The following is a 72,089-nucleotide window of genomic DNA, read 5'->3' on the forward strand; positions in this document are numbered from 1 at the left end:
TTTTCCTACTGCATTGTAATGGTCCATAGCCCTCTCCTAACTTTAGCCTCTTCCTCTAACCAGTGCAGCCAGGGATTTTCTCAAGTGAATATCTTGACACATCACCTTTCATATCTAAATCCAAAATGTTTATCTTAGAGAATCTCATTTTATCTTCTGCTTGTTAATTCTTTGTGATAGTCACAAACTAGTAAAAAATCTTGGCATCAAAGATGTCACTGTCGTCCCCCTTTAAGGGCAACATTAACAGAATAAATGATAGCAAGTTTGTATAGACCCAAAATATTAACAAAAGATAAAAGCTAAACATGATGGCAGAGATCTTTAAATTACCTAATCCAAGAGACTTTTTAGGAAAGCAATAGGTTGATAAATCAGTTTAAACTACAAAATTTTCAAATGTAGGTGGAACTAGAATTGATCATATACAGGTTTGGAGGGGATGCCAATTATTTCCTTTATAAGATACAAAGTCACCAGATTGTCTACTATCCAGACAGTTTGGATTGTAGTATGCCCTATAAAACTGTTTAGAAGTTCCATGGTTGGTATTAAGTGTTTAATCTATGAAAAAAAATCCTATGAAATTATATGGAATTTACAAAACTAAGATACAGCATTTATATCTTAGGATGTCCTTATGTAGCGTGGTTTGTAATAAACATCTTTTTTGTTCATGCTTTTTTTTTAATGTTTATATATTTTTCCGAGAGAGAGAGAGAGCGAGAGAGAGCGAGTGCACAACCAGGGGAGAGGCAGAGAGAGGGATACAGACAATCAGAGGATCCAAAGCAGGCTTGGTGAGTGTAGAGCCCTGATGCAGGGCTCACAAACTGAAGAACCATGAGATCATAACCTGAGCCGAAGTTGGAAGCTTAACTGACAGACACCCAGGCACCCCATTCATGCTTTTTTTTTTTCCAACAACAACAATTCATCATACAAGCAAAACTTAAAGAAGCATTTTAGTACAATGCCACTGAAGGTGAGAACTATCTTTTAGCATTTGGTCATATTATTATGTGATGTTAGGTCTCCTAACTTTTCTTTCTAGGCTCTAAATATCAAGAATTATCTAAGTGAGGTTTTTCTTCTCTTCCTTAGCTGCAAGGGCACTTTGTTCCTGAATCAGAAATATTTTTAGCTTGACAAAATATTTTTCTTTTGTTTGACAACATAAATGTCTAGAAAGTATGTATATATTAAGGTGTATTCAGATTCTAATATTAATTCTTTATTGAAAGCTATGCTCTTTACAGATAGCATTCATATAATAATTTTGAAAATCTTATTTTTGGTTAAGAATAAGTAGAAGATATGTAATTTCATTCTGTAAAGGAATGTGTGGAGAAATCATAATTTTTGATAATGAGTGCTCAATTTAATACACCATTCATTATATATATTCATGCCCTGTGCAATGCTTCATACAATGCAGAAATTTAGCAAATATTTTTAAGTCAGTGAATGAGAGGCCCAAACATTCATTGAACATCCAGTGTGTCCAATAGTGTTTTTCCAAGGTATGCTCAGAAGGTAATATTTTTAGGTGTTTTAATATTTCCTATACAAAAAGAGCTTTGTGGTCAACAAAATATAGAACATATTTTTTTAAATACAACAAAATAGGCTTCTTTTATTGTAGAATTAATATCAGAGCATATAATATGCCGCTGTAGATTTTTAATCTCTTAGAGAGAGGCTATAATATATGTTGTTTCTAAAAGTAATTTTCAAATATTAAGCCTTTTTGTGTGTGACTAAATGATGTGACTTGTGTCCTACAGAATACACTTTAGGAAATACTGCTTTATTATGTAAATGAAATTATGGTAGTCCTCCTTGGCTGTATAGGAAAATATACAAGATGAGAACCTTTCCTGTTGTTTAGGAGATAGTACTTTCAGGGCAGCTGTTCATAAGTAAAGGTAATTATGCAACCAGGCTAAGTCTTCTACTTTTCAAAGCCTTGCTAACCATGTGGTTTTACTTGAGCTAACCATACTGGTCATCTGTGAATCTTTAGTATGGAGAGTGATGCCGTTTGGGTCCTGCAGTGGACACAGTAATTTAATAATTTATTGTCAATTACTCATGTACTGACCCTAAATACTGTGTCTTATTTTTTAATTATCTTTGACCAAAAAATTTTATATTTGCCTGTGGAATTTAACTCTCAAATATGTCTTTGATGTTGGATCCTTGTGAAGCTGTGGACTCTTCACTCCAAATTCATTTGTGGTATTGTTTCATTTGTTATTTCATTTACTGATAATGTATAGGGATCATACATTTCTATAACATCATGACAAAATTAAATATAAGACTCATCTCCCATCTTTAATTACCTAATGTTCATACTATTGTTAATTTCGGTATATTGAAGGTAAAGGTACTTAATTAGTAATCTAAAACAGGGCAAATATTCAAATCCAAAGATCACCTGGCAAATTTTTAAGGTTCAGTAAGATTTATCCTATTATCTCAATATTTTAAGTACAGTAAAACCTTGGTTTGTGAGCATAATTCATTCCAGAAACATGTTTGTAATCCACAGCACTTGTATATCAAAGCAAATTTCCCCATGAGAAATAATGGAAACTCAAATGAGTCATCCACAGCCCAAAAACATTCATATAAAAATAATTACAACATTGTAATATAACACAAAATTATAAAGAAAATACAAAATATAGAGAAAAAGAAACAAATTAACTTGCATTTACCTTTGAAAATCTTCGTGGCGGGTGTGAGGGACACAAGAGAGGAGGGTTATTGTGTAGGATGACTGACTATCACTAATGGAATCGCTGCTATCAGCTCAATAGAATCTTTTTCTGCATGGGGGCCATTGTATACAATTGCATGGATGTTGACTACAGTACCGTATTAATAAACCCTTGTTATATACTGTATTTAATGTAACTGGCAATAAAGCAGCAGAGAAGAGGTTCTCTATCTGCAGGCAGCCTGACCTAGAATGAAGCAAAACGTTCCTGAGCTTACTCTTGTATGGAAAAGCAAAGGACTGTCCATAGGTGCTGTGAAGTGATAAAAAATACACTAGTGATAATTGTGGGCACCTTCCAATGTTGTGAAAAAATCACTGATTTCTGCCAAATGCTGCAGCCTGAGACTGAGCATCTGATCATGGAAGACGATCACCCACAATTATACAGCGAGCAAGAGAGAGAGAGAAAGAGAGAGAGAACCATTGGCTCAGTTGTGATCATGTGAGGTTCAGTGTCTCATACTACTCATATTGCAAGATAATGCTCATGTATCAAGTTAAAATGCATTAGAAATGTTTGCTCATCTTGTAGAACACTCACAGAATAAGTTATTCACAATTCAAGGTTTTACTGTACTGTTATATTTTGGTCCCCACAGATATGATAAGTTTTCTAGAAAATTAAAATATAAATGCACTTTTGTCATTAAAATACTCAGAGACTTTGTCATACATTAAGAGAATATAGAAAAGATGCTTCTGAAGTGGTACCATGAAGAGTTGCATGGCCACTTTTTCCAGAAAAACAACCATAATTTGTTTAAACAATTATAGGGCGCCTGGGTGGCTCAGTTGGTAAAACGTCCAATTCTTGATTTCAGCTCAGGTCATGATCTCACAGTTTGTGAGTTTGAGCCCCACATTGGGCTCTATGCTGACAGCGTGGAGCCTGGAGCCTGCTTCAGGTTCTCTGTCTCCAACTAACCTGAGAGTCTCAAATAACAGAAATTAATTGAAGTATAACCTGCTGCCCAGAGAAATTAAATTTGAAAGAATATATTAGATGTCTTTAAGTGTATAAATTATGAAAGATAACTAATAGAATCTTATTTCCTTCTTGGACACACACACACACACACACACACACACAAATTGGAGCACAGGAGAGATCCCTTAATCTAATAAGTATTATAATTTTGATTGTGGTAAGGCATGAATGAGAGCTAATTTGAGATTGTGGTTTTACTTACTGACTTTTGTATTGATACAATTTAAGTGTTCTTATTTTCTTAAACTTCATATAAATTAAATTTTCAGTAGAGATTTAATTCTTACAAATTTAAATTAATGTTTTGTACATGTAAGAGAGTTTTGTGAATAAAATTATTCAATCTTTTTGGTCAAAACCCATTGTTCAGCATTAATTGAATTTATAAAAAATTCCATAGTAATGATACAAGATTTTCCATAAAGTAAGATAACTATTTTCAAATATACAACAGAAATACATTTTTTTTATTCATTCAGCAAGTGTTTATGGAATATATAAACTGGGCTCTCTTCTTCTGAGTGCTACAGTAGGGAATAAAACTGTTCTGTTCTCATATAGCTTGCTTTCTAGTGGAAGAGATAGCATAATATTAAGTAAATAAGATATATATTAGTTATCAGTACAATATAGAAAGCAGGAAAGAGATTTAGGATTCATTTGGAGAGAAGAGGACCTCTTTGGTCCTGTTAGGGAGATTTTTAAAAATAAAAATCTAATCAGCCTAACTACATACAAGTACCTTCAAAGTTATTTCACTGGATAATTACAAAATGGAAACACTGAAGCATAAAGTTCATTACCCAAGAAATCTTATTAGAGAAGAAGAAAATAGAAATTATACAATTTAATACAAGAAAAATAAATTAGATTTAAAGATACCTATGGGAGTTTGAATCTATAAATGTTTATTGTCCATTTTGAAGATTAAAATATAGTGGACTGCTGATAAAATTAGTGTATTAATAGGGACTTCATAATGACTGTAAAGTAAATTATGCAGGCATAAATGGAAGAAAAAAAGTTGCAAATTTCTTAACAAAGTTCCAAATTGATAATTAAACATTTTTAGGGTTTATTTTCTCAAATGTATTCAAAACACTAGAAAATGCCAGGTTTTAATTATAAAATTAAAAAGAAAACCTTTTTTTTCATCTTTGAAATGTCTGTCCTTTATTTTCTTTTTATAAACTATGGAATTTTTAGTTACAGCAATCTTGGAAGAGTTGAGATAGTGTAATTTCCTTTAGATCATATTTTTTAGAAGCACATCCATATTGTACACATTCATTCGCAGCCTCCAGGGTTTTGATTTTTGGCTTTTAGATGGTCATATTAGTTCTTCTATATAGCTCTTGTAATGGAAAACTAAACTTTTTGTTTCACAAATGATGGAAACTAGCTCTTCCATTTATTTCTTGTCCTAATTCCTAAAAAATAGAAATTTCTCATTATTCATTCCTCAATTTTCTTCTGTATTTACTGTTGTTTATTCTATCTCTGCCCTCCTGCCCTCGCCTTCTTCTGTTTCTTTTTTTTTTTCTCTTTTTCTCTCAAGTTTGGTTTATTCTGATGAATTTAGTAATCTCTTATAGATACAAAATATGTGCCCCTTGATACTAGATTATCCTGAATACAGTTATGTGCATCCTTATAAGAGAGAAACAAAAGTAAATTCACCAGCACAGAAGAGAAGGTGATGTGAAAAGGGAGCAGCCACAGAGTCATGGAATAGATTCCCCTCTAGAGCCTGTGAAGCAAGTGTGGTCCTCCCTACATCTTGATTTCAGATTTTTGCTCTCTAAAACTGAAAGAAGGGATTTCTGTTGTTTAAAGCCACCAAATTTGTGGCAATTTGTGGCAGCCAGAGGAAACTGGCTGGAATATCTGGATAGTCCAGATCTCTTCAGACTGTATTATGACTGAAGCTGAGAGAGTTAACATAGGCTTGTTCCAAAAATAATGGATGCTATCTTTTACTCTAATTGCATGCAAAACATTACTTATCTTTTCTTATGAGAGTGCGAAAAATAATGCATTTTTAGAGCAATGACTACATAATAATAGGCTCTAGTAAAGATTCTGCTTTTGGCATGGTGGCTATGATAGGTAATACTTCCTGTTCAAGAACAATAGTCCACTGCCATTCTCCAAGGCCATTCTGATTTCTGTATAGGTGGAAAGGTGAATTAAGTGGACATAAAGGACTGTTACCCTAAAATGAAATATTTTCTTTAAAGACTATAATTTAAAAGAGTTTTCAATGCCCAGAATATTTGAGTGTTTTGTACAGTGAATCCCTAAATACTCCCTTACCCAATTTCTGTATTATTTTTTAAACTTATTTTTTTAATGTTTTATTTTTATTTTTGAGAGAGTGTGAGCAGGAGAGGGACAGAGAGAGAGAGAGAGAGAGAGAGAGAGAGAGAAACAGACAGACGGACAGACAGACAGAAGATCTGAAGCTGGCTCTGCGCTGACAGCACAGCCCCATGTTGGGCTCGAACTCATGAATCGTGAGATCATGACCTGACCTGAGCTGGAGTCCAATGCTCAACTGACTCACCACCTAGGCACCCCCAGTTTTCCCTATTATTAATGTCAAATATTAGTATGGTACAATTGTCACAAATAATAAACCAATACTGATGCATTATTATTATTAAAAGTCCATATTTCATTCTGATTTCCTTAGTTTTTATATGAAATCTTTTTTTGCTCTAGGATACCACTCAGGAAACCACCTGACATTTACTTGTCATATGCCTAAGCTCCTCTTAACAGATTTCCTCAGATTTTCCTTGTTGATGATGACCTTGATAAATTTGACATTTACTGGATATGTGTTTTGTAGCATATTCTCTACTGAGAGTTGTCTGATGTTTGTCTTGTGATGCGATGAGAATTATGTGTTTGAAAAGGAAGACCATATAACTGAAGTGCCATTTCATTACATCATATCAAGGGGTCATACTGACAATATGGTTTATCACTGTTGATATTAACCTGGATCGCCTGGTGATCAGTCATGTTTTCCCACTATAAATTTAGTCTTTTTCCCCCTTTCCATTTGGTAGTCTTTGGGAAGAAGTCAAAATGCACAGAGTACACTTTCAAATTTTGGGTTTTTGTGGGGCATCTGGGTGGCTCAGTGGGTTAAGTGTCCAACTTTGGCTCAGGTCAGATCTTGTGGTTTGTGAGTTGAGCCCCCAGTGATGGGCTGTCTGCTGTCAGCATAGAGCTAGCTTTGGCTCCTCTGTCCCCCTGTCTTTCTGCCCCTCTCCCACTTGTGCATGCTCTTTCTCTCTCAAGAATAGAGATCTTTTTTTAATTTAGATTTATGCTTCTCATTCTTGTAGACAGATCATCTATATCAATTGTTTAGCATTTTTCTGCAAGGAAAAGTTGTGTCTTCTTTCCTTCCCATTTCTTTATTTGTCCAATAACCTATTTATAGGAGTATGGATTTATATGTATTTATTTTATAATTATAATCCAAAATTTAACTCTCTTCTTGCTCAAATTATACCAGCTTTGACCACTGGGAGCGGTTTCATTGGACTGCTATGTCCCCCTGACATTTTCCCAATAATGTGGGTTTGGTTTGTTTGCTGTTTTGAGACTTTCTTTTCTGGCATTACAAGATGCTCCAGTCTCATCTTGTATATTGTTTTTCCCAGTCTAGAATCAGCAATTTCTCTAAGGATGTGTGTTTCCTTTTACTGGTGATTGGTATAAGAGATCAAGATCTGATTGCTAGGTGTGTTCTTTGCTATTGGAGGGTCCTTGCTTCTAAGCAGTCTTATCCAACAGAACAAAGAAATATCTGTTTATATTAATCTGTGAACTTATTTTATCTGTAAATATTCATGTATGTAATTATCTGCATCTATATTCTACAAAAGAGTTCATTTTCATATCTTCAACTCCAACCCATTACCATGGGGATTATTCTCGCTTCTTCCCCTTGCAAATCTGCATATTCCCATTACAATGAGAAACTTGGCTTCTAATATCTGCCATTTATTTGTTTAATTGTTCAATTCCATTGGACTTATTTAACTGTATCAGAATTGAGATCCTTTATCCTATGGGAAGCAACTTTATCAATTAGAATACAGTTTTATGTATGATTCCTTTTGACTTCAGTCATTTGGACTCTACTTATTACCAAAATTACTTGGGTTAGCACTTCGCCCCCACCCCCACCCCCATTCGCTTCACTGAGGTTGTTTATGTATTTGTAATACAGTTAGATTCTCTTGCCCCAGTGTCCATTCCTTCCTGGGATCTCCTATTTTTCTAATTTTTTTTCTTTGTAATTATATAAAGTTCATTCTTTAATGTAAAATTCTATGGGTTTAAAAAATGCATAATGCCAAATATACATCATTAGAGTATCATACAGAATCATTTCACTGTCCTAAAAATCTCCTATGCTTCACCATTTTAATTCTAAGTCACTGACAATGACTGATTTTTTACTGTCTCTATAATTTTGCCTTTTTCATAATGTTACATAATTAAAGTTGTATAGTATGTAACCTTTCAAGATTGGCTTCTTTTACTTAGCACTGTGTATGTTAGGTTCCTCTGTGTCTTTTTGCCTTTTTTTGGTAATCTTGTTTTTTTATTGGTGCATAATATTACTTTGTATGGATGTGCCACAGTTTATCCATACACCTACTGAAGGGCATTTTACTTGCTTTCAGTTTTTGGCAATTATGAGTCAAGTCTCCATAAATATTCACATGTAGGTTTTTGTGTAGCCATATATTTTCAGATCAGTTGAGTAAATATCTAGGACCTCAGTTGCTAGATTTTATGGTTAGAATATATTCAGTTTTTAAAATGACTGCCAAACTGTCCTCCAGAGTGGCTTTCCCATTTTGCTTTCCCACCAGTAGTGAATAAGAGTTCCTGTTGCTATATGTCCTCTTTGATATTTGGTATTTGGTTTAGTCATTATAATAGGTGTGTAGAGGTATCTCATTGCTATATTTTGTAATCTCCTAATGATAAATAATGTTGAACGTCTTTTCATATGCTTATATGCTATATATACACCAATTTCTTTTTTGATGATGTGCCTATTCAGATCTTTCGCCCATTTTTTTTTTAACTGGGTTTTCTTTTTGTTGAGGTTTCTTTGTATATTTTGGATAGAGTCCTCTATTCTGTGTCTGTTTTGCAAATATTTCCTTCCAGTATGTAGCTTTTGTTCCCCATTCTCCTAACAGTGTCTTTCATAGTACAGAAATCTTAAATTTTATTAAAGGACAAATATCAATGTTTTCTTTCATAGATGTTTTTGATATTGCATCTAAAACTTCATTGCCAAAACAAAAGGAATACTTTTTAAAAAATAAATTCCCTGAATTTTTAAAACATTTTATCTATACACTTCTACCCAATCTTAAGCTGAAGGAGTGGTTAGAATATATATTTTTATTGCCAGTTCAGCCTGACATGAGTGTTGAGAGGGGCATTAGCTAGGTTTAACTTTGTTTCTCCAACTGGTGAGAGCTTAGGCAAATGACTTTACCTCTCTGTGCCTTAAATTTGCTTGTTTGTAAATGACTGTTGATAATAACATCTACCTCATAGAGTTGTTATAAGCCATAAATAAGTTCATATATAGTAAGTCTTACAACAATGACTACAACATAGGCAGTACTCAATTCATGTGAGATATTATTTTCATTCTAACTATTAGTAATAGTATCAACATCATAAGTGTTAGTGTTTGTTGTATTCTATTGCTTTTTTCCCCCTTGGGGCTTGAAGGAACTGAGTTAAGATTATAGTTATCGATCAGGTTTCTGAACCCAATTTTCAATTATCCTGGAAAACTCTACCTTATTTTCTTATTTTTAAGTGACTTAGTACATCTTTTGTAGTGTGAGTGGTGTCTTTCCTTAATCTGTTACATGTGCATGTTCAAGCACTAATTTCTAAATTCCTGTTATATTGATACCGTTCTTCCTTAGGTTCCAGTGCTGAGATCTTTCTCAATTTTTGGCAGGAGTTCAAGAACATATTTGTTTACTTGTGAGCTGTTACTCAGAAGTCAGTTAAATGCATTCAAAAATCAGTTTTAACTCATCTGGTTAATAGAATGATAATACAAATAATGAAAGACATAAACATATTCTTTGCATACCATGCTGATTATGACTTGATGACTCTCAGTCCTCACTTTTATATATTTATTATGTATTATATATCTAGGCATTTTTATCTCATTTTGCCTTGTATTGTTCCAGTAATAACTGTTACATCTATTGTTTGGGGGAATATGTGTTGGGGTGACTGATTGATCACCCATTCAAGACATTTTATCTCTAAATCCAGTCAGACTGCTAAACCAGGCAGACTTCTAGGCATGCTGGTAAACCCAAGGATTTGCTCCTTGACTCTGTGGAGCTTGTTTTCTATTGGTAAAAGTGGATACTAACCACGGAAACAAATATGTTTGTACTTAAAAATGAGTGTGGTGAAGAAACAATACTGCTAGTGATAGAGAAAAATAGAAGGGTTAAGTGAGGGCTCCTGCCTATAAAGGGGCTTGGGGTAGGGTCTCACTAAGAGGTTATCTGTTGCTCCTTAATGTTAAAGAGAAAGTTAAAAATAATGGTTCTTTATCACCTTTTTTCTGTAACTAGTTGAACATAAAATAATGTAGAAAATGTATATTAGTGAATTGATGACTAACCATCTAAATGTTCATTACTGAAAAAATGCTGAGGGAAAAATGAAAAACTAAGGAGTAACTCCTGTCCTGCCAAAGCTCAGAATCTTGGTAATTTCTCCATTAGTCATGTTGCAGTAGAAAATTTAATAGGATTTTATGGGAATAAGAGAACTGGTTGTTCTTGAGTCTCATGTCTTACAGGTGAACTTCATCCTGATCTTCATGTTAATGCTTTAGATTGGGACAAGATCTGGTTCTCAGGTTGTTGTCAACACTCAGGTGTTGTCAACGAGGGAAGTCTCTTCCAGTTCATTGTCTCTTTTATCCTCCTTTTTCATGGTTTAATTAATACCTATACAAGAAGTACTAAGAACCTAAAATCTAAACATGTTTCTTTTATATGAGCTCAACCTTTCTGGATTCCTTAAAGACAACAAAGTATCAGATTAATATTTCTTCTTCCAGATATGCAGACTGGAAAAAAAACTGGATCTTTATTTTTTGTGAAAGAGTTTTAATTGTATGATACAGAATATATAATTTTGTGAGTGAATGCTCAAAGAGGGTAATATAATCAATGAATTGGACTATATATTCTTTTATATAAAGTATCTGGCAGAGTAAATGGTGTGGAAAGCGACCATTAAATGTTCATATTTGCTTGTTTGTTTGTTTATTATGTATTATTTATTTACATCCAAGTTAATTAGCATATAGTGCAACAATAATTTCAGGAATAGATTCCAGCGATTCATCGCCTATGTATAACACCCAGTGTTTATCCCAAGTGTCTTCCTTAATACCCCTTGCCCATTTAGCCCATCCCTACTCCCACAACTCCTCCAGCAACCCTCTGTTCTCTATATTTAAGTCTCTTATGTTTTGTCCCTCTCCCTGTTTTTATGTTATTTTTGCTTCCCTTCCCTATGTTGATCTGTTTTGTGTATCAAATTCCTCATATGAGTGAAGTCATATGATAATTTGTTTTTCTCTAATTTTGCTTAGCATAATACCCTCTAGTTCCATCTATGTAGTTACAAATGGCAAAATTTCATTCTTTTTGATTGCCGAGTAATACTTCATTGTGTGTGTGTGTGTGTGTGTGTGTGTGTGTGTGTGTGTGTATACATCATATCTTCTTTATCCATTCATCTGTTGATGGACATTTGGGCTCTTTCCATACTTTGTTGATTGTGCTGCTATAAACATTGGGGTGCATGTGCCCCTTCAAAACAGCACACCTGTATCCCTTGGATAAATACCTAGTAGTGCAATTACTAGATAATAGGGTAGTTCTATTTTTAATTTTTTTGAGTAACCTCCATACTGTTTTCCAGAGTGGCTGCACCAGTTTACATTCCAATCAGCAGTGCAGAAGAGATCCTCTTTCTCTGCATCCTCACCAACGTCTGTTGTTGCCTGAGTTGTTAATGTTAGCCATTCTGACAAGTGTGAGATGGTATCTCATTGTGGTTTTGATTTGTATTTCCCTGATGATAAGTGATATTGAGCATTTTTTCATGTGTCAGCCATCTGGATGTCTTCTTTGGAAAAGTGTCTATTCATGTCTTTTGCCCATTTCTTCACTGGATTATTTGTTTTTCAGGTGTTGAGTTTGGTAAGTTCTTTATAGATTTTTAATGCTAATCCTTTATCTGATTTGTCATTTGCAAATATCTTTTCCCATTCTGTTGGTTGTCTTTTAGTTTTGTTGGTTGTTTCCTTTGCAGTGTAGAAGCTTTTTATCTTGATGAGGTCCCAATAGTTCATTTTTGCTTTTATTTCCCTTGCCTTCGGAGATGTGTTGAGTAAGAAGTTGCTGCAGCTGAGGTCAAAGAGGTTGTTGCCCATCTTCTCCTCTAGGGTTTTGATGGTTTTCATGTCTCACATTTAGGTCTTTTATCCATTTTGAGTTTATTTTTGTGTATGGTGTAAGAAAGGGGTCTAGTTTCATTTTTCTGCATGTTGCTGTCCGGTTCTCCCAGCACCACTTGCTGAGGAGACTGTCTTTTTCCATTGGATACTCTTTCCTGCTTTGTCACAGATTAGTTGGCCAACACATGAAGGTCCATTTCTGGGTTCTCTAATCAATTCAATTGGTCCATGTGTCTGTTTTTGTGCCCGTATCATAACTGTCTTGATTATTACAGCTTTGTAGTAGAAATTAAAGTCTGGAATTGTGATGCTTCCCACTTTGGTTTTCTTTTTCAACATTCATTATTTTGGCTTTTTGGGGTCTTTTGTGGTCCCATAAACATTTTGGGATTGTTTGTTCTAGCTGTGAGAAGAAAATCCTAATTTTGATTGGGATTGCATTTAATGTGTAGATTGCTTGGGTAGATTGACATTTTAACAATATTTGTTCTTCTAATCCATGAGCATGGAATGTTTTTCCATTTCTTTGTGTCTTCTTCAATTTCTTTCATAAGTTTTCTATAGTTTTCAGCATACAGATCTTTGACATCTTTGGTTAGGTTTATTACTATGTATTTTTAGGTTCTTGGTGCAGTTATAAATGGGATCCATTCCTTGATTTCTCTGCTACACAGTTTCCTCCATGCCTCCCAAGTGCTGGCTGGGATTTAAACTCCAATGTCTTAAAGGATCCCAAGCATCCCGGTTCCAAGGTAGTGCCACTCCACTCAGCCAGCCAACAAAGGCTGGGAGCCTCTGCTTGGCAGGTGCCTGCAGGGTCTTTTGTCCTTCAGCAGCTATATGCCTTCTTCCCACAGCACTCAAGGGAGGGGCCTGCTCTCTCTGGCTGTGCCTCTGAGCTGGCTCCCGAACCTGGGGCTGGCTCCACCTCCTCCACAGGTGCATGTACAGTGTGGCAGGCCCCAGTCTAGAGAAGGCCCCGCAACACTGGATGGAGTTAGAAATTGGTTCTTTCTCTGTTTTCTCCATTACTCAGTCTTTTTCTCTTGTCCAAATACAATCCTATGCTTCCACAGCTTCTCTTTCTCTTCCTTTTGTCTCTCCATAGAAGGGGATCCCTTCCCTCTATGCCTAGGCCGCCTGTTTTATCTAATAAGCAATCATGCACCTATGGCCCACCATGTTGTCTCTTTGGGCCCTTGGAAATGTTTCTGTCCCCCTGTAGCCTGGATTCCTAGAATTCCAAGTCTTCTGGCCTCTCAATACTACTGTATTTGAGGGACAAGGGAACTTGGATCCGCCTACTTCTCCGCCATGTTGACCCACCTCTTTCAGTCTTAAAGGAATGGCCTTGTATAGGTGATGATCCTTCTCCTTAAACCCAGCTCTTGGCTGTCTCTTAAACTTTTATGACTATCTAAACTGCCTGATTTATTCTTGATATGCCCCTGTTGAGGCTGTGCCAAGACTTCTCCATGATCCAAAGGGAAGAATCTAATTTAGCACCTAGTTTCAGGCTAATTGGAAGCCAGACCCTCATGCAGCAGTTTTTAAGTATGCAAATACATACAGTTCTTTGGAGTCACAATTGTAATCCCTGCTGGGCTCCAGACCAGGAGATCCAGAGTTGTCCCCCTGGACAAGAGTTGCAAAAATTGTGGCTCCAGACAAGTGTATAAGCTCCTTTTGGGGAAGTCTTATCAAGCTGTAGTGAGGCCAAGGAGGTGCACCAAGATGGTTTCTTTCTGCTTATGCTCCCTGGGAGCACCTCCTTAAGTTTTAAATGTATGGAAAACCTGAAGCCTGTCACTCAGTCTAAAGCTTCTGACTGTATAAATAGGCTTCTTTTTCACAGGAAGACTGGGGTTGTATTTTGTATTTTGATCTAGTGGTTGTACATTGCTTTGGCAGAGGGTGGTCTTCCACGGACTGTCTCTGCTTGTTTTAGTACCATGGAGCTCTGGAACATCAACCTTCTTGGCCACAAGGGTCAGTTGATCAAAGAATGTCCCCTGTATGGATTGTTCACACATGGTGACTTTAGCAAAGCAGCTGGAGAATGTAGGGAACAAGTATGCTCAGCAGCTTCAAGAAGACAGCAGGGAATGCGCTGACTGCACACACCTGCAGACTTCAGCAATGCAGTGGGGAGAGTGCCTTGTCTGTGCCCATATGCTGACTTTCGGCTGGGAGTGGAAGAATGCCACCACTGCCTGCCCTTGCCAGCTCCAGACATTAGGCAGCATAGGGTTGCTTCTGCCTGTACATGCAGACTTTATCTAGGGTGTAGAAGAACTCAACACTGTGTTCACCTGCCCTAACCAGGGAGCAGGAGGGCACTGCCACTGCCTGTGCTCTCTTGCCTCAGCAAGTGTCATGACTCCTGGTAAGGGGGCGGGAGGGTACCCAACCAAGCTCACTCACCTGTGCTAGCAGGCTAAGTAGAGAATGCAAAAGTGGCATCTGCCAGCATATCTGTCTCAGGAATGTCTCAATTGTCTGTCCTTCCAGCCAGTGCCCCCAAACAGCAAATGGATCTCTCTCACATATAGAAGCACTTTTCTTTTCTTTTCTTTTTTTTTTTTTTTGTAAGCACTTTTCAAACTACCCTTTTTTGTTCCCTTGGGTCTTGAGGTGAGTAAGAGTGCATGTAAGGCCTCTAAGGTTTCCTATAGCACTCTCAGTTTCCTATAGCACTTTGGAACTCTTGGTTGGAGCACCAACCCTTAGCTCTTCCAGGAGAAGCACTTGACAATAGCTATTGAATGTTACTATGTGGGGGATAGGTTTTTTTGCAAGACCACTTCTTTGCCTTTCCTACCTATCTGGATGTGATCCTTTTATCCTTTGTTGTGGAGAGAAGTTCATCTAGTTTTCATATTTTTTTTCAGATGGAAATGATCCATATGTAGCTGTAGATTTGGTGTGTCCATAGGAGGAGGTGAGTTCAGGATCTTCCTATGCCTGCATCTTGGACCCCTTCAGGCAGGAGGATTTTAAAGCCAGGTTGAGCTAATGGTGAAATACTAGAAGAAGTAGGTAGGAGGTAGTGAATATTACCATCACAATATTACCATATTACCATGGCCAATATTAAGCCATCTGTGTTTGCTATTATCCCTTATTTAAGTTAGCTTCCTACTCTCCCCCAGAGACTGGGAAGTAATGGTGCTATCTTTTCTGATGGTCACACTTCAAAAAAATGGCTCCCAGATTCTTGAGACAGACATTTCTGGTTTGTAAAACTGGGAAGAGCCTGGGAGAAGATTTACACGTCAAAGGGGTAGAGAAGAAATTTGCAATTATATTTTTTAAAGTAAATGCTCTAAGAAAAGACAGCAGGTCTAGAATTAGGAAGTAGCCTATCTAAAGTTTAGTCAAGTTGAAGGGAATGGCAAGGCCATCTTGATATTTGTATTTTGTTTTTTTCCTGTTTTTCAAGTACATTTTCTCCTTCCTGCTACCTAGTTAAATCTTAGTCATTTTTCAGGTTTCCGCTGTGTTATATTTCTTACCCAAGTTTCCCTCACTGAATTCCAAAGCTAGGCTAGGTACCTTTTCCCGTTGTATTCTCCCATTTGTTTTGTAACCATCATCATACTTATAATTGCTCAATTGTGTTCACTATTAAATTACAAGGTGTATAAAGAAAAAAATTATGTCTCCTTTAATTTCCATGTAGCCTGAGGGCCTAGAAAATTGCCCAATATATTGTAGTCATTCAAAGAAGCAGTAAATAAATGTATGCAAAAATGCATTCCCTGATTTTGGCACCAGAAACATAATAGCTAGAATAATTGTAAATTCATTCTGCCTGGTTTATGCCTGGTGTCTTGGGCATCTTCTAAGCTAAACATTTTTCCTACTTCCTTTCACTCTCAAAAGAATCCCAGTGTGGACAATAACTTATGTAGTGTCCTGACAATAGCTTTTGCCCATTCTGAGATTTTCTATTTGACAAAGCACATTCAAATCAGTAATCACTGAAATTGAACTAATAACCTATAGTGAGTTAGGGATCTCCCTAATGTTCTGCTTTTGAAGTGTTCTAAGCCTTTGTGTAAAACGCTTGCGAAATAAAAATGAGCACTAATCTCCATCTCTGTATCAGTAGTATACTACCATTTTTATCCAGGGAGAGTAACCCAGATAAAACATGCTTGGTATCTATGATAGGAGAGGGTAGAAAGAAATTAATGAGCTGCAGCTCCCTGAGGGCCAGTAGAGACTTTTAATGAAAAAAAAATACCCAAATGGGCCTAGCAAGTTGAGGTGAATTTTGGTTAATTACAGAAAGCTAAAGTTGTCCAGCATGGTAGGAAATGGCCCTGCAAAATGATGCTCTAATGGACAAGTAATGTTTAGGTAGAAAATAACTTTTTTAGATAGTCTTCTTGTTCATTAGAAGAATGTCTGTGACTGAAGGTACAGGGAGCAAGATTTAACACTGTGGGGTGGACGATAGTAAGTGCCTGGCGGGACACAGGTGTTGCTGTTAAGTAGACTGGCTCTAATGGCTGAGTTGCAGTCCACAGGGACTTAGTCCATTCAAGATGTTACAACAAAATATCCCAGATTAGCGTATAAACAATAGAAATTTATTTTTCACCGTTCTGAAGGCTAGGAGCCCAAGATGACGGTGCCAGCATAGTCAGGTGAGGGTCCTCTCCTGGGTCGTCAGAATACAAGGCTTCTTTCCCTTTGTATTCTTACTTGGTGGAAGAGGCGAAGGAGCTCTCTCGAGCCTCTTGTGTAAGGGCATTAATCATCTTCCAAATTTGTCACTCTCTGCTGAGCATTACAATTTCAGCATAAGAATTTGGGGGATACAAACATTCAGACCATAGCAGGAACTAAATTTCTAGGAAAGAAATGGGCAAGAGTGATTGCAAAATAGGAAAAGAGAGGTACAATAAATCATTTACCCTAATAGTCACTGTATCTAAAGTTACCCATTTATTTTCTAACTGTATCTACTATGCTAAGGGCATAGTAGATTTAAAAGTGTACTTGGTTGAAACCAGTAACTCCACAAAGTAGAGACTTGGGAAAGCGGAGTTTATTCTTTCCCAAGATTCTATGGGGAGATTCTTAGGCAATGTTTTCTAAAAACCCTAACTTCATTCCATGTCTCATAGGCTTAGATTTATTTTTGGCAATACTGCATCCTAACAAAATTTTTAGCTAAATTATATGTCATCTGATGATTAAATCACATGTTTTTTTAATTGCTTCTATCTTGTGATCCAACATATTTTCTAAAAGTGTAGTAACTGGCAGCAAAAGAGAAGAGCTGTGCCTTAGAGACCGAGTACTCCCATACTGCCATACTGCCATACTCCCATACTCCCAAGTCCCCACCTGCTTTCATCTGCTTCCTTGTAGGGAAGAAAAGTAGTGCTGAGTAACCAAATTACAAAAAAGAAATGTGAATATATGTGTGTCAAAGTTCTTTTCTGTGTATGAATTGAAATTTACGCTTTTTTATTTTTTACAAGAATGTGTTCTGTTGACCACTGAAACATATTAGCAGGAAGGGATTGCTAAGGTGTGTGTATTTGATGATCCATTTTCTTACACAAATTAAAATTTAACTTTCCATTACATAAAAGTTTGTATGACAGTATTGAAACCTGGTGCTTCTACTCTTTCAGCATGCCATGCAAAGGTCTTGGACTTTCATTTGATAAAAGATGCATGATGTCACTGAACATCAATAATGTCCTAATTTTTAGATAAAAAGGATACATACATTAGGAAAATAATGGAGTCTATATTAAATATCACTCTAGACCTCAGAGCTATTACTCACCACATTCCACTTGTTCAACCATGACCTTCATGACTCTTTTATTGTACTGAATCCTGATCACCCATTATGCAAAGCATAATTGCAACTCAGGGAAGTAAAATAATATTAATCAGGGATAACATTGCAATGGACTTTGACCCATAGGTATAAATCTAATAAATGTGTAGGGTTTTTTTTTCCCATAACATAATGAGTTCTTCCTTATATCATTACTCATGGGACCAATGTGAAATCATAATAGGAATATTTAAGGCAATTAATGAGACAGATAAGAAATGATTGTATGGTTTTAATTTCCTAATCATTTTAATGCCCCAAATTAAAGGTATACATCAAGATATATCCATTAAAGCCTGCCAGTCATATTCCTCTGGAATAATGTGATAAAAGAGTAAAAGTAGAGGAAATCAGATGAAATTAAGCAAAGAAAATGTTAGGCTGACTATCAGGGAAGCAATACCCAAATGATTAAATCAGATGGATTGTGAAACAGTCTATTAAGTGAAGTGGTTAGAAGTACCATCTCTTGGGCCATAAAAATAGACTGCACGAGGCCTTTTACTGAAAGGAACCATTCTTCAGTCACTTGACTAGATAAACACGGGTCATCTAAATCTCTGGTTCTAAGCAACCCTATCATCTGTCTGTATCTTCTTTTCTGGCATCCATTAATCATTTGTTCAGTGATCCAAATTCGGATCTTTGTCAGTCCACTTTGTTTTTGCATTGAATCAGCCAATTTTAGTAATATAAGTAAAAAATACTTGAAGCACGTGCCCTGACACAAAAGTCCTTTGGAGAAAATTATGCAAACCACTTAACTGACACGCAAAACATCAAATAAGCAGGAAAATAGTGAAACCAGGGGATTAACAAGACCATATTATGATTTAGAAAGAAAATTTTTTTTTAATATTTGTGCCTTTCATGTTCTAATCATTATCCATTTCCATTGGCTCAATGTATGACTTATTTTCTACAAATCCTAGGGAATTATTAAAGTCTGATATGAAAAAAAAATTAAATATATTGTTGGGGAAAATAAAGAAGTATGGATATCCATGAACCAAATTATTGTGGTTTCCTGTAGGACTGAGAATTGTGGGTATAGGATACATTAGGGTTTATTTTCCACTGTATATTCTCTTGTGGAGTTTGTGGTCTTTATCTCATGCATATATTATCTGGAAAACCTATAAGAAAGGATATCTAATCATGAATAAAAATGCAAAGAAAAATCCTTAATAAAAAATATTTTCAAAAGGAGGTACACCTTCAAACTTCTAGCGAACTCAATTAGGAATTCCATTTCCATATATGATGATATGGAAACACAATTGATTTTTAACAATTACGTAAAACTATCAGAAATATCAGGAGTCTGACTTTTCTAATAAAAATGCTTTTAAGTAATAACAGTTACTCATATTCTCACTAGTAATTCATCAGCTAACATCAACTTCAAAAGCTGACTTGAACATCTTTAAAATCAAAACTTAGATTGTCTTTATAAATATTGCTGTTGGTTTACTGTAACTCAGCCTCTCAAAAGCATTTGTTTATGTTTCTGTACGGCATTATGAGGATATCTGTCAAAGAGGTTAGCATTTGTCTATTTAGTCTTCCTAATCATTATCACATCCCTTGTCTAAGCAATTTGACAAGTAAGGGTCTGAGGTCCTATTTATAAAAACTCTAGATAAATATAATAATAACTAAATGGCTACCTGTCTTAATCCATGTTTAATACTTCACATAGTTCATGGTTCATCTCCCTTTTATCTACTTTGATGTGGTATTAACATATTTGGTTTTGCGCCTCCTAAATGTTGCTTTCCTTCTATTTGTTTTTAGAAATATCTAGAATATAAAAGCAATGGCTGGGGGCCCTGAGGGATAGTTAGGAAGTACACTGAAAGTGTGAGAGGGAGTGTTCAAGGATTACTCATTGGATATTTGGTTCATAATTGCACCTGCGGCAACTAGCATATTATCTCACATCTATTAGGTATTTAATCAATGTTTCTGAATGAATGAATAAAAATTAGATTATTAGACTATTTTGATGATATCCAGAAATGCAATAAAGCCTTTAAGACTGCAAGAAAAAAATCTGGTTGTTCTGTTTTATTGGTGTTGTTACATAGCATGTTCCAGCAAAAGAAGTAAGAAAGAAAAAAATAGATGCTATTATACAGAAGCGGGAAGTCACACCAAAACCCTACTGAATTTTTTTTAAGCATTTGAGTAAGCGCCTCATTTCTACTCCCTTCTTAGGTTTTGACTTCCTGACATTTACTATGTCTACATAATCACTTGCTTTCACCCTTTACTTTCTGCCCATGACTTTGCTCCCCAAAGCAATTATGAAACTGTTGTCTCTCATGAAGATCTGGTACTGACCAGTCATTACCCACTTAATCCCTGAAATAAACTGTGCCTTATTTATTCTACTGACACTTATCATATGGGAGATTTTGGTTTTCTTTCCATCCCTTTTGTTTCTGCCCTTAAATTATTGTGCTTCCTTTCCAAAACCTTATTTTCTACCAATCTACCCAAAAGGAATTCATGGAATATGTCAGAGGACAGAAGCTATGTGTCTTTGGAATCTAAAGGAATACCTGAAAAATAATTGACATCCCATATGTTATTGCTGAATAAGTAATAGGTAAATAATTATGACAATGGCCTACCATCTTTTCATTTTAGGCTTTTCTCTCTGCAGCTACAGGTACAATGTCATACCCTGTGTATAGCCTTTAGTGCAAAGAAACAACTAGCTGAGCTATCTGCTGTCCATCATTTGACCCAAACAATAAAAAAAATCTCTATCCCTCCAACCTATTAGTAGGCTTCCACACATATTCTCTCAGGGAAGGGCATTGGCTAAGAATGTCACTTGTTTTTTTTGTTTTTTTTTTTTGTTGTTTGTTTTTGCCTCAGGCTCTTACAACACAATGGCTCCCTCCAGTGTTCGACACTTACCACATTATTGGCAAGAGTTTGAATGGCATTCCTAGATCTGTACTTGTACTGCCACAGACTGGGACCCTTTCTGCATTATAGTTTCTGCTGCCACCAATATAAATACATAAATAAATAATTTAAGGAAATCCTATGCTTTCTGCTCCAACTAATGCTGTTCTCATCTTCTATGATGTACCGTAATGCCTGTGACTTCTTCCAAGTTTGTCAGGGAGCACACGGGTAACTTGGTCCCCTCTTATAACTGAGAGATGTACTATGAGGAGATAATGAAGTCTTCGAATTGTTTTATTTTTCTAAGTTACCCTGATATTTCAAAGTGCTCACAAAGGTTATGGTTTGAAAAGTATACAGGGGTTATGGAGGAACTTTTCAGTAAAATACTGACAGCACTACTAACCCTCACTCTCTAATTTAGATTTTAGATTTAATAAGTATCAATATGAAAATAAAGATATGAAAGTATCTATCACCTCCTTACCAAAGGCATTAAACTGAAATGAGAAATATATTCATGCAGTAAGGTCACTAACCTGGCTGGCTGCCTGTTGACCGAATCAGTACAGGTATGCTTCCCAAGATGTTAAATTGTACTAACACAACACTCCGTTATGTTTTCCAGTGGAGTCATTGACCATTAAGCCAATACAGTGAGGATGAAAAACTCAACTTTTTCACTTATTTAGACAACAACCAAGAAGGTCATATTTTCTATTACACAATCAATGAAGGTTTTTTAAGGCGTGAACATAATCCACCAGGAATGTTGTTCCATATTTGAAACAATATTTTTAGATATCTTCTCTGTGACAACTAATCTCTGGCCAAAAAATTAGTTGGGGGAGATTGAAGATTGTTAGATTCAATATGATCCCTGAACATCTGGAATTCCATTAGACTAGAAGCTGGAGTTACCCAGAATTTATTGTGATAATTTCTTTTGAAAGTGACAGGAACTTAACTAACAACACCTATAAACAAATAAAACAAAAGATAGGTATTTGTTCATGTTAGCCAGGCATGGTTAAATTTAGAAGTTCAAATGGTGCTTTTCAGGATCTTCTGCTCTACCTAGTTTTATTTTCAGAATAAAAAGTGTAGTCTTCCAAGAATATATCACCTTAGAATTTATAATGTTTGAACAAAAGCAGTTTGACCCATTGCAACATTTATATCATGCCCTGAAAAATAATGATGATGTGCTCTGTTTTGGTTATGGGCTCAGAGATGATAAATCATGGTATTTAAAAGGCGCAGAAATACAAGATCACCCCTGTGACAAGTAAAGTTGGACCACTTGGTTAAGGGAGGAGCGGATCCTGAAAGGAAGGGATGAGGTCAGACCATGTAGGAAGATATATCTACCGGAATGATCCATTCCAAAATACCAAACATATCATTCTGGTAGTCACAAATCACTGCCACTATTACAAATAATCTGTTCATGATCTACTCCCAAACTGTGTATTTCAAAAGATAGAGTTGTTGGTTTGTATTCTACTTTCAGGCACCATATCAAGTTTTAAGCCTCACTCCTGTGTATATCTTCCAGCTCTCCTCAGTGCAATAATTAGGAATAATCAAATATTAGAATACTTCTGCCATCATGACCACCAACACAGCTGATCCATCTGTCAGATTTTTTTCTAAATCCTGAAATCTATCCACTAAAACATCCCTTTTTATAACAAACATAACTTTCACCCCATAACTTTTACCTGGGGGACTATAAGCTGTTTAAAGCCAATAATTCTGGTATATCATAAAGCTCTAAAGATGAATCTAACTGGAATAAAAATGTATTCTATAGCTCAAAGAGTGGGGAATCAAATGACAGTTGTTGTGTGTCTTTCCTTCAAAGAAAATCAATTGACAATTCCAACTCCAATTAGAAGCTGAAAGGATCTTGTGGTGCTATCCAAATCAAAGCATTTGGCAATTCCATGGCATCCTTCCATGCAGATACTCCCCATGTTCAATTGCTCTTTGCCTTCACTGGTCCATTGTGATCTCAGTCTACAACTACATTCTGTTGTGTACTGTGTCCCAGGTTGATTTTGACTCAAAGAAGTATGCAGTTTCTGAAGCAGTGTGTGGAGCCCCAGTGGTTGCCAAGGATTTTTAAAAGCAGAGGTCACATATTTAAGTGCTGTTAGAGGCCATTGGGTAATGAAAATGAGTAAAGCATATCTGATGTAATATAATAGGAAGAGGAGAGAACTGTTGTAAACTTGAAACCATAATCCAAGACTAAAGAGATCATCTATGGTTGGCTTCAACTAATTGGTCTTAGGGAGAAATGAAGACCAACTGTTGCCAGATATCCTACTTTTGAAGATATGCCATAATTCTAGATCTTATGTGAAATATTCCCAAATTAAAATACTCCTTAAGTCAAATAAAATATATCTGAAAGTTGGATCCACTGTGGAGCTATCAATTTGAGGTTCCACTGCTCTTCAGAAATGAATTCAGAGCTTCTAAGCTAGTTAAAATTATATAAACTCTACCCTTGCTCTCCTTGGAGTTAGAGGAAATAGAATTTCTCTCTTATGGGGCTTCATTCTCCACTGTTCCCATTATTCATATGCAAACATGGGGGCTACTGTGAGAGCTTTGTGTCAAGGTTTTCATAAAGTCTTCTTGAGTATTTTTGTTTGTTTGTTTTTGTTTGTTTTACTTTTGCTCCTATCAGTTGGTGTGAATTTTGACTCTGGGAATTGGCATCTTCTTCTTGCACTCAGTTGCTTTTTAAGGGACTTCCTTTGTTGTTTTTCTGTCACCTATCCTTCACAAAATATATACAGCAACTGCAGGTCTGGTACTCTCAAAGGAAGTAGGGAAGATACTGCCAGCTAGGCAGGGTTAATTGTCCCAGCTAGGGTTAATTGTCCCTCCATCTACCCTGACTCACAACAGCAAGGAGATAGGACATTACCCTCATTAAACAGTTTCTTTAGATAATTTAGAAAGTGAAGGCTAAGAATCCATAAATATATAAATCAGGTTTTGTTGTCAAAACTAAAATCCCTTTACTGATCCTCTAACGATTTGATTTGATAGAGAATACAATAAACTTCTGATATTTCATTTTAATTAATGAAGGTCTAAAGGACCCTAAGTAGTTGCTTATATATGGTCCTTTTAAGTCACATTATGAACCTGATTGGTGTCACAGTACCTGTCTCTAGGGTTTAGCTAGGTTTCCATGACACTTGCCATATTCTGTTTTCTATACTTCCCTGGTTCTGTAAAAACCAAGCTTATATCTCAGCAAGCAGGTAGCTCTAGGGGATGTCTTTGTTTTAGTAACTCATTTACCATGCCTTTCCTTTCCCTGTGCATAATTCTTCATTTATTTCTGTGGACGCATAGCTCAGGGAATGGGGTATTCATCAACTGCTTCAACCCATATGATGTATACAGATTGAAGCATCTTATCTATTTTCTGTGCCATGGAAGGAGGTTAATACTTTAAATTGTACTCTAAATTTTGTGAAACCCTATTTTGTGAAATAGACAAGGCCTTTAACATGTATTTTCTCTAAACTTTCTATGAGCACTGTAACAAAGTTTAGTATCTTTATTAGAGAGTAAAGATACTAAAAATTTTTGGGAATAAGTACTTATGGAATAGCTTAGCCCTTCACTAGACATACCTCTTTTTACTGGACGCCCAGGTAACTACATTTCCTAGATCTTATGCAAATGAGAGCCAATAGAATGTGATTAAAAGTGATGTTTGTACTGCCATCAAGCCCTATTTAAATGTGCCTTTACAAGACGTATCAATTTACCCTATTCTGTTTATGTCAGCAACGTAGGGGATTGGACACATATGCGTATATGACTTTGCAGACATCTAGTTCAATTGTTTCTCATTTTGCATAAATGCAAAATTGTAAAAACTGTTTTAGATTGCCTTCAACTGAAATATTGAATTAAATTTTTGATGCTAAATCTAAATGTGAAATTATTTTTCTTTTGTCCTTAAAGGATGGTTTTAGATTAAACTTCACTTAGGACATTGTCTTTGGCAAATGTAATTCATCAGGCTCATTAGTATCTTCCATGTATATTTTAGCAGGTATGTCTTAAATAGCCCATGCCAGCCACATTTCTCTATGAATAATAAATGACTTACAGTGTGCTACTTACATCATTTGATTTCAGAATTTTGCATCGTTTTCTGTATAGAGTGAACATGAAAAATTATAATATTGTTATAGCAAGTTTAAGTGTTCTCTATAGATTTCAAATTCTGTCATAAATACCATTAATTATAAAGTCATGCTCAGTGAATTTTCAGTTTATCTGCCTCTGTGTACAGTGTTGCAATTGACAGTAGATTTTCTAGAAATTGATTTTTAACATGTTTAATATATGTGAATGTTTTGACATGCCATACAAAATAATTAAATTGATTCATACTGGCACGGAAAATGATTTTTTAATATTAATTGAGAAAGCGGTACGTTGGCCGTTTTCAAGTGGCTATTTTACTATATTTTTAGTGCTTTTTTAGTGATACTATTGGAGCTCCCTTCCACCAGATATAAATATTACAACAGATTTTTCTCCCACCTTCTCAAGATTAATTTTTCATGTTGGAGTGAATTTGTTAATTCCTAATTTTTAAAGGCCTCTCAAGTATTTCAGATGATGAAATAAAATTCCAAGAGCTATATTTAAAAGATTAATATTGATATTTAAGTTGGGATATGTGACCTCAAAGGTTTTGAGGTTTGTGTTGATTTCTATCTTGAAGAACCTTTGAACTGGTGGTTGATTTCTGGAACTACATAGACATTTGGACAATTTAAGAAATATTTCACTTTAAATCTTTACAAATTACCCTTCCAATTACCTTAAACAACTTAGATGTGCCTCTATGTTATGAAATTAAAATGCCAAAACATACTAGAAGATTCAAAGATGACAACAGTCTGCATCTATGCTCTCATGTTCATTCACTACTATAAAAAGGTATTTGACTTTAGAAGACAAAGGCATATAACTGATTATTCTCTGTAATAATCTTTATGAGGTATACTTTGACACTTTTGGCTTTTGACATTTTTGAATGAAACCAGCACTAATGCAGAAATTACCCTTCTGTGGTAACACTGGAGTGTTATGGTTTCCAAACCACGATTCCTGAGCATTTGTGATTTGTAACTCTATGGTAACTTTATGCAGTGTGGGCAAAGGTTACTGATAAGTGGATTGTGAGATTGCCGTAGAAAAATTTTAGGTAAGCCAGTTATTTCAGTGGACTCGCTGCAGTCTGGGGCCAAAAAGCTGACAGCCTCAAACTCTAAGGAGGAGGCTTCCTACTTCCATTTCGTAGGAATGTGTTGAAATTAGAAACAAATGGAATTGTCCATGGAAATCTTTATACTGATCTCCAGGTATTGTTCCAGAGGTTCTTTTTTTGAGATCCCTAGACCTTCTCTAGGTACTGGTTAGGTGAGGAATCATACAGGATGAAAGCTGTATTTGTTAACAAAGGAAATGTTTTGAATAGGGTACAGTAATTGTTTTAGAGGGAGTCAGCTTTCGCTAGTTTAGTAGATTTGGCATCTTTTAGACTGTGTCTAGGACTTGGAAGTACAGCTTTTAAAACTGAGGGTAGAGGAAAGGAACTTGAATTACAGTTAAATGAGCACGGGACAAAGGAGTTCGTGGAAAGGGAGAGTCTTCAGATGAAGAAAATGACACTATGCTGATTATTTCAAATGAGTAGTGATAGTAAAGCATGGATTAATATGGCATTCTCATGAAAGTGTCTACCACCACAAGAAGATATATCCTTGGATGAGAGATAGGGCAAAGATACATTCTAATGAACTGGCCAGGGAAACTTGAAAAATTTCAAATTAAGAGTCAGTTTCATTTTAGCTAGTAACCTTGACCAAGTTATGTAAATATTAGCAGCTTTAGTTATCTCAACATGATGAACAAAAGCAACTTCACAATGTTGTAGGAATGGAAATGGTAAATTTCCTGACTATAGAATAACGCTATTTTGTGTCTTTGAGCCTCTTACTGTTAGTTATTCTAATATTTAAATCAAACAATGTTTATAGTATTATTATTTTTTTCATTCAGAGCATTTCATTCAGAATATCCTACAATGTTAGGGAAAAAAATTCACTTTAGGTAATCAGATAAGGAAGAGTACATTGTATTACCTAATATAAGTATATTAGTATTATTCGCTTGAGTCTTTAGAGGTCTGAAGATTCTTTGAATTATAGATTTGATTGACTTTGAATCATGACATTTCTTTGAGTTTTAAATACTATATGAAAATTAATTCTATGGCAAATTGTTACAAAATGATTTGATCCTGATGTTAGAAAGCAATGGCTGTCTATATCTCTTTAACTTTGGACTTTCCTGAACAAACTTCATTTTTTAAATATCTAATTACTGAGATATCAAGGGAGAATACTTTTATTCCTCAAATAATTAGCTAAAGGTTAACATACTCAATATTGACATTTTTGTTAGGCTGTAATTGATTTGAGCTTACTTAAGAAGAAACTACTGTTGGCTGGTTGTTTACAGTCCAAATTCCAGAAATAATGAGTATCTGTTAACTTTAATTTTAGAATTGGAATTCTGGGATTATTGTATAAATTTTTTTGTGGTTGAAAAGAGTAGAAATTCACAAAAAGAAAATGGAGTGTGTTTTTTCAACTCATATAATGTTGTAATAGACACATTTCTTTCCTTTTCTTGTACCCACATTATTAAAATTGAAAACTCAGGCACTCAATTAGGTTTGGGAAATGGCTATGTGCTGTCCCTCAGAGGAATTGTAGTAACAGCTTTACAAATCAGAATCCTACTTCGCCAGTCAAAAATCAACACACTGTGAAGAGAAGACAATGGGTCATCTCATGAACCATATATCACAAATCCCCATAACTGGATCTTTGTTGTCATTGGCAGGTAATGTGTTTTGAACCCATTATAAGTAGCTTTGCTATGTATGTCTGGCAACAAAGTCCATCGTATTTGACAGTGATTTTCTTTGAACAGTGATCTACAAATCCATATCAAGCACTATAATTAATTTCTGTATTATTCTACTGACAATTGGTTCAGGTTTTTTTCTTCCAAAGAATATACTAACACAGCAATAGTAACACATGAAAGTACCAAATGCTTGCTGTAATTGTGCACACAGAAATTATCATAGTGTCTTAAAAATTAGAGGCTATTATGAGGAGAAAATTCACTGCAGTTAGGTTTCTTTCTTTTTTTTTAAATTTTTTTAATGTTTTATTTATTTTTGACAGAGAGAGAGAGACAGAGCATGAGCGGGGGAGTGTCAGAGAGAGAGAGAGGGAGACACAGAATCTGAAGCAGGCTCCAGGCTCTGAGCCATCAGCACAGAGCCCGATGCGGGGCTCGAACTCACAGACTGTGAGATCATGACCTGAGCCAAAGTCGGACGCTCAACCGACTGAGCCACCCAGGCGCCCCCAGTTAGGTTTATTTCTATTGATACATATATTTATTTAAGTTTTAAGAATTGTTCTTTTAATATGTAGAAATAGTATTATTTATATTGCAATCAATATTTGTATACACATTGTGAACATGAACTACTTTTTTGGACTAAATTTCATAAAATAATTTAAACATAGGTCAGGTTAAAGTAAGTTTGAGTTTGCAATATCAATAAAATGTGAATAAAAAATTGATCATTATCTGCTGAATCATTCTTCTAATAACAATCCTCATTTGCCTCCCAAAGACATGTACATTAAAATACAAACAATGTAGTCACCCAAATCCACAAATAAAAAAGCTGTGAAGTAAAGTTGATGAAAAAGGAAAGTATTGCAACAGTCAACTTTAGGTATAGTTATAAAGATAACAAAATAAAAAGGAGTAAAAGTTTCATTTTTCCCTGATGTTATGTTAATATACTAGAGTATGATTCTGATTACTGAGACTGAGATTATGAAGATATATGAAGCTTTTGAATGGTTTGCCAAGAAGTTGCTTGTAAATTAAGCTATGGTATACTCCCTGTAGAATAAAGCTCTTGGCAAAAGACCTTAGAGAAATTTCTTGCTTATTGACAGATAAAGGAGTTGATTTAGAAAGTCTTCTGTAAGTTTATTTTTATTTTCCTTCATATGTCTTTATATCTGAAAACATATTATGTATAAAGAGCTTTATACTGGGAATTCCATACATAATTAACTTATTTAGAACAGTGTGTTATGCTCTTTTTGTTTTATTTATTATGTAACTTTACTGCTAAGATGTAGTCATCATGTGGATAGTCATCATTCTATCCTTAGATTCTAAAATAGTACTTAGTAAAAAAAATAAAAAAATAAAATAAAATAGTACTTAGTATATTATAACTACTCAATAAATTCTCATTTGACTTAGTGGTGTCTTTAGGTGAATCCAAGAAGAATAAAATATCATCTACTTTTTCTATGATAGAAGTATAATGCATTTTTTAAAAAGTGAAACCATGGAAATTTATTTATGTTTTGTGTGTTTGTTTTTGTTTTTAAGTAAGTTCTATGCCCAATGTGGGACTTGAACTCATGACCCTGAGATCAAGAGTCACATACTCTACTAATTGATCCAGCCAGGTGTTCCAGTGTAATGAATTTTAATAAGAGCGTGTAGTACAGAGATATTTTTCTAAGTTATTTATTTATTTTGAGAGAGAGAGAGAGAGAGAGAGAGAGAGAGAGAGAGAGACACACACACACACACACACACACACACACACGGAGAGCGAGCTGGGGAGAGCCAGAGAGAGGAACAGAGACAATCCCAAGCAGGCTTGGGAATGCAGAGTTGACCTGGGGCTCATATTCAAGAGCTGTGAGATCATGACCTGGACCTAAGTCAAGAGTCAGAAGCTTAACTGAATGAGCCATCCGTGTGCCCCTGTAGTACAGAGATATTTTAAATTCTTATAATTTTGTATTAACCAAACCCTCATGAGAGTTATCATACATTTATTTGAGGGTAGGTTTTGCCTTTTTACAGTAATTGATGAAATTCTTCTGTAAGTCCTCCAGCACATGTACACACCCCAAGAATACTAATACTTTTTTTAAATGATAAAAGTGGTATTTTGGTGGAATCTTTCAGGTTTTCCATGTAGAGTATCATTTTGTCTGCAAAGGGTGAAAGTTTGAGTTCTTGCCAATTTGTATGCCTTTTATTTCTTTATGTTGTATAATTGCTGAGGCTAGGACTTACAGTAGTTTGTCAAACAACAGGGGTGAAACTGGACATCCGTGTCATGTTCCTGACATGACCTTAGGGGAAAAGCTCTCAGTTCTTTCCCAATGAAGACGATTACCTGAAATTGGGGGTTAATATTAAAAAGATGAAATATGATTAAAATTTGTATATATAATTTTCTCAATTTTTTCTTTTATTCTTTTGAAAAGAATAAACTTCCATATCTAGATAATATATGTTGTCTTAAAATCTTCTGTAGGCTTCCATTTCCATTCCAGCAACTAGGCAAGTTATTCCGAACCTCCTGTTACAAGCAGATAAAAAAAAGGCTGGATAAAATATTTAAGATATATATTTAAAAATAATCTCAGAAGTATGGAAGAGCTGAAATAATAGAGAATTGCTAGAACAGCCTGAATGCAAATGTGACTGCAGAGAACTTTCCCTTGTACTGAGCAGAAGGAAAAATAAAAGAAGTTTAAAGAAATGTGTCCCTCGAAAATTTTAGCCATGGCTAGAGAACCTCAAGCAATGTAATTGCTACCATACCACGTTTATCCTTACGTATCTGGCAGAAACAAACAGGAATACTCTCAGAAAAAAGTAACTTTTATCTTAGGCTTTAGGACATCTCCATATTTAATATTAAAGATAAACAGACAAGGGGCGCCTGGGTGGCTCACTCAGTTGAGCTTCCCACTTTGGCTCAGGTCATGATCTCACAGTTGGGTTCGAGCCCCACGTCGGGCTCTGTGCTGACAGCTCACAGGCCTGGAGCCTGCTTCAGATTCTGTGTCTCCCTCTCTGTCTCTATCCCTCCCCTGTTCATGCTCTGTCTCTCTCTGTCTCAAAAATAAACAAACATTAAAAAAATTAAAAATAAATAAATAAATAAATAAATCACCAGAGTTAGATCAAGTAGGTAAAAGCAGAGAGCAGAAACAGAATTGCTGCCACTTCGTGTGTTGTAAATATTAGCCACGTCTAAAAACATTCATGCTTACTCTGTTGAAAGACACACATGCGTGCGCACACACACACACACTTAATAAAATTGGCAAGAACTGGAAAATTATGAAAAGGTCCACAGGAAACTCAAATAAAAATTTGGAAATTATAAATGTAGGAAATGAAATTTAAAAAGCTCAGTGAACATACCTGATAATAGCCAGGGTGGAACAAAGTGAACTAGCCAGCTAGGCTACCAGGTAGGATGTATTAGTTCATGTTAGACCAATTACCCGTGGCATGCATTGATGTAATCAGTCCTTCATCCAGTATACCTAGCAGGATGAAAGGTGGACCCCTTTTGTTTTAAGATATATCATCTGAACTTTCTATAGATTTTAAAATAATGTCTCAAGGAAGTCAATAATTACCAGACTTTTAGTGTGGAATGTATTATTGTCTTGTTTCACTCTAGTACAAATTGCCTTGTTGCTGTTAGTATCTTGATTCTACTAGAATCCTGAGATAAGATAAATAACTGGACTGTAAAATCAAATTTATACAAAAATGAAGATTTACTAATAATTTCGAGAATACACATAGTTGTAAGCCTCAAGACAAGCAAGGTTTGCCCTCAGACAGCCAACTTAGCTCATAGCCATGAGGATGTCCAGATTAATTATGGAGTTCTGTAAGTATGTTTGTATATATTGCATTAAAAATAGATTTTTTGGGGTGCCTGGGTGGCGCAGTGGGTTAAGCGTCCGACTTCAGCCAGGTCACGATCTCACGGTCAGTGGGCTCGAGCCCCGCGTCAGGCTCTGGGCTGATGGCTCAGAGCCTGGAGCCTGTTTCCGATTCTGTGCCTCCCTCTCTCTCTGCCCCTCCCCCACTCATGCTCTGTCTCTCTCTGTCCCAAAAATAAATAAATGTTGAAAAAAAAATTTAAAAAAAAAATAGATTTTTTAAAGTGAAAATCTTTATGTAACACCAAGATACTTCCTTAGCTTATGTGACATTATGAGTCAATTGAATATATACATGGAAAAATATCTCGGTTCTATACATCACACTGTGCACAAAATCAATTCCTAATATATTGAAGATATACATGGAAATGATGAAATAAATCTTTTAGAGAAAAAAGAGAATAGATATCAAAGTTACAATGGCATACTACCATATATCCTCCCAAATGGTGTATGGAAAAGAATGACATGGGCACTTGCGTGGCTCAGTTGGCTAAGCATCCAACTTTGGCTCAGGTCATGATCTCGTGGTTCATAGGCTTGAGCCTCGCTTTGGGCTCTATGCTGACAGCTTGAAGCCTGGAGCCTGCTTCTGAGTCTCTGTCTCCCACTCTCTCTGCCCCTCCCCTGCTCACATTCTGTCTCTGTCTCTCTCTCAAAAATAAACATTAAAAAAAAAAGAAAAGAATGAGACAATAATTTTGTCCAGAACATGGAGAAATCAAAACCATCACATGATGACAGTAAGAGTATAAGTTAGTAAAAATTTTAGTAAGACTTTTGGGCAGGAAATATTAATATACATCATATGCATAATCTATATTACAGCAATTCTGATACGAAGTATATACCCAACAGATATATGTGTGTATAAGTCAGAAGATTAGTACCAAAATGTTCATAGCACTATTAATTATAGGAAAACAATTGAATCTACTAAAATGACCACTTCTAGTAGAACAGATAAATAGTATTCTTGGTATGGAATATTACACAGGAGTGAGAATAAACAATCTACAATCACATCTGGCAATATAGATGGCTCTCACATAACTAATGCTGAATGAGAAAAGCCATATAATAGAAATCATGTTAGATAATAATATTTGTATAAAGAAAAACTTAAAATATGCTTATATCAGCCAGGATAGTGGTTATCCATAGGAGGACATAGTGACTGGATGAGAATATGAGTAAGTTTCTGGGCTTCCGCTATTATTTTTCTTGATCAGAATGATTATTATATGTTTGTATTCAGCTTATAAAGATTTATTGACCTGTACACTTCATTCATATTTACTATTGTTATGGTTTTGAATTAAAAAAAATGTTTATTTTTGAGAGAGAGAGAGAGAGAGCGCGCCAGTGGGGGAGGTGCAGAGAGAGGAGGGGATGGAGGATGTGAAGTGGGCTCCGTGCTGACAGCAGAGAGTCCAATGTGGGGCTCAAACTCACCAAGTGTGAGATCATGACGTGGGCTGAAGCTGGATGCTTAACTGACTAAGCCACCCAGGTGCCCCAAATAGAATTTTTAAGTAAGGAAATAGAACTGTCAGACTGGGACATAAATCAAAATGCTATCTGGAGTGCATACTGAGAAACAAAATGATAGAAATTGCATATGGGAGATTAGAGAAACTGGGGAGATGGTAAAATGTTTCAATATTTGTCTTCCCAACAGAGAAAAAAATGAAGAAGAAACATTATATGAAGAGATAATGGCTGAGAGTTTCCGGAAAACCCTATGCAGGATAAATGAAAGATAATCACATATTAAGAGTGAAATTGTAGTAATTCAAAACAAAAAGGACAAATGACACTAAAAGAGTGTATAAATTTCAAACTAATGAGGTGATAAAATAGAGTAATAATTTGTCAATTCAAGTTAAGCCAAAAAGGGAGAAAACATAAAACAGGCAGCATAAGTCTAAGGTATAAATCATCAGTATGTACTTCTTTGAAATATTTCAGTGATCACGTTAAATATAAATGAATTTAATATGCCTTGTTAAAGCCAAAAATGGTTAGGTAGGCAGAGAGGAAACTATGTTTTGTTTAAAAGAAAATTTTTTTCTTAAATATAAGTACAAAATTTTTAGTGTAAAAAGACAGTAAGATCTACCAATGATAAACAAACGATAAAGAAAAATTGGCAAAGAGCTCCTTGATATTAAAATGTTTAAATCACCAGGAAGATGTAACATTTAAAAATTAATACACATCTAACAACAACACAAAAATTGACAAAACTAAAATTGATGGGAAGAAATAGGGAAATCCACAAAGTAGTAAATTAATGTTCCTCACTCAACAATTGATAGAACAAATGAACACATAATTAGTAAGAATATATATGATTTGAATGATGTGATTAATAAACTGGAACTAATAAACCACATATTATACATTATTGCTAAGAGGACATAAATCAGTTATAAAAACTGATCATAAATTATTCATAAATAAAATCTCAACCAACTTCAAAGAACTTAAATCATTTTTAGTCATGTTCTTTGCCCAAAATGCTATTAGCTAGAAATCAATGTAAAATAGTCAGAAAATGTCACATATTTGAAAAGCAACATATTTCTAATTTACTCCTTGATCAATTGATTCAAAAAGAAATCATAACATGTTTTAGAAGATACTTTGAAAAAAAATATTTTGAACTGTGTCATGAGCAAAAGACTATATGTGAGAAGTTGTAGGATAGAGATAGGCAACACATATTTATAGTGAAATTTGCTATGAATAACTTTATGCATGAAATATAAATGAAGCTAATGTTTTTCTAAAAATAAAGTAGGAAACCAGATAGAAAAGAAAAAAACAAGACTCACAAAACCTGAATTATCCTGTTAACATGGTGAAAACAGAAAAAATAGTCAAAATGCTTTTCTGAAGAAAACTATACACCCATAATGACCTCACTGTAAGTTCTAGTGAACATTAAAAAAAATGCAGATAAAGAAGTTCTTATAGAGATTAGGAATGTGCTGCAAATCACTTTAACCAATAAGGATTTTAGATGTGGAAAGGAGTGGAAAACCAATAAGGTTTCTGAAAACCAATAAGGATTTTAGAATAAATGACAAATTTATTTGTGGTAATTATAAACATATGTAAATGTATATCTATGTTCATCTCTATAAGTACAAGATAATATTATATAAATCATATATTTATCCATCTTTATGTATATGAAACTATTTATCATAATTCATTTTAATTTATCCCAAGGGTGAAATTTTGGTTTATCACTAGGAAAGCTGTTAATGAAATCTGCTATATTAACAGTATAAAGAAATTTGTATGGTTATCTTAGTATATAGAAAAAGACATTTGATAAAATTCAGCGTAAATTCTTAACATTTATTTATTTATTTTTGAGAGAGAAAGGGAGTGAGGGAAGGAGGGGCAGAAAAGGAGGGAGAAAGAGAACCCCAAGCAGGCTCCACACTGTCAACGTAGAGCGCCACACGTGGTTCAATCCCACCACTGTGACATCATGACTTGAGCCAATATCAAGAGTTGCGATGCTCAAGTGACTGACCCACCCAGGCTCCCCTCAGTGTACATTTTTGATAAAAAGTTTTCAAAGGGGAATTATAAAGGAACTTCCTCAATTTGATAAAGAGTATTTACATAAAATCTTCAGATAATGTCATCCACTATTGAAAAATCTTCCCTGAGATGAGGTAACTTAAAATAACGCCAATTAATACCACATCTATTGATCATTGCTATGGAGGATTTGGGCTAGAAAGGCAAAACCCCCAAATATTCTGCAGATAAATTTTAGGATTAGTAATGAAAATTTTATCTAAGTAGTTGATTGGATCTTTTCCTAGATGCTCGTGTGGTTAATCGTCTTAAATTTTTGGTGTTTAAGAACCCAGGGGTGCCTGAGTAGCTCAGTCAGTTGAATGCCTGACTCTTGATTTCAACTCAGATCATGATCTCACCGTTCATGGGACAAGTCCACATCAGACTCCTTGCTGACAGCACAGAGCCTGCTTGGGACTCTCTCCCTCTCTCTCTGCCTCTCTCTGCCTCTCTGTCTCTGTCTCTGTCTCTCTCTCTCTCTCTCAAAATAAATAAATAAATAAACATTTAACAAACAAGCAAAAATAATCTACAGTGACTCAACTTTCTTCTCTCACTATGTCTCACTACTTGGGCTCAACTGGCTAGGAAGCTTGCATCAGTAAAGGGAGCAGCTCTATTTTTTTCCCCCTCCTTTCCACATCCTCCATTGCTTTCTTGATTATGTGGTTGGGTCCTCTAGGGTGAGGCAAGGAGAGAGGATATTGGAACATCTTCCAAGAGAGACGGATATTCCTAACGTGGGTTGTCCCTTCACAGTGATTCCTAAACACTGTAGCCATTTTTTCTCTTTTGAGATGTTTTTTTTCATAAGTCAGGATGAGTCATATATCTGTGAGTCCACAATAACCCAGGATATGCATGTGAAGGCCTCCAGGTGATTTTCTGAAGTTCCTCTCACTTGTTTTGCTTGGCTGGAGGGGTGTAGCACTCCCTTCTTTTCCTCTATACAGAGGAAAGGAGAAGCATACATCACTCTCCCAGCTCTCTCCAAAAAAAACTTATAATTTTGTCCTAGTAGATCATGGACTGTGGATCATGGACTAATGGTGGTAGAATTTGCCTAGGACCCCCTTCTCTGCTAGTCCTATATAGATTTCCTGTTATCTTTAGGTTGTGGGGATTACTCAATTCCTCTTGCTCTTGGTTTGGGGATCTTGAGAGAAAGAGTCACTCCATATTTTAATACCTGATTACACTGTTATTATAGATTCTTTAAAATTTTAGTGAATACAGTTCAATAACATCTTGGAATCTGAATTGCTCTAAGAAGTCATTTCTGTCTGTTCTCTGTGATCTTGCCTCTGTAATTTATTACATGTTTTTGGAACTAGTACTCTTTTGATCTAGTGATGTCTAAAATATGTCTCCTTTTTATAATGTCCTGTTTAATATCAAATATGGTATATTGATTTTGCTCTTTCATACAGGTCTGGCTTTAAGATTTCAACTTTGTCTTAACAAAATCTGTTTCCTCCACCAACTTTGTCAGCCTATCTGCCTTTTTTCAGAAAACCTTGCACGACTGCTTCTTTAATTGTAAAAACTAAAGCATACTCTTTAGTAAATTCAGTTTCTTCCTTGATATTTTTTAATGGGCCATTTTAGCATTTGGATTGCAATCATTTTATTGAGGTATTTTTTTTTCCAAACTAAGAAGAAGGGATTTTCTCTTCATATCAGGGGTCTGCTGTTATTCGTTCAGTAATAAGACTTATCTGCCTCCTTCAGCTTTTTCCTGTGCAAATTCCAATCGCACGTAGGTCATGGGGCTGAAACAGTGTTATTTCTCTATAACCAAAATTTTGCCTCAGCCATACTTAAGAAAATGTGTTTTGTAGGGTAGATCAACTTCAGCAACAGAGCGCCACAGCATTCTTAAAAATTCGTAATTCTTAATTCATTCATAATTCATAATTATTAGGAATTATGTGCATTTGGGGGCACCTGGGTGGCTCAGTTGGTTGAGCTTCTGACTCTTGATTTGGCTAAGGTCATGATCTCACCTTTGTGAAATTGTGCACCCAGGTCATGCTCTGCCCTGACAGCATGGAGCCTGCTGGGGATTCTCACTCTCTGCCCCACCCCCACTCATGTGCATGTTCTCTCTCTCAAAATAAATAATTAAAAAAGAATTATGTGCATTTAATTAAAATGCAAATTTTTAGTAAAATGTAGTTAGTAAAAAGTTAACTGCACCACTGCATAAAACATGCATGCACAACATGCATATCTCCATTAATAGAGCCTCAATAAACTGCTGTAATCCATTAGTTTCAAAACTCCACGTGTCGTAATTTAAGTCATTAACATCTAAAGATGATTCTGGAGAGTTGGTGAAAATGGTAGGAGCATAATTTCTGGATATCCTTGAATTCTTGTTCAAAACTAATTAAAGCAATTAGATCATAAACCCAAAAACAAGGGGATGAGTTATCTTCATAGACATCAAAATTCGAGCCAGTGAATGACCAACAACCAGGGGACCTATATGTTACTGGCATCTATATGGGAGAAAGCAGAGGAAAGTACTGGAGCAACTGACAGACCTGAAAGCAGGAGAACCTCAAATAAGCCTAAAAGTTATAATGGAAAAGTACAGCCAGTCAAGTTGAGAATGGCTTCTGAAACTCAGGGGAAATTGGCTTCATCAGGGAGCTGATGAATATAAGGGATCCACAGTAATGCCCAAGTTGTGTAAAAGCTCTAAACTCTCACAACTGACTGTCCAGACTGACTCTCCACATTGAGGAGACACTGCAGGGAGTGGAATCAAAATTAAACAAGGCAAGGATGAAAAAAAAAATTAAGCAAAATAAGGATGAAGGTTAAAATAGATTATAATATACAAAGGCTATATGATCTTGCACTATAGATAAAGAATAAACATGAAATCTAGAGAATCCTATCAAATAATTTATGAATGGTTTCAGTAATAATAATTTTCAGTGATACTATTGGTACCATTATTCTGAAATGAGTTATGAGCAATTTGGGATAAAGCAAATTAGGCATTATGGAATGTTCCTGTTCTATCATCCCTAGTTATTGATAACTGGGATTTGTTCTGTGGAAGAAAAGAAAAAAATAAATTTAATGTATAAGAAATTAAGTAAAATCCATGTTGAATTTGAATTGGAATCACTAGTTTGAACTTATATTTTTCCTAGCTCTGCCCACTGCAGAGGCTTGGAAACAATGACTAAACCAGTAACAATGAGCATCCCAAGTGCTTCGACTTTGACTATAGGTATAATTTCTTATTAAAAGAAACCAGGGCCTCTTGAAGAAGTGGCTAATTACAGTTTTGGGTTGGAATATCTGTAAAAAGTAAGGTTAATCTTGCCATACCAAATAGCAAGGACTATGAAGGACCATTTAAGTCACACCAAAAAGGGCTCTGAAGTCACACCAAAAAGGCCTCTGAAGCTAACGTGGAGATACCATCACTGGACAAAAGTGGGAGGGATGTTTTGAGCCTCAATAAGAAAAAAAAATGCCATAGAATTAATATGTTTAAATCCATGAGTTTATTATATGAGTGATAACTAACTCATTAATTATCTAGAAACCTGGATAAATAAAAGGATAAAGTATTTCATATTTCTTATATGAATTTTATCACTAGGTAACAAGATTGTAGATACAGAGAAGCATCAATTTATAAAATTATTCTGGCTAATAAACATAAACAAAATAGCACTTCACCATTTTATACCACAAATAAATTAATGGATCTAGGCATTGAGTATCCTCATTGATTTGCTTTATAACTAAAAGGAGAAAAAACAGGTATTATGCATCACCCAATGGACACAATGCTACCTGTGGTGTCTGCTTGAGTATCTGGGTCTAGCTGCCAATGTGAAGTGAATTGAGACAACGGAAGGGCATGCTGAGCTTTTCATTGCATGAAAAGTATGCAATCAACAAAATCCACATGGTAGGCAATTCTATGGGTCAAAATTCTCAGGCCATAAACAGATACAATGTGTGAAAAAGAAAATAATGGAGAATCTGAGGTTAATAGAGTTAAAAGACCTATCAAGCTTAAACAGTGGGCAAGAATATATTTTTGAAATCCAAAGATGCATACTTGAGCAATATAATTGTAAAGAAATACGTGGAAATAATTATAAATCTGAGAGTTGTTACTTTTGGTATGTGACAGGAGTCTGTGATTCAGATGGGGCATGGTGAGGACTTCTGGGTGACTAACAAAGTTCTGACTTTGCCAGGGCAAGACCTGGAGTTTGTTGTAGAATAATTCATTAGGCTATACATATGTTTTGTGTCATTTTCTATATCTGTTTTGTTAAACTAAAACCAAACCAAACAAAAATATATAATCTAAAACTTTGAGTGTAGCAGAAATCTTAATTTCATGGTGTATTTTGCCATTTAAATTACCGGTTTTGTCTTTCTCTCAGTGTTGCTAGTTGGTACACAAAGACTGAATGGTTTAAGATTTTTTTAAAGGCTTTTTCTTTCTAAAGACAGAACCAATTGAAAGATAAAAGGTAAAGGTAGGCAGATGGTGATCAATATTTATACACACACACACACACACACACACACACACACACACACACACTGTTATCCAAATTGACAGTAGAACTCTTCTCTGGATCCCACAGAATTAAAGCAGGCTGCCATGAGTTTATGACTCGAAGGCACAGTGAATATAAACTTTCAGAAAAGAGGCTTGCTTTGCATACAAAGAAAGATTGGATTAACATGTCCTTTCAAATCTGACCATTCAGGGAAGCAAGTACAAGGTTTAGAGAAAGAGGACATGAGAGTTATTCTAGTAGAAACTAGAAACATTATGAAAATCGGGGTTCAGGAAGAGGGATATTTCATAAAAGAATATAATATTGCTTATGTGTGAAGTGCAGCTTGTTCAACCATCTCACTGTCCCCTTTGTTAGACATTTAAGTTGTTTCCAGTTTTTCACCAGAACAAACAGCATTTTAATCACAACCCATGTCCCTATACATCTTAATGTTTATCTCTGATAGATTTGCTGCTTTAGAGAGAAAATAAATCATTCATTTTTAAACCACTGTCAATATACTCAACAGAGCACTGTTTCAAATTTAAGATCTCACACTGTGAAACATTCCATTTCAGATTCAGTCTTGTCTCACAAGGAGTCGTGTGTAAAATAATCTCAAACAACACATTATGGAAAACAAGGCAACCTGTATATTTGATAGAGATCCCATTTTTCTCACATAGAATGTACTCAGGAGTACATTAAACAGTCAGTGCACACACTAAAATGAAGTGGGATTAGACTTCTCAGTTATCATGGTACACAGACTTCATCCTGCAGCCTCACAGATCAGTTCAGTTGACCAAAGCGCTCCAGTTGATTAGCTTCCCGCCCAGGTTCTCATCCTCTGATGGGTTTTTATTACTTTTATATTTCAGCAACATATAACACAAACAAACAGACTCTAGCCTGCTTCTCTTTTTCTTTTGGGAGTACAAATCTGTGTGGATGAAAAGTAAACAAGAATCAAAAAAGGTGTCTTTCTTTTTATACCTATTTATCCAGTCATCTAACATTCCTGGCAGAAAGAAGACCAAAGTGATCCATAGACAATTAAAAAAAATAGGTTGTAAAATGACCACAATTGTCAGGGTGCCAGTTTCTGTATTGGCATCTGTGGTAATGGCTGACAATAACTGAGTGAATCTTAAGAATGGCTGTTTTATGTTTGTTTTTGAACACTAATCTTTATAATCCATTCTGATTCAGCATAAATTATCATGTCTAGACTGGAGGAACTCTAGAGGACAGGGACAGTTGGGCTATGGTTTGGGAGTTACTCTAGGTTGACTGTATGTGGGATGAAATAAACTCCAAGAGCTCAGTTGACTTTGAAATACTAATGTTTCTTTAATAAAAGAAGGTCCAAATGGATTTTCTTGGGTCACTTAGAACTAGTGTTGGGTAACTGTGTACCTATGTCTTTTATTGTTTTTCATCCTTTATTCCTTTTGGTGCAATGCAAGTGGAAAGATTGGAGCTTTGGCAGCCATTTTGGATCTCAAAGTGACTTCAAGGGTGAGAGCCAGGCTAGTATGTTTATTTAGATAGAGCCTGGTCTCTGAGAAATAGAAACTGCAATATCAAACCCAGATATTTTTCACTGGGCCTCTTTTGAATTGATAGAATAAACCCTTGTGTATTTAAACCAGTTATATTTTGGGTTTTCTGTTAGAGGAATTTACTCGGTTGCCTAACAGCTGATGGAATTAAAGAGAGTGGGGGGGGGGGGAGAATATTTTTCACCATGTTCTCATTAAAAGAAATGGATCCCACAGTAGTACTGATGATCTTTCTCCTATTTCCCTACTTAACTTTATCTTCTTCCATGGCTATTTTGTATTAATAGAACCTGAGTTTGGTAGCATTTTGGAATAGGATCAGAATAGGATCACCCTCCTCTGGGTGTTGGATAACGCATCTTTTACCATGAATGTCATACAGAGTTCATACTGCACATCTGGTTCTAATTACAAGAGACTTTTATTTAAAAATATGCATCAGTCCTCAATTCTTGAGGTAATCTACCTCCTATTGATTATATTTTGTTCATGGGTGAGAATTTAAAGTTCATTATGAATTTCCTGGCAAGGTAGTAACTTGAGAATAACTGTTTGGCTTATTTCTTTCTGCCCCTGACTTCTAAACTCTCTGAGCAGTGGTATTCTGGTCCTTGACAATTTTGTCCTCAAATCTGTTTTTCACAATTCCCTTATTTGACTTCCTAATGCAAGGTCTATGTCAAAGACTCTATTAATTTCTGCAAGCTGTATTTCTCGGGATCTGTGCCAACTGTTTTCTAGCTAAGATCTGCTTATGGAAGCACCAATAGGAGAGTAGAGGGCTCAAGTACAGAACCAAGGCATTTCCTACCCTAACTCTTTGTCTAAGGCTGTATTTCCTGTGGGCACTGACAGGCATGCTGAGGTTTGAGCTTCTGTCATGCAGCTTGGATTCTTATCAACCAGACACCGTAGCAAATGAACTTTACCCATGGTGCAAGGAAGCCGGAGGGTGTGTGCACTGTTCTGGAAACCACTTTTTAAGAAAATACAGGCAACACAGCGGGTTGGGAAACTAAGCGCCTATGCATGGCAGATTATTTCTATCCATTCACTTATTTATTGAATAAATGTTCACTGAGCACATAACATGTACCATATTTTGCCTCGGTGTTGGAATTACAACAGTGAACAAATAAATAAAAAACCCCATTGTCTCTTAAGTTTGCACTCTTTTGGAAGAAGGCAGGAAACTAACAATAAATCAATTCTATAATACATTGAAATATGCTCAGTTTTGTTGAGAAAAGTAAATGAGGCAAAGGGTACAGAGAATCTTATGGGAGTTGCAATTTTAAATAAGATTGGGGGCGAAGAGCCTTTCTGAGAAGATGACACTTGAAAAATACTTAAGGAAGGTGAGAGGTGAGCCATGCAGATTGCTGGGCCATATATATATATATATATATATATATATATATATATATATATATATATATATATATATATATAGGACCTGGAGCAGGAGAGGGCCTGGCACATGTGAGGAGCAGAGTGAGGCCAGGGTGGCTGTCATGGACTGCATGGGGAGAGAATGTTAGGATGTGAGGTCAGGGTGGCAAGGGGAGACAGCAGTTATAGGGCCTTTTAGGCCATCGTAGGGGCTTTAGCTTTTACTCTGAATGAGCTGAGAAATCATTCCCAGAGTAACATGGTATAATTTGCATTTTAAAGGCCTCATTCTGCTTGCTGTATTGAAGATAGACAAATCTTTTGAGAAGTTTTTCTGTAAATGGGAGTAGGAAATAAATTGTAACTAGAGTGAATATATGGTCCAGAGATGTGCTATTTTTGTTTTTAGATTGGGAGTGATACCAACACATCTGATGAATTTTCAGTTGGGGATGCTTTACAGAGAAAGAAGAAATTGATGATGCTGAAGAGAAGAAGGAAAGTTTTTAAATCAATGTCTTTGAATGAGAGGGATAAACCAGGGCAAATGTGATAGCTTTGCCCTTAGGTAGTACACAGACAATTTATCTCCAGGAGCAGAGGATTAGATAAAAGCAGGGAATCTGCTTCAGATGTTATGAAGGTAGATGAAAGACATGAAGGAAGCTTGTGGAATTTCTTATCTCTTTAATTTTCTCAGTAAAATAATAAGTTGAAAGTGAGAGTGAAATGGTATTGAAGATTTGAAGAGAAAGGAGAAGGGTTGGCTTAGTCTTCTAGGAAGTGGAAGACTGAATGGACCAGAGAACTATATAATATGGTGCCTGGGAAGCCAAAGGCACACAGAGGAAAATGGTCAGGAATTTTAATAAGATCAGTATGTGTGTATGCTTTCCTCCAGGTAAGTTGAATTGCACTAGTTTTTAACTAGGGTTGGGACTTTGCCAAGCAAGTATGGTAGAGCAAGAACATAGTGGGCACATATAGTTATATTCAAAATAACTAGTGTTATAATACAGTAAATTTTAGTCTAGATGAGGTGAGACGTTGCAGCATTTGGAGAGAAGAACAGGGAAGAATTCATAGCGCTAATGGTATGTAGGTTCCAATGGGTTCAGAGGACTGTTGGAGTCAAAAGACTAGTAGGATGAGTTAGAAGATAGATGGCAAAGGTAGAAAGAAAGATACTTATCACTGAAATAGTGAATGCTGCATGGACATGCCTTAGTGTGCGTTCACATAAATGAGTTGTTAAGACGGAATAGAAGTCAAAATCATTGGTATAGAAGTGTTTAAGTTAGAAGCCAGGTTGTTAGAAAGGTTGTATGGATTTTGAAATTACTAAGAATTAATTGAAGAACAGTTAGGGAGAAGGGTATAAATCTAGGGTTTCTTTCAGATATCAGAGTAAATGATTCTAGGATATAGCTGATGATTGTAATAGTTGGTGGCCTAGACTGAATACAAGTGAGGAAAACTGGGAATTACCAGGAAAGAGAGGAGGAGAGTATTCTAGAATTGACAATGAAGAGCAATGAGGAAGCATACCCTGGTTTTAAATTCAGAGACATAAAGATTGTAAAACGTTCCCTGTTTTAGCTATCATACCTATGACTCTTGCTTTCTCAGTCTCTCGCAGGCAAAATAAGACCCTGCATCTCACATTTGGTGGTTTACTGCTAGGTTATTGGTTTTCTCATTTTCATCTCTTCACCATGAAACTGGAGAAATGAATAAAGGCACAGAGTTCTAGAGGAGTAAGGCTAGGACTCCACAGACAATGACATTAACACCACAGAAATAAGAGTTCAGGATATAGTTCCTAATTTAAAAATAAAGAACTCAGACTGAAAATTTAAAAGACATAAGAAAGTCGTTTGAACATAATCAAGAGAACTTTGCTTTTATATTCCTATGGAATTTTCAAGCTACAACAGAGCAAGAAATCTCCAATAATACAAGAAACAAAAATTTAATTTATAAAAAAAAAAAGAACAAAAATTGTCTTAGAAGAACTAGAAGAAATAGAACAGTAGACCTTCATAGCTCTGAAGGAAGAAAGATTGTTATCCAAGAGTCTCAAGATCAGGCAGGTTTACACCTTAAAAGCTCATAGAAATTCTCAGATATCCAAAGGCTTAGATAGTATAATAATGCCCTGGTTAAAGGCACCATTGAATAAATAGTTAAAAAACAAATGAAAAATTTCATCAAAAAAGAAGAAGCATAATAAATTATGACTTAAACAACTAGTTAAAAGAGTTGAGGTTAGTAAATTTCATGTATAAACAAATTTAAGGCAAGGTATTTTTCCAACAAGCATTTCAAGTAGACAGTTACCAATATTCTATATATTGTTAGGTCTCTGTGTATTCAAAATGGTGAAAAATATCACCATGGTCTTTTCCTGAGGAAAATGTGGGGTCATCTGTATTTGTGGTTATATTATATTCAACTATACGTATATAATCTGTTTCTGATTATACTGTTTAATGCCTTCTTTTTAAAACATTCTCTAGCAATTCATCAAATTGAAGTTGCCACATATATTCAAGCACAGTATTTAGTATAAATAGATTATACTTGATATGACTATGGTTACAAACTGATTTTTATTTTTTCTATAAAACACATATTATCCCAAGATCCAAATTTTCAACAGCAGAAAAAGTATTTAATTTATTTTCCAAAATGTAGGTTTTGTTTTTGGTTTTCTTAAAACATGTATGATTTGATTATCATGGTATAATAATATTTAGAAAAGAATGGTATTATGACCACTAGTGAAATTGCAAAAGAATGACTAACTTCATTCAGTTCTGCAGAGAAGTATAACTAAAGACTTTATTGAGGGTGGGAGCCAGGAATGAAAATGCAAACAAATCAGTTATAATCAGTAAACAAGATGACAGAGATAAAATCAAATAGTAGTTATGAGTATGTATGAAATACTTAAATATTCTATTATAAGAAAATATAGAAAACACAAAGTATTTGAATATAACATATTGCCTGATTTAGTTAAATAAAAATTTAAAATATATGTAGACATAATAGATTAGGAGAAATATATATAATACAGTAGGCATATATCTAATGGACATAACGAATTAGGAGATATATGTAACATATTAGATATATATCTCCATTAAATAACAATCATTAAAAAATGATTAACACAGGGGCGCCTGGGTGGCGCAGTCGGTTAAGCGTCCGACTTCAGCCAGGTCACGATCTCGCGGTCCGTGAGTTTGAGCCCCGCATCAGGCTCTGGCTGATGGCTCAGAGCCTGGAGCCTGTTTCCGATTCTGTGTCTCCCTCTCTCTCTGCCCCTCCCCCGTTCATGCTCTGTCTCTCTCTGTCCCAAAAATAAATAAAAACGTTGAAAAAAAATTAAAAAAAAAATGATTAACACAAAGGAAAAAGTGTTAAAGAATGTGAGCATGCCACTAAAATATGAATATGCATTCAGCCAAACTAGGAATTAGGGGGACACCTGGGTGGCTTAGTTGGTTAACTTTCTGACTTTTGATATCAGCTCAGTTCGTAATCTCTTGGTCATGAATTGAGCCCCTCATAGGGCTCCGTGCAGAACCTGCTTGGGATTCTCTCTCTCCTTCTCTCTCTGCACCTGCTTGCACGTGCGCTCTCTCTCTCTCTCTCTCTCTCTCAAAATAAATAAATAAACTTTAAAAAAGTATTAAAAAAACCTAGTTATTAGGGATGCAAACTAAAATAACAGTTTCCTATTGTACTGGAGAAAATTAAATGGCTGAAACATCCAACATTTTGGAAAGTATGGTATGGGCACCATACAGCTCACTGTATTGAGAACTGCAAAATGATGTTTTGGGATGTGGGGAGCAATCTGGTAGTATTATTTAAATGCAAAACTTCATATGTATTTTTGTTAATCGATTTCTGCTTTTTGAAAATACAGATGATAGAAATGAAAGGATCATAATATAAGTAAGCACAGAAAACTTATTATAACACTAAAATACATACTAAATTTTGAGGAACTGAAGTATTTCCATGTTACAGAATATTTTACTGATACTAAAATTATGAGGTGGACTATATATAGTGGTATGAATGAACAGCATTGATACATACTGTTAATAGAATATTCTAGAGCAACATTATGTTTCAGCTTGCTAAAAAAAGAAAAGAAAGAAAACTACATGTGTATATGTTTAATTGTATGAGCCTATTGTTTGGTGCGAAAGATTCAAAACATAATTTTGATCAATTTAAACAACTGAATTTGATCAAAGAAAATAAATATTTATTTCTTTAAGTAATACTTTTGACTAATTATAAGGAGTATTTCTTAGTTTCTAATTAATTTTTATTAAGAGTAAAAAGTCTCCCTGACAGAATTTAAAACATTCTTCCATACTTTAGGATAATATTAACTGCAAAAAACATTCCCATAACAAAACTATATGTACTGAAATTAGTAGTTGGGAAACATTTTATCTGGCAAAAGTTAAATAAAGTTATAGGATTATTAATATAAAAAAACTTGACATTCAAGAAACATAATTTTATTTTTTAGTTTAATTTATTTTTTAAGGTGTATTTATTTATTTTGAGAGAGAAAAAGAGAGCCGTACAGGGACAGAGAGAGAGAGAGAGAGAGAGAGAGAGAGAGAGAGAAAGAGAATCCCAAGCAAGTTCTGCACTGTCAGCACAGAGCCCACTGTAGGGCTCGAACTCACGAACCGTGAGATCATGTCCTGAGCCGAAGTCAGATGTTTAACTGACTGAGCCACCCATGTGCCTCTCAAGAGACATAATTTCAATGGAGTAAAACATAATAAAATGCCGTCAGTATTTGTGGCACTTTGTTTAAAAAAAGAAAGCGTTAAATAAATTAGGGGAAAAAAGCTATTAGAAATGCAATAATTTATTGATATAAAAATGATAAAAGTGTATTGGTTTGAAAGAATATTCTCTGTGAAGAAAATGAGAAGTAAAAATACAGAGAAATTAGTTAAGATTACCCTATACAGAAGAAAGTCCTCCTGTTTTCAGGGTCCATATAAACTCATAATGCTCATGCTCAAAATTTTGAGGAAATTCCAGTAAATCAAAAAGACTATCTTCAGCACTAAGTACCTATAATAGAAATTAATTTTAGCTCTTTATATAGCACTAGACATAATAACAATGATTCAAATACCTCAAACTTTATACAAAATTAAATTTGAAAATGGGAATAGTTAAAAATCAATAAGAAATAAAAATATCATAAAGCACAGCTAACAGGATGAATCCAACGTTGTAGGCAGGTGCTACTTAGGATAACATTTTTCATTATATTTAAAAATCATAATTATTTTAGAAAGAATGAATGAAACAAATAAACAGAAAGACAAACTAAGATAGTGATTAATAACAGCTTTTGTTGTCAGAAGGCCCTGTATTTGAATGTTGAGTATGGCCCTATTTGGATAAATTATTGAATTTCACTCTTATTTTCCTCATATATGTGATTTATTAACATTTAACCATTTTGAACTTAAATTTTCTGTAAATGAAGTTACTATTACCCACCTCATGCATTTTTATAAGTTTTTGATGTATTAATCCTTATCTTAGTATCTTCAATAAATGTTATCTTCCTATTAATTCTAATAATAATAATGGATTTATCACACAGCAAGATATTTTCAGATGATCTTCAATTTATATCTTATTGATTATCTGCTAACTCTGCCTAAAAATAATATTGGCCTTGCACATAAAATTTGGGTCTACCAAAGAGCATCCATTTATACTAAAGCACAAAATTTATGATCAAGACTGGGAAACTGGCTTCAGGTCAAAGCACTGCCCTCTCCTTGCTAAGTGAATTGAATTACTCATCTATAACAAATCAGTACTAACCTCTTTGACATGGTTATTATAGACCATTCTGTTAAGAGTACGTGTCAAATAATTTTCTACATGCAGACACACTTTGCACATTATGGCTATTAGTTTATTCTCATATATAGGGTAGAGCATTTGCTAGCATCTTCTTTTCATGCAAATTACTTCTTTGTTGGAGAATTGGATACCGTATAGGAAAAAAGCATCATTCTCTAAAGTGTAATCTGGATATTCATGAGGATATATTTTGGTTTATGTTGAGATCTTATGGTATGCAAACGTTGTTTGAACTAAGACAATCTTTAAAATGAAGAAATGTGGGAAGTGAGACTACAAATTTGTAGGTATTTATTTCTGTGGCGATATAAAGAAATAGAATCTTAGAACTAGCACGACAGGACAAATGTCCTATGATGTGATACAAAGGATGGGAAAATTGCTTGTTTAGAAGATAAATCAAATGACAGCCAATGTCCTTATTTTACATGTGTAGCTGACAGAACCATAGTAAGCAATTGTTACAATGATAAAATGAACTACCATCATGTGAAAACAACTGTAAACACTAAAGAGTAGAAAATACTTTTAAATTTCATGAATAATAATCTGAGGTATAGTCATGATTTCACAAATGTGTTTGTTTATTCATTCACTAAACCAATGAACAGTTCCTGCCTTCCGGAAGCAAACAGGAAGGTTTGGCAATGCTGGAGAATTAGGCAAGTAATGTAAAATTACAACAGTGTGACATGGGTTTGTTGATGTGTGAATAAAAACTTTGCCCAGAGGAGGAAATGTTCTTTGGTCAGGTAAAGATGGAATAAAGCAAAACCGTGCACTTTTCTCTTAAAAAGCATATAATCTGTTTTGGAAGTATTAATGCAGGCACACAAAGCCACACACACACAAAGAAATGGTGTGTAATGCATGATTGCATAATGATTCTCTTTAGAGAGAGAGCATGAGCGAGGAAGGGGCAGGGGGGAGGGAGAGAGAGAATCTCAAACAGAGTTCACACCTGGTGCAGAGCCCTACATGGGGCTCGATCATGACCTGAGCTGAAATCGAGTTTGACGTCAAACTGACAGAGCCACCCCCGGCACCCCTACATTATGATGCTTAAAGTGGTATGGAAACTTAGGAAAGGAAGATACCAATCAACGCAAGAGTGTCTGAGAGTAATTACGCAGGTAGATTACTAAGTACTTTCGCCATGTTACATGAAGGAAAAAAAGGAGCTGTTGGGTAGGGAAGATGGACAATGGCAGAGGTAAATACTTAAATTGTTTTATTTTAATGGGTTTAATGGTTCTTAAAATTAACTTCAAGCTCCGATACTACTTCCCAAACCATTGGAAGCCTCATTTTCACTCTAGAATGGATCCAGGTGAAGATAACAGCAAATATAATACACAGCCACATGTCTTAGGTAGAGAAAATAAATAAAACTGATTTTCAGAGAGAAAATAGCTGGTTCTATTAAATGCTGTGTAATTTTAAACTTGCTTGTGAGAAGGACAAAAGCAGAGGAGAACCATATGGGGTGTGGAAAAGAAACTTTACATTTAAAAAAACTTGGTGATTCTGCTTCTGTGCTTATGGATTTCTCTGAGACAGGAAATTAAACCCCACAAAACATTTAAAAAGTCCAGGACCATCACATACGCTTTGAACTCATCAGAAGTGACCTATTGAAATATCGATTGGTAGAAAAACAAGAACACAGTTTGGGTCTGCAGAAGATACTGTGGGAAAAAGTATTTTAAGTTGTACGAGGTGTCAAAGTAGACTAACCTGCACATTATGAAGACACATCAAAATTTATAGTTTATATGTATGGTGGCAGGTGTCAACTAAACCTATTGTGGTGGCCCTTTCACAATATATACTAATATCAAATCTTTGCACCTGAAACTAATATAGTGTTGTCTGTCAGTTATTCCTCAATAAAAAATAAAATAAAATAAATGTAGTTTAAAAATATCTGCGCTTTCAGTTAAGTCTCCTACATGAAAAGTTGGCTTCAGGTTAGAGTTCTCCTTTTCCTGATGTTGAAGTTCTTTTTAAATTTGGCAAGTACTTAATGCCTTTCCTAAGTCTGCCAAATGTAGCAAATAAAAACGCAGAGCTTTCAGTTAGATTTCAATTTCAGACAAACAATGCATAATCTTTTAGTATTATTCATTGTTTATTGGAAATTCAAGCCTAAATGTATCAACTATATTTTATGCAGAAACCCTACAGTTCATACATTGTATAGAATGGCTAATATATGAAAAATAATTTTTTGACAATATGATGGAAAAATAAAACTTCTGGAAAAAAAAAAGTCTTACTCTGGCCTTTCCTGATTCAGTTCCTGAGACAAGGATTAGATAACAGGTAGACTATTTGGAGGTGATCCTAGAAATCCTGGATCTGAGAATCAGGAAGAGACCATCTATGGTCAGTTGAGGTCAACTATCAGAGTGAATGATGTTACAAGAGACATCCATTCAGTAGATAAGGGCCTCAGAAGTTTGGAAATAGTAAAATGCATTGCTGAGGGACATCAGCTGTCAACTGCATGCCGGTAGACTTGGAACCCAAGGTTGGTCATCTAAACTATTCTTGAATCACCACCTGGCATACTTTCACTGTTTGTTTTTTGTAATTATTTTTTTAATGTTTATTTTTGAGAGAGAGAGAAAGAGACAGAGAGAGTGTGGGGGAGGGGCAGGGAGAGAGGGAGACACAGAATCTGATGCAGGCTCCAGGCTCTGAGCTGTCAGCCAGAGCCTGACACGGGGCTTGAACTCATGAGCTTGTGAGATCATGACCTGAGCCAAAGTTGGATGCTTAACAAACTGACCCACCCAGGCACCCCTACTTTCACTTTTATCATAGCAAAATGTCACCCAATTCCTCATTGTCACCTACCTTGGCTTTATCTATTCCCACCATGTAGCTGTGTTCCTAATTTCAAGTAGACTCTCCATACCATTTAAACAATATTTTATCTCTTCACCAGAATCAACCTGGGAGATAAATTAAACAGTCTTTTTGCTTATGTCCTTTTACTTACCTAGAGTGTCTTTTTCTTTTCAGTTTACTTGAATTCCTTCTTCAAATCCTATCTCTTCCATGAAAGTATTTCTTAGATCTCATGCCTGACATGAAATATGAAGGCAACAATAGAGCAAAAAATAGGTGGATATTTGCTCTGTTTGGATTGTACAGATTTGAGTATCCCCAAGGAATCAGAGAATTCCATGATCAAAACTTAGTTGACAACTCAAAACTAATACTTACAGAAATCAGAAACAACTATTTCCCCTTGAGGCTGTTTAGGTGGATTTTTGACATTGACCTTCCTTGTTGTTCTTGGTATATATTGTTATCAGTTTCCTGTGACTACCATAACAAATTAACACAAACTTGTCAGTTTAAAACAACATAAATCTAATCTCTCCCAGTTCTGAAGGCCAGAAGTAAAAATCAATTTCCCTGGGCCAAAATCAAGGTGTAGACAGGGCTATACTCCCTCAGGAGGCTCTAGAGGAGAATTTGTTCCTTGTCTCTTTCAGCTTCTGGCTACTTCTGGCATTGTCCTGCTTGTGGTTTTATTACTCTGCTCTCTGCCTTGTGGTCACATTGCCTTCTCCTCTTCTAGGTATAATCTCTTTCTGCTGCTGTCTTATAAGAACACTTGTGATTGCATTTAGGGGCTATAATCTAGGATAATATTCTTATCTCAAGATCATCTGCAAAAAACATTTTTCCATATAAGATAGTACTTTAAGTTCCGGAGATTAGAACCGGATATCTTTGGGGGCACTATTCAGCCTTGTATAGATATTGCTGGACTGACTAAGCATGAGCTCTTTTAATATATTTTTATTTTTGTTATTTAAATTTTCACACTGCATTGCATCATTTCTTTTTAAAGTACTAATCTCCTGAAATAGGCAAAAGAGATTTGTCTCATACACTGCATCTTCGGAGAAGATCCTGGGTCTCATCCCTATATTTCTAGTATGTACTACTTACTATTCTAGACACATGTAGTCCCTCACCAATTACTGTTGAATTGATGAATATGATTGATTCCACTTATTTTTTTTTCTCTCTTTGCTCCTACTCTGTTTCTTGGAGTTTGAAAACACTAGCATTTTATTTTTCCTGAAAAAAGTAATATTGCAATTTAATGAGTTATTTCATTCAGTCTTAAAGATTAGTCTTAATATGCTCATTATATGGTATACAATGTGGTGACTCATCAGGTATCGGTCTATATTTTACCATGATAAAAATGCTACTTATTACAGGGTGTTCTACAGTCTGTTATTTATGCTGTAATCATTTGTTTATGTCAGCTATTGAAGCCAGTCCTTTAGTCCTGAAACAAGTTATAAAAATTGGAGCAAGTGATTAAGCTTTCCTAAGCTTCTGTTTCTCTCTATATTAGATTGCTTAATTATATCCCAAGGATTTTTGAAGGAGTAAAATAAATGGTATGTGGTTAACTAACACACAGAATTTTATTATACAAGTAGAATTACTACAACTATTTCTACTACTGTTTCTATAATAATAATAATAGTAATAATAATACCATGTTTGGTTCTATCCCCTTGTCTGCATAATGTCTGCATATTTTAATATTTTGTATACAATGTAAACAGGTTATTCAGACAACCTACATATTTGATTTTATTATCCTGCTTTATTATGACAACTGATTTCCATTAATATTCTCAGAGATTTGTATTTTTTTTAATGTTTCTTTTTTGAGAGAGAGTAAGCATGAGTGGGGCAGGGGAGAGAAAGAGGTGGACAGAGCATCTGAAGCAGGCTCTGTGCTGACAGTAGAGAGCCTGACGCAGGGCTCGAACCCACAAACCTTGAAATCATGACCTGAGCCGACGTCAGATGCCTAACCGACTGAGCCGCCCAGGTGCCCCTCAGAGATTTGTCTTAAAGCTCTTGGGTTCTACCTACAATGATAAGAAAGAAGCATGAGTATAAATTTTTCTAACATTTTACTCTTTGGCAGAATAAGAAATAGAGAATGAATATTTTCCAAGTGAAGAATACAGACTGAGTCACAGGAAAAGTCCTTTTCCTCAAAAATATTTCTTCAGACCTTTCACCAAGTAGAACAGCAGACCCCACCTCTGACACACTAAGTGTTAACCCATTTTCCCCTCAGTAACAAGGACTTATTTAACATTTCCCCTCATTTAACAAGGTTCTCTACAATGAAGCACAGTCCTCTACCTCCTGGAAATACATTGAATTAGAGATTAACTTTGGTGAATACTCTTCTTTTGAGAGACAAATTTCTATGGCAAGTATGGCATTAACTCTAATGAGATCAGCCCAATACTGCTCCTAAAATTTTAGCACAGATACTGCTCCTAAAATTTTGTTGAATAAATAAATCATCACAGCCTAGTGATGATTCCAGATAAAATTCCTAGTAAAATTCCAGATAAAAAGGGAGAGGAGATTTGGAGAGCATTTTTTAAAAATAGAAAAGTTAGTCTGATAGTGATAATGGTCATGTAGAAGAAAAAAGTCACCTAAATATAGTATAAATGTCCCAGATTCAAGGCACATGGTGGCTATTGAGACAATTATGTATCACATGAATAAATAGAAGAGTCAAGATTAAATAAGTATTCAGAAAAAAATAATATGCGATTAAATACAAAACTTTTTTTTTTTTTTTTTGGTAATTTCACCAAGTATAGAAGGATTATTTAGAAATCAACAAGCATTAGCTCTACTCCTACCCAGTCTCTCAAATTTATGGTCACCTATTTCAACAACAAATTTCTAGTCCAGACCAGGTCAACTCCTCTATTTCTTTTACTTAAATAGTTGGGAGAAGTGGATGTAGGCATGTAATAAAAATGTAAAATAACGTGTGTACAAGTTTATACTCTTCAGCTCATTTCCATTAAGCACCTACATCATATCAATTTTATTATCTATGTTAGAAGAGAAAGATATTTTAAAATTAACCATAGGAATGGTCTAACTATTAGAATTAGTAAGTTAGTTTAGCAGCATTGCTGTATATAAGATGAATGCGTAAAGATCCATTACATGTCTAAATATAAGCAAAAGTATTTTAAAAGCATTAAATGGTAACATTGTCTATAGAATTAGAAAGCAAGTTTCTAGGATTAAATCTAATGAAATATGTGCAAGACCTTGTTACTGAAAACTCATAAACATGTACATATGTATTTTTAGATACACTAAAGAAGACTTAAACATGGATTTGAGTAAACAATATTATAGAGATGTCAGTTCTCCCCAAATTGACCTATAGATGTAACACCAAGTTGTTAAAAAATCCTGATGGTTGTGTGTGTATATAAATCAAATCTTACTATAAAAATCATATGAAATGCAAATTACCAAGAAGGGCTAAGACAATCTTGAGAAGGAAAAAAACGATCACCAAGACTAGAAGATACTTTTAGATATTTATCTATAATTTTATCTGTTGATTCACACACTCATAATATGCATATATTGTATAATAAATTATGCATGTATCTATATGGATATCCATATAAGTAGATGGATATGTAGATGGAGAGGTGGATATAGAAATTAAGATACCAAATGATTCCAGGGATAGATAAACTGACCAGTGAAAGAGACTAGTAAGTCCCTGAAATGATCCACACATGTAGATTTATGGAAAAGGTGACACTGTATTATTTCAGGTAAAAATGGTCTTTTAAACCAATGGTGTTATGTCGATTGGATACCAAAATCTAGAATTGTTTAAAAATTACGCATATAATATACATACATATATTATGAAAGAGAGAGACACTTCAACTTCTAACCATACACTAAAGCCAGCTCCAAGAATATTCCAGACCTAAATGTGGAACGTAAAGTAATAAAGCTTTTAGAGAAAAATAAAATATAGGATAACTTTTTCACCTTGGAGTATCCAAAGATCCATAGGTTTCTGTCTCTTTCACGTGCGTGCATGCACACATACAGACACACGCATAAATATGCAGCCATAAAAAATAAATTGAAATATATCAGAATCAAGAATCTGTGTCTATCAAAGACCTAATTAAAAGAATTAAAAGCTATGTATAGAATGTGCAGAGTAGGGAGAAAACATTTGCAAGACCCATATCCAACAAAATCCTTACTTCCACAATATATAAGTAAATAATAATTAATAAAATTTCATAAAGGAATAGGAAAAAAAGAAAAAAAAAGAATAAGCAGCCATTTCACAAGGAAACATCAAAATGCTCAGTACGGCTTTGAAAAATGTCCTCAACTTTATTGGTTAAGGGAGAAATACAAAATAAAAGCACAATTTAACATTGTTACACGGACACCAGAATGGTTAAAATGAAAAAGATAAAAACAAACCTAACCAAGGTAAGAATCTTGAGCAACCTACTCAATACACAGGTGGTGGATATTTACTTTGATACCACCTCTCTATAGAACTCTTTGGCAGTATCTGTTAAAGCTAAATATCTGTATGCTTTGTGATCCATAAAATTGACTACTAGTTATATATCCACTGGAAATACATACATGGGTTGACCAAGTATATATACATAAATGTTCATTTCTCCAAAGTGAAGACACACACTATGGATGAATCTCAAACACAATGTTGAACTAAAGAAGCCAGACACACAGTGTGCATGGTGTGATGCTATTTACACAAATTTCAAAAAGAGTAAACCAATCTATGTTGTTGTAAGTCAGGAAAAAGATTATAACGTGTAGGATAGTGACTGAAAACAATGAAGAAAACCCTCTCGGGGTGCTGAGTAGGTTCTATTTCTCTACCAATGTGCAGGTTATTTGGGAATATTCATTCTGAAAGTCATTGATCTATATAAATATGGTGTGTGTACTTTATCTTTGCTTGCTTTAATTAAATATTAAAAAAATAACACGATTATCTCTTTATCCTTCCTTAAGAAAAGAAAATTTGAACTTTTGGTATATGAATTTATGTAGGTCAGAATTTCCTATTTATGACCATGATTACAGAGGAAATACAGTAACTAAAGCTGAAAAAGAAATAAACTGACTTTAGCTGACAGATTCACTTTTGTATATGTTTCAGGAGGAGGTCTAACTAGGTAAGTATCAAGACTTTGCTCAATTTTAAAATAGACTGGACTGAGACACTTTTATAGAAAACTAAATAATTGATAATGAGAAGGATTGCTATTAAAGTAATCACTTAATAATCCTGCATTTAAAATATTTTGTGGAATTTAATTTCAATTAAGACTTCATTGCTTTATGTAATGATCTTTGGGTATTTATTTTACTTGATTTCTCTACAGCTTTATGTTATAGCACTCTTATTTACCACCTATTTTTCTGACTAATATTCTTAAGACTCTTCTTACTACTCTTCTACCACCCACATCTGGAGTACAGAATACGTATTCCCAGGGGTTTGTCTTCAGACGCTATTCTTTTCAACTCTTTATAGGCTCACTAGATAATTTCATACCTTACCATAGCTTCATATTTACAGATGATGCAACAGTTTTCATTGATCACTCTGAATAATCTTACACACTTGAGACTATTTTTAGTCCTCTTTATTAAACAACCTAGTATGATGTTCTCCTAGCAACTAAATAAAACTTTTTCAAGTTGAATTTATTCTCTACCTGCTTATTTATCAAAATCTTGTTGATGGTAAACTTTCCTTTATCAATTACCAAATCACAGTGGTTCTGACTTTTCAATATTTTTCATAGAAGTTTTCTTCTTTTTTTTTAATTCCTGGTTCCACTGTCCTAGTTTAGGATCTCATTACCTTAATTCAGTTCACATCAGCATTCATCCATTAATTATTTACTATGAGGTAAGAGCTGTTGGCTACCAAGAGGAACCAAAAGTTCTTATACTTCGGTTTCCCAGAAGGCTTGTGGGAAAGCAAGAGTGTTTATACACTCTTGAGTATATACATGATTATAAAGTGTTTTAACTATAATTCGGAAGTAATAGGTGCTAGATGAAAATAAACTAGGGGATATCAATTGTGTACTACAGGTGTACAACCTTAGTACTAATAACTCTTTCAGTCAGATAATTATTTTTTTGTGGGGGTCTATTCTATGTATTGTGGTACATTTTGCAGTATCTTTGGCCTCATCCTCTAGCTGCCAGTAACATCCCATCCTCAGCTGTGACAATCCAGATACTGCCACATATCTTCTGGGGGTTGGCAGTATACTATAATGCCTGTTTTCTCCTATAGACTTCATGTCTTCCGATACCAATTATTTTCTTAATATACTTATAACACTTCTCTGATACTCACTAAGGATGATCCAGTACTTAATGAATAAAGATCAAATCTCTGAGGGTGACATTTGGGCTATCATTTCAACCCCAAAATAATTTCTGGTCTAAACATCAAATATATCATTTTCTCTAATCAAAGATAGTATTAATGCCAGGTGCTTATTGTTTCTGAATATGTCCCAAACTCTTCACATATTACACATGCTTTAGAATCCCATCCACTTGCAGCAGAGATGGTCATAAGAGGGAAGTACATAGCAATACAGGTCTACCTCAAGAAGCAAGAAAAGTCTCAAATACACAACCTAACCTTACCTCTAAAGGAACTATAAAAGGAAGAGCAAATAAACCCTAAACCACAGAAGAAGGGAAACAATAAATATTAGAGCAGAAATAAATGATATACAGACAAACAGAACCCCACTGTAACAGATCAATGAAAGTAAAAGATTTCTGAGGCATCTTATCAAAAAGAAAAGAGAAAGGACACAAATAAATAAAATCATGAATGAAAGAGGAGAGATCACAACCAACACAACATACATATAATTATAAGAGAACCTTTTTAAAAATTATATGCCAACAAGTTGGGAAATCTGGAAAAACGGATAAATTCATAGAAACATAAAAACTACCAAAACTGAAACAGGAAGAAATAGAAAATTTGAACAGACCCGTAACCAGCAAAGGAAAATGAATCAGTAATAAAAAAAATCTCCCAACAAACAAAAAAGTCCAGGGCCTGATGCCTTCCCAGGGGGAATTCTACCAGACATTTCAAGAAGAGTTAATGCCTATTCTTCTCAAACTGTTCCAAAAAACAGAAATGGAAGGAAAACTTCCAAACTCATTCACAAGTCCAGCATTACCTTGATTACCAAACCAAAGACCCCCACTGAAAAGGAGAATTACAGGCCAATATCCCTGATAAACATGGACGCAAAAATTTTCAAGAAGATACTAGCAAATTGAATCCAGCAGTACATTAAAAGAATCATTTACCGGGGCACCTGGGTGGCTCAGTTGGTTGAGCATACAATTTCGGCCAGGTCATGATATCACGTTTGTGAGTTTGAGCCCCGTGTCGGGCTTTGTGCTGACAGCTCGGAGCCTGGAGGCTGCTTCGGATTCTGTCTCCTTCTCTCTCTGCCCCTCCACACTAGCGCTCTGTCTCTCTGTCTCTCAGAAATAAATAAATGTAAAAAAAAATTTTTTTTAAAGAATCATTTATCATGATCAAGTGGGATTTATTCCTGGGCTGCTGGGCTGGTTGAATATCTGCAAATCAATCAATGTGATACATCACATTAATAAAGAAAGGATAAAAACCCTATGATACTCTCAGTAGATGGAGAAATAACATTTGGCAAAATACAGTGTTCATTCTTGATGTAAAAAAAAACCCTCAACAAAGTAGGGATAGAGGGAACATACCTCAACATCATAAAGGTCACATACCAAAGACTCACTCCTAACATCATCCTTAGTGGGGAACAACTGAGAGCTTTTTCTCGAAGGTCAGGTATAAGACAAGGATGTCCACTCTCACCATTGTTATTTAACATAGTATTGGAAGTCCTAGCCACAGAAATCAGAACAAAAGGAATTAAAACACATAAAAATTGGCACTGTTTGCGGATAACATGATACTGTATGTAGAAAACCCAAAAGACTTCACCAAAAATTGAACTAATACACAAATTCAGCAAAGTCAGAAGATATAAAATGAATGTACAGAAATCTGTTGCAATAGTAAAGCAGCAGAGAAATCACAGAATTGATCTTATTTATAATTGCACCAAAACTCATAAAATACCTAGAAAGGAACCTAACCAAAGAGGTTAAAGATCTGTACTCTGAAAACTATAGAACATTTATGAAAGGAAGTGAAGAACACAAAGAAATGGAAAGACATTCCATGCTTAAGGATTGGAAGAAAAAAATTGTTAAAAAGTCTATGCTACTCGGGGCGCCTGGGTGGCGCAGTCGGTTAAGCGTCCGACTTCAGCCAGGTCACGATCTCGCGGTCCGTGGGTTCGAGCCCTGCATCGGGCTCTGGGCTGATGGCTCAGAGCCTGGAGCCTGCTTCCAATTCTGTGTCTCCCTCTCTCTCTGCCCCTTCCCCGTTCATGCTCTGTCTCTCTCTGTCTCAAAAATAAATAAACGTTAAAAAAAAAAAGTCTATGCTACTCAAAGCAATCTACACACTTAAGACAATCCCTATTAATCTAATTAGAGCATTTTTCACAGAGCTAGAACAAACAATCCTAAGATTTGTATGGAACCACAAAAGACCCTGAATAGCAAAGCAGTCTGGAAAAAGAGAAGGAAAGCTGGAGGCATCACAATTCCAGACTTCAAGCTATATTACAAAGCTGTATTTATCAAGACAGTATGGTACTGGCACAAACACACACAGATCAATGGAAGAGAATGGAAAACCAAGAAATGAACCCACAACTATAAGGTCAACTAATATTTGACAAAGCAGGAAAGAATATCCAATGGAAAAAAGTTTCTTCAACAAATTGTGCTGGGGAAACTGGATGGCAACGTGCAGAAGAATGGAACTGGACCATTTTCTTACACTATACACAAAAACAAATACAAATGGAAGAAAGACCTAAATGTGAGACAGAAAAGCATAAAAATTCTAGAGGAGAATGCAGGCAGCAAGTTTTTGGACCTTGGTCCTAGTAACTTCTTACTAGACATGTCTCTGGTGCCAAGGGAAACAAAGCAAAATGAACAATTGGGACTTCATGAAGATAAAAAGCTTCTGCATAATGAGGCAAACAATCAACAAAACTAAAAGGCAACTTGCCAAATGAAAAAAGATATTTGTAAATGACGTATCTGATAAAGGGTTAGCATCCAAAATCTGTAAAGAACTTATCAAACTCCAAACCCAAAAAACAAACAGCACAGTTAAGAAATGGGGCCAAAGACGTGAACAGACATTCTTCCAAAGAAGGCATCCAGATGGATAACAGACACATGAAATGATGCTCGACATCACTCATCATCAGGGAAATACAGATCAAAATCGCAATGAGATACCACCTCACACCTGTCAGAATGGCTAAAATTCACAGCACAGGAAACAATAGATGTCAGGTTGGAGTGGAAAAAAGGGAACCCTCTTACACTGTTATTGGGAATGCAAACTGGTTCAACCACTCTGTAAAAGAGTTTGGAGGTTCGTCAAGAAATTAAAAACAGAATTACCCGATAGCCCAACAATTGCACAACTGGATATTTACCTGAAGGATAAAAAAGTACTTATTGGAAGGAGCACATACACCCTGATGTTGATAGCAGCATTATCAACAATAGCCCAATTATGGAAAGAGCCCAAATGTCCATCAACTGGTGAATGGATAAAGAATGATGTGGTATATTAGGGATCCTGGGGCTCAGTGGGTTAAACTTCTAACTTGAGCTCAGGTTGTGATCTCATAGTTTATGAGTTTGAGCCCTGCACTGGGCTCCTCACTGACTGTGCAGAGCCTGATGTGAATTCTCTCCCTCTCCGTCTCTCTGCTCCTTCCCTACTTGCTGTCTCTGTCTTTCTCTCTCTCTCTCTCTCTCTCTGACACACACACACACACACACACACACACACACACACACACACACTCTCTCTCTCTCTCTCTCTCTGTCTCTCTCTCTCAAAATAAATGAATAAACTTTCAAAAAAAAAAAGACATGGTATAGATACATACAATGGAATATTAGCCATCAAAAAGAATGTAATCTTGCCATATGCAATGATGTGGTTGGATCTAGGATGTTTTATGCTTAGTGAAGTAAGTCAGAGAAAGACAAATACCATGCGATTTTACTCATAACTGGAAATTAGTAAACAAAACCAATGAACAAAGGGAAGGGAAAAATCAGAGAGAAGGAAGAAAACCATAACAGACTCTTAACTATACAGAACAAACTGAGGGTTGATGGAGGGAGTGGGCAGGGTAATGGGCTAATTAATGGGTGATAAGTATTCAAGAGAACACTGTGCATTATATGTAAGTGATGAGAACACTGGGCATTATATGTAAGTGATGAATCATTAAAGTCTACACCTAAAAACAATTTTTACCATGTATGTTAACTAACTAGAATTTTAAATAAAAACTTGAAATAAAAATAAAACTTCATACACACACACACACACACACACACACACACACACACCATCCACTGAGGTGCTATGCCATGGTGACCTTAAGTCATTTTAATTTTCAAATGTTAATTTATTTACCTTTGTTATAGCAATCATAGTAATTATTTTATAAGAGATTGTGACAATCAAATTAAATAATTTAATTAAAGATGGTGACAAATACTGAAAAACTGTTGATAGTGCTATGTGCAAGATAAGTCACTCCCATGTTCAGGAAATTCAACTGGGAATCTGGGTCATTATGTCAGTTCCTCAACATATGGGATTTTCCATGTACTATTTGGGTTGGGTTTCCTTACAGTATATGGCTGGGTTCTAAGAATGAACATTTCAAGACAATCAAGAAATAATTGTAGCACTTTTAATGACCTAGCCTTTTAGGTCACATAGTGTCACTTTTATTGTAGTAATTGTTGTATCAAAATTCCAAAGAGGGGAAACATAAATTTCACTTAATTTTTTTTAAATATTTATTTATTTATTTATTTATTTATTTATTTATTTATTTATTGCCTGAAAGGAGGAGTGGAAGAAGGGGGAGGAGGGAGGGAGAGAAAGAGAATTCCAAGCAGGCTACACACTGTCAGCACAGCCTGATGCAGGGCTTGACCCCATGAACCACAAGATCATGACCTGAGCCAAAACCAAAAGTTAGCTGCTTAACTGACTGAACCACTTAGGCACCCCTCCTTTGTTGTTTTATGTTCATTTATTTATTTTGTGAGAGAGAGACAGAGAGCCTTATAGGGGGCGAGGCAAAGAGAGAGAGGGGGAAAGAGAATTTCCTACAGCCTCCGCACTCAGCACAGAGCCCAACATGTGTGGCTGAAGCCATGAACTCTGAGATTCTGTGAGATCATGATCTGAGCTGAAATCAAGAGCCAGATCCTTAACCAACTGAGCCACTCAGGTGCCCAACATTTTATTTTCTGATAGGAGGAATATTAGGTCACCATGGAAAAAGAGGAAGTGGAAGGGGAAGCGTTACTGAAGCCAGTTTTGGAAAGTACAATGTGCCACACAAGAAGGAATATGAAAATGTGGCTGAGAAGAGCTGAATTCAACAATATTCATTAAGCTTTTGTCACATGCTAGATGTCTTTTAAAGCACCAGTCATACATAAGTAAATAAAAGAGGTGTAAATCACCTTCCTACCTTACAAGTTTTACATTCTAGTGAAATGAGTGAGGAGAAGAATGATAAGGGATGGCATTAGAAGAGTAGACAGAGCCTCGTAGGACGTGCTGAAAATTTAAATTGTTTCTAAGTAAGATGTTTCTAAGCTTTTATGCAGGGAAATGGTATGAACTTATTTATATTTTCAAAATATCATTCTGGCTGCACTATGGGGAGGAAACAGAAGTGTTTGTGGGATAGACATTGGGAAGGAAGGGAAATATTAAGAACAGTTCAGAGAAGGCAGCATTGTAGGCAAAGATGATGAGGTGGCTTGGAAAACAGTGGTAGTAATGGCCCTTGCAAAAAGAGTCAAGATAGATTTTGATGGTAGATGCAACTTTTAGGGATCAGATGTCTACTATGAGAGTAAGAAAATAATTAGGAATTATTTCTAGCTACCTTTCTATTTGAAAGAAGCAGACAATAAAAAATTGAGTATTTAGTATGAAGTTGCTTCAGGGTTTAACATTTTAAACATTAAGCAATTAATACTAAATACGAAGATAGTATTATTAAGTGCTCACTGAGAAGGTAATAGAATAGAGATCAGAAGGAGATATGGGAGCAAGTAATGCTGTTATATGGGAGATGACATACCAAAGAGAGGACACAGCAATTGAAAATGCTCCAAGAGGCAGAAAGGAGTCCTTACTTTTCCAGGAAAAGTAAGGACTCCTTTCTGCCTCTTGGAGCATTTTGTGGCTCCAAGATCAAGTGGCCAAGAGGATATGTGGAAATGAAGAGGCCACTGTATATAAGTCTGTATCATGTAGGAAGCCTTAGAGGTCCCTGCGAGGACTTTTATCTTTTAGTCTGAATGAGATAAGAGGTTTGAATAGGTAGGTGACAATAACTAATTTTATTTTAACAAAATCATTCAACTTTCTGTAATAAGAATTAAATGGAGAAAGACTAGCAGTCAGAGGTCAGTCAGAAGGCTGTTCTACTTCAGATTATTTTTATTATTTTTTGTGTTTATTTTTGAGAGAGAGCAAGTGGGGGAAGGGCAGAGAGACAGGAAGACGCAGAGTCCGAAGCAGGCTCCAGGCTCTGAGCTGTCAGCACAGGGCCCGACACGGGGCTTGAACTCACAAGCTGTGAGATCATGACCTGAGCCAAAGTCGGACGCTCAACCGACTGAGCCACCCAGGCACCCAATCAGATGATTTTTAAAATAATTTCTTAGACATGGGTACTAGTGGAGGAGATGGTGAGAGGTGGATACACGTCAGTTTGTTTAGGGATGTGAAAGAGAGGGAGGATCACCACACGGATGTCCTGTTTACTTTTGTCTTAGGCAGATTTTAAACAAAATTTGGTGTTCACAAATTTCCCAGTGTCCTAATCTAGCTGAAAATATAGTGTAGCTCTTGCTGTGTTGTGCCACCCAGATACCCCTATAGAACCAAGACACACATTCATTCTTCCAGGTAACATTGAGTCCCTTTCTAGGAATTCTAGCCAGCTAAAGGGACTTAGCTCGGTGAGGGTTATGCCTCCAAGAGTGACCTGCATCCCACGACTAAGCAGCATGACAATATAAAGAGCCCAAATGTCTTGCCTTGTTTGGAATAATTATGAAGGGCCATCCTAGCTGCAGACTCGTGACCCTCTATCACATTCCTGTATGGATAGCTAGGCTTCTGTTGCAACAACATCATATTTCAATTTCTTCTTCCTAGTCCTACTATCTAATCCTTATAAGTGTTAATCCTGAGAACGCTGTCCAGTAAACCTCCTGCCTACCAATCTCCACTTTGCAATCTACTTCCTAGGGAGTTTCCTTATGAAATGAAGTTTGTGGGTTTTGTGGTGGTGGCGATTTTTTGTTGTCATCCTTATTATTTTCTGTGTTTTCCAAGAAAGAATGTGTAAATAAGCAGGCTAAGCATCTGCCATAGTCTTCATGGATGTGGGAGATATAACAGAACATTTTGGATTCTTGTAGGAATCCAGTAAAGATCCAGTAAAGAAATGAAAGTTGATTTAGCAGAATGAAGGCTCTAGTAAAAAAGTGAAAAGGTTGAACTTTGCCAGGAATTTGAACAATGTATTCTTAGTAACAGGGGAAAAGAGTGCATAGCAAGATGTAGCTGGATGGGTTAAATATAGTGATAGAAGCTAATGGAAATTCTCTTGTTTATTTCTATATTGTCCATGAGATAAGAAGTAAGATCATCAGGGGAGAGTGACTGATTATTGCAGAAGATTTGGAAATTTAAAGAGAAAGAAAATTAGGAAATATTTATTAATAATGCAGGATAAAAAATGGACAAGGCAAGAGCAGCATTATTACTGAGAAGCATTAGTAAAATATGTAGCCCTCTTTTCCTCTAGTCATATTTGGTTTTATGGGTGCTAATGTGTGACAAGTGTGGGGTTGGAATTAAACATAGATGTGATTTTGCCCAGAGAGTTTGGTGAAACGAGAAGAAATAAGAAATTGAAGGTATATGGAAGGGAATGCTTATGAAGACATCTGATTGAATTTAAACTATGCAAAAAGGCAAGAGGTTACAAGAGGGAAGGGAAAGAACATGGAAAAAATGGCAAATTGAGTGGAACTCTCAGTTGCTGTTGGAGTCCAGATTAAGTTAAATGTTTGGACATGGTGGTCATGGGAATCTTGAACTTGTGGTTGTGCAGTGGTTACCATTATTGGTAGTTATAAAGACTAGTGTATAGGCACAGATGTAAATGGCTGAGGTAGTTGAAGAGCATGACCTTTTGAAAACACTTCAAGGAACTGAGAGGTTGGTATTCCATTGGCAATTATGATAAGAATAGTGCTGGAGAAACTGATCTTGAGATAGGACTTAACATTTTGGACAAACGAGGAGTTACCCAGAAATTTTTACATGACTACATTAAGGAAGAAGTGAGGCTTTGATAGGAGATTCAAAACTGTATGGTTTTGAAGAGAAAATGGAAAAAGTGGCTTCAAAATAGTAATGAGGAGCAAGGGGAAAAATACTGATCTGGACCAACTGATATGAGGAATTTGGGAAAGCAATCACTGCCATCTGAGAAAATGTATAGGAGACTTTGTGACCTCATAGGAGAATCAGGTTTGGTTAACTAGGCTTAGTTAAACTGAGAAGAAAAATATGATCAGAGAAGGGGCTGAGAACATAAATAAATGTATTGATGACATAATATGTGTTTCAAAGGGCAAGTGGAAAGTTTTTAAGTGTTGGGGTATGGTGGAAATTAGGATTACAAAGGGATTGGTGTTCTATAAACTATCAGCCTATCACCAAAACAACTTTTTTCCCTAGTTTTGTGCTGCTGATGCCTTGAAACTATGTGATTTTTTTTTTTTTTGCAGATGAGAGTATCATGGTAGAAATTACTATTTTTCCATCATGAACAGATTATCTATGAACATGGTTCCTTTGGGAATCTTGTGAATACCTGATATGTGTGTATACCTCCGTACACAATCTTTAATAGTAAACTATCTTTCTTTTTTTAAATGGCTTTTGTCTCTAAAATTACCTTTTCACGATATGTTCTTTCTTGTTTCATAATCAGATTCCCTATGTACTGTTCTCTTCTGATGATAGAAAAACATCATTTAGGAAGAAGGGTACTGTTAAAATGAGTATGGGTATTTCTAGGGAAAAACTTGGAATGGTCAGATAACTTGACACAAATGTTCATACTGAGTGGGGCCAAAAATTCAATCAAGATGGTGAATAGTAGTCCATGTAAAGAAAAGATTCTCACATTCTTATGGTAGTTTATTTTGTGTATTCTTTACTCTGAACTAGTGGATAGAGAAGAAAAATGCCCAAAGAAGTTTATTTCTTGGTATCTTCACTGCCCCCATTGACCTTGCTCACAGGGTTAATAGATATTTTGTTGTGATGAACACGTATCTTCTACCACTATATCACAGATTATCTCTTCACAATTTTAGGTTAAGTCAAACAAATCCTGGCAGATCTGGAATTTTATATTTGGGAATTGATTATTTCATTTCCACTCAGATATGTAACTTAGAACTCTTTCCCAAGAAGGTCATTGTATATTTATTCATATATTCTGAAATCACAAACAGCAGATTTTCTTAGGTGCTGCACTTGGAAGTTTCACATGAGTTTCTGTTTCAAAATATTGAATGTTCACTCCCTTAGGGTGTCATGTACCTCTGCATTCTGTTTTAGATCATCACACATACCTCAGCTGATGTTAGTGCTGCCGTTGACATGATGTTTGACCTTTAGCAGGGATGTGGACATTCATAGACTGCATTCTGCTGGAACTCTCAGATAACCATCTGCATCTTCAGTACTTGCAACTGTCAAACATTCAAAGAACAGAAAGGAGATCATGTAGCTTCAATAAACATGATTTATTGATCGATTCAGCTGTGATAATGAAATATCATGAGTATAAAACTAATCATGACAATAATCATATACAATTAGACCATTTATGCCAGTGGTTTTCATAGAAGTGGCACTAGATGATCCCTAGGGGTATTTTGACAACTTTGTACACTTTTGATTATCCTATTTATTGGAGAATGCTGCTGACGGTGGACCAGAGCTGGTAGGCTTCTTATAATGCTGAGGATAGTCCTGCACAAGGACATATTTCCTCTAACATGGATACTTTAAGGATGATCTTTGGACATATACGTAGATGAAAAACCCTTTTGAAATGATGTGAAAGTATAATCTAATTCCATTTCACGTATAGGCACACAGCATTTTTGAAAGGTTTTAGTATGCAGCAAATTTTCCAGGAATGCATCTGGTGTGTAAATCAAGAGATGATTGTAGTGTATTTTTCAAAGCTCTACTAATTGTTATTTAGTATTTCAGAAAAATCTTTCTACAACCCTGTTCACAGTATATGAAGAGTTAATACAACACAACTCAATCAGTCTTCTTTTGGTAATGTTGCATTTAAAGAGATTACAAAAGTGATTTCTCTTGTAGATATAAGCCTCTGCCTACTTTATAATGTTACAAAAATAGCTGAGTTCAAGAATTTTCATATAGAAAAATAATTAAAATTATTTTATTGCATGATTCATTTTAAGGAAGTTACATGGACTTTTAAAAATGATGTGTGAAGTAGTAACATGCAAAAGGATAGACAATCTTGTTACTTCATTATAGTGTAAGTATGAAATTTGCCAGTGAAGTAAGCTAAGGTTAACCCCATGTCTAAATCTCTCTAAAATGACACATATACTAAAGCAGTAGTTTCAACTACTTGATTATACACTAAAATCATCTTTCCAAACTCTTATGTCAAGGTCACCCTCAGGGCCAATTAATTCATAAATATAAGGTGATACTCAAACATCAGATCGTTCAGCCCTCTGTAGATAGTTCAGATTCTGTAGGTAAATTTCTGCCCACGAATGTATAGGGGACACTCCAGAGCAAACTGCAATTATATTTCACAATATACTATATTCTAAACATCATTATTCCTCTTTCATACCTCATAATCTCCCAACTACCACCTACATTGCTGCAGTAGCTTTCCAACTTGCTTCCTTGTATCTAGATCTAGATCTTGCTATTCATTAGGGTTCAGTAAACTTTTTGTCTGTAAAGTGTCCGTAAATGCTTAGGATTTGAGGGCCATGAGTTCTGTGTTACAACTTAACTCAACAATTGTAGAATGAAAGCAGCCCTAGAAAATATCTAAATAAATAGGTTGGGTGTATTACAATAAAACTTCATTTACAAAATCAGTCCATGAGCAATAGTTTGCTGACCCCTGCTGCAGACACAGACATACACATACACTTAAATTATAGCTTATTTTCAGTAACACGTACAGATTTAAAATGTGGCTTGAATCATACTAAGGGTGGACATACCTTTGTAAGCACTGCCTGGAACAAAATAACGCTACATTTTTATGGATGGTTTTGATGCCTGTTCTTCTGAAATTAAATACATGTTAAAGTATACTCCACATTGCTACAAAAGGCCATATTTCATTCTTTCTCAATGCCATGTAGTACTCCATTGTGTATATAAATTTCATATATTAAATAAATAAATAAATAAATAAATAAAGTATACTCTATCCACTTTCTTGACTCTTATCATCTCTAATATGAGTATTTTTTCCCCCTAGATTCTGGAAAACTTGTGTAAAACCAGTGAATTCTGTGTAGTTGAAAATTTGAGTCCTGGATAACATTCATACATATAGCTTTTTCTATGTTCTGATAAACTATCCATGCAAATCAAGAATTTGTTAACTACTCTGCTCTTTACTGAGTGGGATGCTTTACAGATTTGCAAAGAAATCATGGTCTTTGTCATCACTGTGGATTGCCTATGAACATTTTTTTTCAATCTGTTAGGATATGTTGTCTATATGCATATGTTGGCATCTTGGTGAATAAACCTTGACTAAAAAACAGAAGACCTGAATTTATGTCTCTGTTTTATACTTTCTAGAAGTGTAACTGTGACTAAGTAAACAGATCTTTATCTGAAGCTAAACTTTATGACCTTGTGAAAGAAGAACAGTAATTCTTCTTGTTCGTCTTACTAGGTTGTAAAAACAAACTCATCATGACACTATAATTGCGAACACGTTTGAACTTTAAATAAGATAAAATAATATAGTAAAAAACTCACTCTTCATAATTCTTATTGTATATTCTATCTTTTTAATTATTTTTAATAATCAGACATGTAAATAAATATCTTAGATGCATATGTAAACTGGGAAATGAAATAAAGGTATTTATTTTGTTATCCATAATCTAGCAGTTGTTAAAAGTGATGCAAACCAACCTTCCATTGTTATTATTAAAGATTTCCTAGGCATCATGTTTATTAAGCTGATTTTTTGTATGAAACATTGTTTTTATGCTTTGTTCTATAGTCCTTTTTATATTTCTTTGATTATCTACTCAAAAGGCAGTTAAGTAGCCTTTATTAAGCAGGAAAGCTGCCTTCATTTATCATCCAACCTCTATGAGTTTCTTTCATTTACTTTCTAGGAGACCTTTTATTCAGGTATTATTGGTTATGACATAGGAAATCATTTATATAGCCAGCTGCTTCCAAGAACTTCCTTTTCTACTTCTAATTTTTAAACTGAAATTTTAATGAGTTGTAAAATTAATTCCTGGTCACTCATATCTCTTAGTTTACTATCCCAAACTTCAAAATGTTCATTATCCATTTACTCTACAAGTGGCATTGAGTATCTACTGCATATTAATCTATGTCTGTTCTAATACCTGGGGATAAAACCACAAACAAAACACAAATGTCTCTGGCCTTGTGGCAATGAAGTTTTACTTGTGATTTTTAAAGGAAGCTAAAGAAATAAGTGCACTAATAGTGATAAATATGGAAAAAATAGAGAAGTTGGTTAGAGAGAATCTTGGTGGGAGTGGATTGGAGTGAGAAATTCCTGCATTATATCAGATGGTGAAAGAAGGCATCACTGAGAAAGTGACATGTAAGCATCAAGAATTTTGGAGTTTGCTATGCAGCTATCTTTGAAAAAAGCATTCTGGGCAGAGATAGCAGGGAGTGCAAATATCTTGAGGTGGGAACAAGCCTGTCATGTTTAAGAAACGGCACAAAGGCGCATGGCTGAAGCACAATGGACAAAGGGGATGTGGGGTGCAGGTGGAGATGAGGATGGGGAGATGGCAAGGAGAGTAGGTCCAGCTTATTTAGATCATCATAGATGATATTAGGGAATTTTGCTTTGCTTCTCAGGGACCAGCCAGGCCATTGCAGTATTTGTTGTAAGCGAGAAGTGATGTGATCTGACTTCTATTTTTAAATGATCTTGGCAACATCTTTAAATTGCATCTAAATCAGTGGAAATGACACTAGTCTGTGGGCTTGATGAGCTTGGGTATGGTTTTAATTGGAACTGAGCCCCAGATGACTGCTTATTCCATAATTGGCCATATCCTGCTTCTATGTGTGCATACACAGGTGTGACCACTACTTCCAAGATGCTGGATTTCCTCCTAGGACTCCTCATACCTAACTGTTCTTGTAATTCTTGGGTGGTTTCCCTTTTATTTTCAGAGATAACTCCAGAAAGGCCCAAACCCCTCTCATAATGAGGTTAGAACTAGACTAGCTCTCTAATAATATATAATTTCTTGTTTACCTCTACTGTGTACGACTGATTGTGGTATATGGGATGGATTGAGCTTAGGGTTTTGTACTTTTCATGTTATTAGAAAAACTCTCCAAACCATCACTATAAATCCAAATCTATTACTGGTACTGGTGCATTGGATATATTCGATAATCTTTTTATAATGGTTAAGTAATTATGTGAATAAATGTATGAAC

This window comes from Felis catus, chromosome C1 (assembly GCF_018350175.1).
Source record: "Felis catus isolate Fca126 chromosome C1, F.catus_Fca126_mat1.0, whole genome shotgun sequence".
Lineage (NCBI taxonomy): Eukaryota > Metazoa > Chordata > Mammalia > Carnivora > Felidae > Felis > Felis catus.